The sequence below is a fragment of the Talpa europaea genome (genome assembly GCF_964194135.1).
Source record: "Talpa europaea genome assembly, chromosome: 1".
Classification (NCBI taxonomy): Eukaryota; Metazoa; Chordata; class Mammalia; order Eulipotyphla; family Talpidae; genus Talpa; species Talpa europaea.
This window is the reverse complement of record NC_140073.1, coordinates 136657088-136729176: the sequence shown is the minus strand read 5'-3', so window position 1 is coordinate 136729176 and position 72089 is coordinate 136657088. Positions and strand designations below refer to the sequence as shown.

Genomic DNA, 72089 nt, shown 5'->3' with positions numbered 1-72089 from the left:
TCACATACTGCAGGGAAAGAGGAGGGAGAGGGATCAGAGGGAGGGAGGGAGGAGCACAGGGGACTGTGGTGATGGTGCACAGGTGCCTTGGGGAAGGAAATTCTATGGGGACTCAATCTGAGGGGGTAGGGGGAAGCAAATATTGTTTAAAAAATTTAAAAATCATAAATGTTAAAATAAAAAGAATAAATTTTTTTTTAAAAAGTTAGAGTGTCTCAATTCTTCAAAATATATTTTACTGGGGGAAAGACTAAGGGTAACCCAGAACAATCTCTAGATTGGTAAACAAGAGACAGATTTTATTCCTGTCTTGGCTGCATACAAAATGTGTTTTTGAATAAGTTGTGTCTTAAGTTGGGCTACCCCAGAAGCAAAGCCTGAGAAAAGAATCTGAGAGTGAATAGCTTATTAGAGATAATTTTGTTAGGGGGAAAGGATGTTCTGAGCTAATCCCATACAGACTTTGTGGACCCCGCCCCCACTCCAGACCAAAGTCATCAAGACACTGGGAAAGACAAATCCCGTCACCACCAAAGGGAAGGTGGCTGGGACCTGAGGGTGGAGTTAAGCAGCCAGGTTGGGTATAAAAAACCAAACATGTGGGCCTTGGGGTCTCTCGCTCTGTCACTCGCCTCCTGGCTTCACGACTACTTTCCTCAATGTTACTATCCCCACCCCACTAGCTCTTATATCCAGATGTTCATTCTATTGATCCCCCTGAGCATTGTTTCTGGGGCAATTCTGTCTCCATGTTGATACCGGAATTGTCAGGCCTAGTGTCTCAGCCAGGAACAGATCCCAGGCTGCAGGGGCAGCGCTGAGTCCCAGCCACTAGACCCCCACGGGTTCGTGTCTCATGAAGCCACAGCAGAAACTTCACAGACACTCAGGCAAGCAAGCGAGAAGAGGCAGGTTTGTTCAGAGAAAGAAAAAGTTTATTGAGGAGAAAAAGAACAGAAATAAAGTGGGACTTCCAGGCCATGAAGCCAGGCCTGGGAGGGACAAGGAAGCCAAAGTGGAGTCGTGTCTCAGGGAATATAGACCTTCTTTCCTTCATTATTCTAAAGCTCCACCAGTCTCTTTATGATTGGTTAGTTCTCGGCTGTTTCACTTAATTTGCTACTGAGTAGGGGATCTTCACATTCCTTATCTAACAGGTTTGTCTTTCCCCATTTGTTGCATCTTTATCTTTATGGCCCAGTCCTCTGGATGGGCATCCCTGCATAGAAGTTAAACAGCTGCCCTTTTAAGTTGTCCATAAATTAAACCACTCTCTATTTCTCCAATTTCTGCCTCCCTTTACCACCTGAAGGAAACCAAAGCCAGCGATAACAATGTTGTCCTTGGTCCTGGGATGTTTGTTTTTCCAGGTGAAATTAGTTACATTCCTCTTGCTGTCCTTATCTCTGAAGCCTTCCTTAATTCTCCGAGGTCCCCTCCTGCAGTGTCCCTAAAACTGCCTAATTCCTAGCTTGCCCTGTGTCTCCATGTGAAGTGCAGGTTTTGAAATTCTGGGATGAGTTAAGCATCTTTCCTTCCACTTTGAAACCAACTTTGCCATATCTCCTCTCACCCTGTAGAAGATGACTCAGGAAATTAAGCCAAGACAGGTAATAATGCCAATTAAATCCCTAAATAGTCTTGTCACACCAGAGAAAGAGTAAGTGAAAGAGGCAGAGAGGGGAGATAGAGACAGAGAAAGACAGAAATAGAGATGGGGAAGGGAGGAAAAGGGAAAGAAGAGTAAGGGGTATGTTCCTTGTATCCCAAGAATTTCAAGGGCTTTTATCATGAATGGGTGTTGCACTTAGTCGAAAGCTTTCTCAGCATCTATTGATATTATCATATGGTTTTTATATTTCTTTTTGTTGATGTGTTGGATAACGTTGATTGATTTTCGGATGTTAAACCATCCTTGTGTCCCTGGAATGAATCCAACTTGGTCTTGGTGAATTATCTTATGGATACATTGTTAGATTCTGATAGCTAAAATTTTATTGAGGATTTTTGCATCAGTGTTCATTAGGGAGATTGGCCTGTAGTTTTCCTATTTTGTGTTGTCCTTGTTCGGTTTTGGTATTAGTGTATTGTTGGCTTCATAAAACGTGTTTGGTATTGTCCCTTCCTTCTCAATTTTTTGGAAGAGTTTGTGAAGGATAGGCACTAATTCGTCTCTGAATGTTTGGTAGAATTCATTTGTAAATCCATCAGGTCCTGGGCTTTTGTTTTTGGGGAGGTTTTTGATTACCATTTCAATTTCGCTGCTTGTAATTGGTCTGTTTAGGTGTTCTATTTCTTCTTTATCTAGCTTTGGGTGATTGTAGAGTTGTAGGAATTTGTCCATCTCCTCTAGATTGTTAAACTTGTTTCCATATAACTGTTCATAGTAGTTACTGATTATTCTTTTGATTTCTGCTGTGTCCGTTGTGATTTCTCCTCTTTCATTGATAATCCTGAAACCCCACCAACTGGGAGAACATTTTTGCACCCAACACTAATGATAAAGGACTGATCACAAAAATCTGCAAAGAGCTGATGAGACTCAACAACAACAAAGAAAATAATCCAGTCAAAAAATGGGCAGAAGAGCTAAAAAGAAACTTCTCTGAAGAGGAAATGCAAATGGCCAACAGGCATATGAAAAAATGTTCAACATCACTTGCCATCAGGGAAATGCAAATCAAAACTACCATGAGATACCATCTTACACCAGTGAGAATGGCACATATTAAAAAAACTAGCAACAACAAATGTTGGCGAGGGTGTGGAGAAAAAGGAACTCTTCTGCACTGTTGGTGGGAGTGCAAACTGGTCCAACCACTATGGAGAGCTGTGTGGAGATTTCTGGACCTACTAAACATAGAGCTTCCATATGATCCAGCAATTCCACTCCTAGGTATTTACCCAAAGGACACAGAAACATCAATTCCAAAGAACACCTGCACCCCTATGTTTATAGCAGCACTGTTTACAATAGCTAAGCTTTGGAAACAACCCAAATGCCCAAAAATAGATGACTGGATCAAGAAGATGTGGTACATATATACCATGGAATATTACTCAGCATTCAAAAAAGATAAACACATGCAATTTGCAGCAACATGGATGGCGCTGGAAGGGATCATGCTCAGCGAAATAAGCCAGAAAGAAAAAGAAAAATACCGGATGGTCTCACTCATAGCAGGAATCTAGAAAACTTAAATAAAGGACCAGGAAAATGAATATAAGAAAGTGAAAATCAAAATCAACAAAAAACTATGAACCAGAGACACTTTTAGGGGGGGTGGGGGCAGGAGGGGAGGGATTGGGGTCAGAATGGGGGGGGCTGCAATTGTATGGGGAATATAAAAATAAAATTTATTATTAAAAAAAAAAAGAAGAGTAAGGGGGAGAGCCTACGACCTCCTTGATTTCATCTTCCTATCAAAACTAAAATCAGGGTTTCCCTACTGAGATCCTCACATTGGTTTTATTTCTCTAGAGAATTCTTTTTCCAAGTTCTTTTTTCTGGACAACCATATCCCATGGAATTTAATCAACAAGTTTGAATTAAATCATATATATTTTTTTAAAAAATGTTCTCGTGTACTTATAATCCTATATGGCCATGTTGGAAGAGACAACCTATGAAGATACGTGATGTCCTCTTTGCAAAAAATTATTCATAAAGGAAGAGTCACAGAAATTCAAATTTCTAAGACACAATATATTTTTAAAATCTGATCTTTAGTAATCCAGAAATTATTGATATATTTTAGACATTCACTCTAGAGATATAAGCTGTCCAAAGTCTTTTTCATCAAAAGCAAAAATTCAGCTAACATACCAGAAAATTTCCCTCTGCTTCTTACGTGAGGGGATTAAGTCTATTTAGAATTAGTGTAGCAACAGTTTGTTCTTTGGTGATAACAGCATTATTTCAACTACTTTTATTTTCTCTGACATAAGATGTTGATGAGTTTGACAAGAAATAACTCTCGTGGGGAAGAATTAAATTTTCTGTTGCTAAGGAGATAGCAACCACATCTCAGATGGCAGAGAACATTTAGAAACTCAGTAAATGCTTCCCAAGCATAGCTTTTGACAGTTTTGAGGATTACATCCTCCAGAGCAGATTTTACAGTGGATCAGCAACACTCTCAAACTCTTTACACTGGCCTTCAAAGCAAAGACTTGAAGAAAACAAGGAATGCAGCAACTGAGAAGAGTTCTAACATCTGTTTCCAAAAATGAGCAGGATCAAAAATATGATTCAATCTCAGGTTTCCAGAAGCTACAAGACCTGAAAGAGAGGCTAATCATAACTGTGTGTTAAAATATGTGGTGTGTTGAGAATTGAAGGACTTCCAGTATTCCTTGTCATTTAATATTTCCAGAACGAGTGAGGATTTGCTATACGGGGCTTCCCATTTTAAACAATCCCCTTGGATTTGATCATCTGGTTTTTATAGTGTTTCCCAACCATCAATATTTCTCTCCTGGAATGTACTGGTTGGCTCCCCCCAACCCACCCCATGACATCCATGGGAAGAGGTCTATCTCTCCTTTCTTGGGTTCCTTTCAGCTTTGTTTCCCTATGCTCAGCTCCTGTCTAGAAAAGAGCAAATTCAAGCAATTAACCCCATTTTATAAATGACAAAATAAGCTTGAAAAGGGTAAGTCATTTTTCTAGTGATTTTCTTATTTTTCCCTTTGTAACTGCAGATAATTTTTAAATAATCAACATACTGAATCCACAGATAATATGTCTTCCCACTGGAGCAATATTAGCCTCAAGCAAATGAAAACTGACTCCTAGGAAGCTTCTGTTTTGCACCTATTATGCATTATTGATGGAGACTAAGAGTAGAAAATTTAGAAATACGTTTTCACTCTGTTTAATTTGTAGAAAGCATTTCTAAAACATCAGTTTTCAAACTGTTTAGTGTCAGGGCTCATTTACACTCATATATTGAAAGCCCAAAAGAGCTTAGGTTTGTATTAGTAATATCCATCAATATTTGCCATGTTAGAAATTAATAGTGTGGCCTTTAAAAATATTTACAAATCTATTGTAGAATAACAATAGTATATACGTTACAGATAGTAACATAATAGTAAACATTTTATAAAAATGACTATTTTTTAAAAAATAGTGAGAATATATCACATTTTCTTAAAATCTAATGTCCAGTTTAATAGAACACAGTTGGATTTTCACATCTGCTTTTGCATCCGCTGTTATGATGTGTCATTTTGAAGTGAATGAAGAAAATACAGCCTCACTCAAATACACAATTAGAAAAAGAACCTCATGCACTCTGAAAAAGGGGTGTGGAACATTCCAATAGTCCTGAGGATGCAACTTGAAAACAGCTGCCCTGAGGCAGACAACCTGAAATGGTTTTTAAACTTTAGGTATACAAATGTTACTTCATGTAACAAAATAAAAACGTTTTCTGTACCTGTGGTTCTGACTACCCATTTAAAATCCTTGCTTTTGGAGCAAATTGCTTTATTGACAGGAAAATTAGAGGGCTCTATATTGTCCATGTTGTAGTGTTAATTGTGTAATTCTTGCTCTTTTAGTAAAATGCCTGTTGAGAGTAGCATGGTCACAACATATGCTTTCCAGTTCATTAACGCTCACAAAAATGGAAGCAACTTTGTTGCATCCTCTTGAAGAGAAATTGAAGAGGAGAAAAGTGTACAGAAATACAACAACTGGCAGGAGAAAGAAATACAATCTTACATTGAGTTAATGTACTTGTTAGGGAAAGTGGGTTTGGGAATATACTAAAATATTGTAGTAGGTTGTTGCTGCAATATGAATATTCCCAATCCTCATAATATGATAATTTCTTGTTTATAATGTTATTTTTGCTAGATATGTCATTCCTAAGCATTTTCTAGTTGATTTGCAGTGAGGAAAAAAATCAAAATACGGACATATGCTTTAAAAAATGAGCATTAAAGGCCTGAATTCATGTACCTTAATTTCATGCAAGACTTTCCATTTTCCCTCAGACATTAAAATCACTTTCTGTCAAGAAATAGAAAAATACCGGATGGTCTCACTCATAGCAGGAATCTAGAAAACTTAAATAAGGGACCAGGAAAATGACTAACTATAAGAAAGTGAAAATCAAAATCAACAAAAAAACTATGAACCAGAGACACTCTATGGAGGGTGTGGGGCGGGGAGGGGAGGGATTGGGGTCAAAATAAGGGGGTTGCAATTCTATGGGGAATATAAATATAAAATTTATTTTAAAAAATCACTTTCTGTCTTGATTCATCAAACATTTTACATATGTACATCATTTTAAAATGTAGGCTTTGAAAAGATGAAAAATACATTAGTCTTTCTTCTTTTTTACAATAAAATATTACTAAGAAGAGTAACACCATAATACAAACAGCTTTATTTATACATGTGATGATATATACACATAAAACTTGGTCTTATTAATCCACCTGCAAAACACTAAGCTTTTATTTACCAAGGACCACACGAAGTGCTGATTGAGGTGTTATTCAAAGTGAAAACAAAGATAAAGAAAGCCGAGCTTCTTTTCACCCATTGAACCCGATGTTAAATATACCACTTGACTTCAAAATCCATCTTGATGGCCCCATGTTCTAGAAAGACATATCAGAGGTTTTCTCAGTGAACTTTCTAAAGGAAATAATTTTTTCTATATATTGGCACAAAAGAATAGATGTGCTGTGAAACCACACAAACCTGGGAAATCTCACAGTTCTTGTGTCCTCACAGACTCACAGAGCAACAACGGGGTTTACTTACAAAGCAGAAATAAGGAAATTGGGAGAAAGGAGAGGGCTACTAAGACCACAGATGGTCATGTGTCCTACTCCAGATAAAGTCCAGTGGTCCAAAGCGAAAGCTGCTCATAGGAGATGCTCTTCCTTTGATGAGATTTGGGAGCTGCTTTCACGTTGATAAGCTGTGGACAAGAGTCCAACTTTCTGGCAGCTGGAGGTAATCATGGGTGGCACTGCTGAGGCTGTATTGCAGCAGCCAGTGGCACCTATCCAGAGGTCTAGCTGACAGCACCAGAGGCTACAGCAATCGGAAGAGATGCTGGTTGTACCAGAGGATCAGAAGCGGTGGGCAGCCCTTAGAGTTGGCGGGGCATAGGTTAGCAGTGCCAGTCAGCGCTGGTCAAAAGGCAGAAATATGGAGAATGGAGCAGCATTAGACAGCAGAGGAGGTGCCAGAGGATCAGGCACCATTGCACAGGCCAGTGGCAGCAACCATCAGATGCTATGAAAGCAGAGCCAGAGGCAGGAAGTGTACTCAGGCAGTCAGGCAGCAGCAACTGAAGAGTCAAAGCAACAGGTTGGAGAAGGCAGGAACAGAAAATCTTGACAATCTGAAGCAAAGGTCTTGATGAGTCAGGGAGGTCTGAGTGTGAATCTACTGCCCCAGTTCATGTCCCTTTCAGGGTGCCCAGATCTCATACCTGACTGATTCATTTTCAAAACTGATACCATTTCAACAACTTGATTGGAGCCATTGCAAGCTCAAACCTGACTGGCACGTTTTCAAAACTGCTCTGGTTTCCAAACCCAAATCCCAGAGGTGCGTGAAAACCTGCCCTGTGCTGACATTGGCTGCCAAACCCAGCTGGTACCTGACATGGTGGTGGGCACTGAGGCCCCACAGCAGAACAGGGCACACCCTGCTGCACCCCCAGTGCAGGAGCTATGGGACTCCTGTTTCAACTGTTTCAGTAGAAAAGGCATTAATTATGTATACTAGTATCACATACATTAAAATTATTACTTTTTTTTATCAATATTGTAATTAAGCTTTATTAATTTTTTATTTAAGGCAAACAACTATTCCTGATAAAGCATTTATTATTCATCTATGGTACACTTGGGTAATCTGAAAACTAGACAAATCGAGTACATGGAATCAAGGCAAATACTTGAAATGTCAAGCGCACCTGTGTGCTCGCCCACTGGCCAATACAGCCACGTGTCCTTGGTTCCCCAGACTTCTGCCCAGGAATCCCTGCTCTGAGCTACTGGAAGACACTTTATTCCACCCATACTTCCTTACCAGTAACAAAAGTTGGGGCAGGATGTGGAAATACTTTCCTTGGAGTCATGATATAACCTAGAACAAAGCTTAACATTAAAATATACTGCCAAATTTGGTATGTTCTCAAATTGTTTTCTGAATATTTTTACACAGATTTCAGATGGAAACGTTGAATCCTGGCCCACCTGTTTGAAAACAAGACTACTTTGCAAGCGCATGTGGGGCATTGGCCAGCTTTCTCGAAGGCTGAATTAGAACAAATCCTATGATTCTCAGGCCTTTATAACAGCCACTAAAATGAAGGGAGCCCCTTTATTTTCAGGTTTAATTCCTGTTAAACAAAGGATCAGCAATTATGGCAAATCAGTTATCAATAGGGTCATTACTTACCAGTAACCTATGGATAATATAATAAACTTTAAATCCTGTGAGGTCACAATGTGGACATCCATTTAATTACATTTCGTTAAGGATATGGTGAGGACTAATATGTGTAAAAGCATTAAGCAGGTGCTTTCATAAGAGCTATTATTGTTTACAAATCAAAAATATTTGATTTGAGCTATGGATATGATCCAGTGGTACTTGTATAAACACTGATGTGAAAGAAGGAAATATTTTGCCTCAGCGGCAACTCATTTAAGTCTTGAGTTTTTATGTCTAGTGTGGAACTCTAAACCCACTGGGATCCAGTAAGGACTAATTAAAGCAAGACAAAAAATATTGCTTTCCCTTTCAATAAAGACAAGCTTTCTAAGATTTTCTGCATTCTTCTCATTGGTCACATCTCTTACATTTAAATACATTTCATATTTTACCTTTATTCAGGCCTCTATTTCACCAAGGTCTCATTACTGTCTGGAATGGACAACATGAAAAGAAGTAACTGACCAGTTCTCATTATATCCTCATCATTCTGAAATCTTAATCAAATTCCATCTCTCTTATTTAGGGATAATGACTCATTTTTATGGATTCTTAATGCCACTGTGTATAAAAGTGCATATATATTAAGTATTTGGCTTTAATAACCTTTCTATAGTTTAATAGCATTTCTCAACAAGCCATTAATTTAACATTAGGCACATTATCCTATGGGGACATTTCATTTCCCAATATAGTGTTATTCTAAGATGCTCTAGATGTTTCAGAGTCTTAAATCTATGCAGAAATTTTAAATCTAATCACAGTTAATATGGAAATAGTCTTCTAGATGTGACCAGCTCTTAAATTTAGTTTGAATGCCTGTCTAAGTTAAGTAACCTTTCTTTGGTTAGTTTTCAATTTTTAATTTTTAATAAAAATCACTTATACTTACTGTATTTATGCAATTGACACTGAATTTGGTAAATTATAATTTCATTACTATGCCCATAACTTTTCTACCAATTTCATTCAATAGCATACAAATATACATACAACTATATCTACACACAACAATAAAGTAAAAATGAGGAAAAGGGAAATGATTTCTATGTTTCTTTTGTATCTGAGTTTATTTCTTCCTAATTTAAAGTCATAGCTTCTACTCATCCCTATAGCAATTATGTGTTCTTTTATATTACTCATGAACAAGTACATGGACTTTGAATATAAGCCATCATTAGATATGAAGAGTAAAGTGATGTTCTTTAAGATAGCCTAGACTTCTTAAACACCCAGGTTCTGAACTAATATTACAGTAATACTCAAATTTAATGCATGAGGTACTTATTCTAATATAAACTATACATCACTGACATCTCAATAAAAAGTTCTATATTTACTGAAGCATCCTTTCCATGTTATACCAGTTTGAAAATGTGAGATGTTCTGGTAACCAATTGCAATGGAATTGGAGTAATTGCTTCTTGTGCCCCTCAAACTAAGCTGAACAGGGGGGTGCCTGCCTTTTGCCAGCTCAAGTTGGCACTTTCCTGAGGTAAAGATATCTACTGTTATACTCTGAGGAGGTCAGGGTCAGCACACTTTGGTCTTTGATCAGCAAGATTTGCTGCATGTCTGGAGGAAAAAAAGGCTAAATATTATAGCTTCGTGCATGAATTTGTCCTTTATTTAGCCATTGAAATCAATAACCCAAAGAGCTACAGAACACCCAAAATAAAATGTGGTTTTGGAAGAGATTAGGAGTCCAAGTAGAGCTGAATGTTAAATGTTAACAGCATTAAACAAAAAATCAGTGAACAGTAAGAATGTTTGCCATTTTGTATTCTGCAACGTTTATAGATACTGCCATTGCTTTAAGTGGCTTTAATAATAGTGAATAAATGAAAACCTGTACAAAAGCTATTTTTAAATGCCATAGAGATGAGTAAAGTTGTTGAAAGTCATATTTGCAACAACTCTTGGACAAATTTTCCATGGTCTCATGGGGCAGCTTAAGAACAGGATGTAGATGTTTATATTTCTAGTTAGATTTTTTTTTTTTGGTGGAATTAAAAGAAGAATTTAGATTCAAGGTATTTTTATACTGATAGCCATGAAATATTGGGAGATAAAAATGCTTTTATAAAAGGCTATAATCATGTTTTTTTTCATCCCTATAATTATTGGTAATTCTGTCATCAAAATGGTTGATAAAATTTCAAGTTTAGTAAAGTACCAGAGCTCTATGCTGATCTCTGTGGGTTTGGAGAAGGGACATTTGGTTGGTGCCCAAAGAATAAAGTGAGATGTTGAGTGAAAATTGTAAAAAGTGACCAAGTGTGTTTTCAAAACAAACATTTAATTTAGCCCACATGCAATCTAAAATACAATAATAGAACAAAGAAGGGGAGAAGCTAAGATGTAATGAGATCTACTAGTGATATAATCACAATCAAATGTTTGCAAATTCAAGGTCATTGGTTGAGAAACGCTGTGACATGTCAAGCTTTACAAAGAAGAAGAGTGAAGGAAGACCTGTCATTTAGCTAGTTACAGAGGTGATATTCAAAAGGTGGAATATGGGCGATCTTGAGTAATTTTCTTTGTTCCCAGAAAGAAACAAGCTTAACTCTCACTAATTTATTATTATATCAAAAATCCAGCCAACTTACTTTGCAGTGCATACTCGTTCTTATATCTTTAGTCTTTCAACATTTTCAGGCCCTAATTGCTCCTATGCAAAAGGAAAACACAATGCTAGAAGCCATTCAAATGAAAAAAAGAAGTATGTTCATTGATTAAAAGGAAAAATGGCATATACTAAATGATCTCTATCATACTTAGTGATATTTATGAATGCCAGAATCAAACAATTTTAAAACATTTTGTACCCAAAAGCAGCAAAAAAAAACAAAACCGCAACAGCAACAACAACAACAACAAAAAAAAAAACAGCAAGTAGAGGGGGCGGAGCAACATGGCGGCGAGGAGACGCTGCGAGTAAGATCTCCCATTAAAAAAAGTTAATAAGGAGGAAAAGCGGCAGGTCCCAGTGAGAACTGGGACACGGAAGATAAACGGGTGACTCCAGCAAACTACCCGAAGAAGAAAGTGGCCATAAAAGAGGACCAGAAGGGAGGGAAGCGCAGAACCCTGCTCCCCTCCCCCGCCCACAAAGTCGGCACTCTCCGACCGGCAGAGAGGAGGGAAACAACAAACCAAAACGGCCAACCAGAAAAACGGACGCAGCAAGTGGGACTGTGAGTGGAAAGGAACTATTTCAGTCACCACACCCCGTGAACGGGAGCTGTGGAGAACCCTGCAGGATCCGCCGCGGAGGTGAGCTCCAGGCGCATTAAAGAGAGCCCCGCCCCCCAGGAGGAGACCAGCACCAGCACACAGCCCCGGCCGCCCAGTAAGCTTGCGCAGAAAGCGGCGCGCTGAAAAAGCAGATGCGGATCCGGATCGGATCGCAGCTGCCCAGGTCCCCGCACCTGCGACCTAGGCTTGCGGGGAGACCGCGGAGGCCCTCCCTGAGTGAGCAGGAACAAGGCGCCCAGGCAGGGAAGCGGGATTCAAAAGGCGCCATTCCCGCGCCACTGATCTGGGCTACAGCCCGCGTCCTGGAACTGAGGGCTTTGGAACTGAGACCCGGGACACGAAATTAGGGGCGTGGGTTCCCCACGACGGTGGGGCACAAGGCAGACACAGCACCCCAAAGCCGTTGAGGTGTACCCTACCATCCCCGCTCTGCTCCCTGTCCCACGGGGTGGAAAATCAGCTCCCCAAGGGCTCTAGGAGAGATCTCTGGCGCCACCTAGCGACTTGAAGCCAGCACAGGCTCCTGAAGGAGCTAGTGGCCAGCTGGGGAGTTAGCCCACACAGGGCCCCTTCCGAACAAGTAGTCTGAGCCCACAGGGAGAGCGAGCACCCACAGCCGGGGCAGACCAGGCGCGCAGAAGAGTGTGCCTGAGACCAGACGCACAGGGAGTGTGTCCCACATCACCATTTTAGAACAGGGACATTTATTCAGTAAAGACTACCTGCAGAAGGCTTCCTCAGGAGCCAGAGGTGAGCGGGGGAAGTTCGCCCACGCCAGACCCCCTCTGGCCTGCAGTCCAAGCCCAGAGGGGAGCAGGAACCCACCGCCGGGGCAGACCAGGCGCACAGGGGAGTGTGTCCCCACATCGGCATTATAGAACAGGGACCTTTCTCCAGTAAAGACTGCTTGAAACTGACAGATGACTCCTGGAGGAACCAGGGGGGAACAGAGAAGCCCACCCAAGATGCCGGCCAGTCCCAACAACACAGTGTCCCAACGCATACGGCAAATTAGAAAACAGACAGTAGGGAGGAGAAGAACCACACGCAACCTAGCAACTCTCCAGAGAAAAAGCACACCACAAAAAGAAAACCAGCCCCCAGATTGCAACGACAATAACTTGGAAGAATTTCTGAGCCTTCCAGAAAGAGAATTTAAAATTGCCGTGATTAAAACCTGACAGAAGTCATAAAGGAAAACAATGATAAGGGAAAAATAATCAACGATCAGAAGAATGCAATTGAGTCCCTAGAGAGGGAAAACAATGGTCAGAAGAAAGAAATTGAGTCCATAAAGAGGGAAGTAAAAGAAATGCAGGAGATCAAAGAATTAATGGAAGAACTAAAGAATTCTGGGAAAAGCAATGAAAGCAGAATAGATGAAATGGAAGAACGAATAAGTAATCTTGAAGACACAGAAATAAAAAGAACCAAAACAGAAAAGGAAAGAGAAGTACGAAGGAAAAAGAACGAGGAAAGACTTCGGGAACTATCTGACTCCATGAGGAAAGGAAATATAAGAGTTATAGGAATACCAGAAGGAGAGGAGAGAGATGTAGGAACAGAGAAAATATTCAAAGAGATAATTGAAGAGAACTTCCCAAATGTGAAGAAGGAGCTGAAAATTGATATACAAGAAGCAAGAAGAACACCAAACTTCCACGACGAAAGGAAAAATACAGCAAGACACATAATAGTAAAGCTCCCAAGAATCCAGGACAAGGAAAAAATAATGAAGCTGGCAAGAGGGAAGAAACAGATAACATTCAAAGGAAAACCAATCAGGCTGACATCAGACTTCTCCGAAGAAACACTACGGGCAAGGAGAGAGTGGAGGGACATAGTCAACAGACTCCAAGAAAACAGATGCCAACCAAGAATACTCTATCCCGCAAAGCTCTCCTTCCTCTTTGAAGAAAGAATATGGACCTTCCCAGACAAACAGAAACTCCGGAATTTCATTGCAACTAAACCCCCACTCCAAAAAATACTACAAGGAGTCCTAAAGCCAGAACCTCAGAGGGATGAATAACAATGAAAGAAGGCCAAAAAAAAAAAAAGTTATTAAAAGAATAAATAAATAAAATCAAAGGAAAGACAAACACAATGGCAAATACAGATGTTAACATATCAATATTAACTCTAAATGTAAATGGACTAAACTCTTCAATAAAAAGACACAGACTTGCAGCCTGGATTAAGAAACAAAACCCAACCTTTTGCTGTCTCCAGGAAACACATTTAGCTACAAAAGATAAAAATAGGCTCAAAGTTAAAGGATGGAAAACAATCCTACAAGCAAATGGAGCAAAAATGAAAGCAGGAACAGCTATACTTATATCAGATAAAACAGATTTCAAACTCAAAAAGATAAAAAGAGACCCCAATGGTCACTACACTATGATCAAGGGGACAATACTTCAAGAAGAAATAACACTCATTAACATATACTCACCAAACGAAGGAGCACCAAAATATATCAGACAACTGTTGTCCTTTCTGAAAACAGACATCAGAGAAAACACATATGTAGTGGGAGACTTCAACACACCACTATCAACAATGGATAGATCAACAAGACAAAAAATAAGTAAAGAAACCAAAGCTCTAAATAAGGACCTAGAGCAATTGGGCTTAACAGACATCTATAGAACACTAAACCCCAAAAAATCGGAGTACACATTTTTCTCAAGCACACACGGATCATTCTCCAGGATCGATCACATACTGGGGCACAAGACAAACATCAACAGATACACCAAGATTGAAATCATATCAACCATCTTTTCTGACCATGAAGGCATCAAACTAGAAATAAACCATAAAAAGAAGGCAAGGAACTTTCCTACCTCATGGAGATTAAAAACCACACTACTGGAAGACCATTGGACTAATGAGGAGATCAAAGAAGAAATTAAAAAATTTTTTGAATTGAATGACAAGGAGGACACCAATATCCTAAATGTATGGGATGCAGCAAAAGCAGTAATAAGAGGAAAATATATAGCAATAGAAGCTCACATCAAGAAACAAGAAAGAATGCAAAGAAACAACCTAATCTCGAAGCTCAAAGATCTAGAAAAAGAACAACAAAAAACCCCAAAACCAGTAGAAGAAAAGAAATAATAAAAACCAAAGCAGAAATAAATGAAATTGAAACTAAAAAAACAATCCAAAAGATCAATGAAACCAAGAGCTGGTTCTTTGAAAAAATCAATAAAATAGACAAACCCCTAGCCAGGCTCACAAAGGAAAAGAGGGAGAAAGCACAAATAAACAGGATCATCAATGAAAGAGGAGAAATCACAACGGACACAGCAGAAATCAAAAGAATAATCAGTAACTACTATGAACAGTTATATGGAAACAAGTTTAACAATCTAGAGGAGATGGACAAATTCCTACAACTCTACAATCACCCAAAGCTAGATAAAGAAGAAATAGAACACCTAAACAGACCAATTACAAGCAGCGAAATTGAAATGGTAATCAAAAACCTCCCCAAAAACAAAAGCCCAGAACCTGATGGATTTACAAATGAATTCTACCAAACATTCAGAGACGAAATAGTGCCTATCCTTCACAAACTCTTCCAAAAAATTGAGAAGGAAGGGACAATACCAAACACGTTTTATGAAGCCAACAATACACTAATACCAAAACCGAACAAGGACAACACAAAAAAGGAAAACTACAGGCCAATCTCCCTAATGAACACTGATGCAAAAATCCTCAATAAAATTTTAGCTATCAGAATCCAACAATGTATCCATAAGATAATTCACCACGACCAAGTAGGATTCATTCCAGGGACACAAGGATGGTTTAACATCCGAAAATCAATCAACGTTATCCAACACATCAACAAAAAGAAATATAAAAACCATATGATAATATCAATAGATGCTGAGAAAGCTTTCGACAAAGTGCAACACCCATTCATGATAAAAGCCCTTGAAATTCTTGGGATACAAGGAACATACCTCAACATCATAAAGGCCATCTATGACAAGCCAACAGCCAGTATCATTCTCAATGGTGAAAAGCTGAAAGCAATTCCATTAAGATCTGGAACAAGACAAGGATGTCCACTCTCACCACTGCTTTTCAATATAATACTGGAAGTCCTAGCCAGGGCAATAAGACAAGAGAAAGACATCCAAGGAATCCAAATAGGAAAAGAAGAAGTCAAACTATCACTATTTGCAGATGATATGATAATATACATAGAGAACCCCAAAAACTCCACAGAAAAACTAATTTAACTCATCAATCAGTTCAGTAAAGTGGCAGGATACAAAATCAACACGCAAAAGTCAGTAGCCTTCCTATACACAAACAATAAATCTGAAGAAGAAGAAATCAAAAAAACCATCCCTTTTGTTATTGAAACAAAAAAAATCAAATATTTGGGAATAAATCTAACAAAAGAGGTAAAGGACCTATACAAAGAAAACTATAAAACACTGTTAAAAGAAATAGAAGAAGACACAAAGAAATGGAGAGACATCCCCTGCTCATGGATTGGAAGAATAAACATTATTAAAATGGCCATCCTTCCAAAAGCAATATACAGATTCAATGCTATTCCAATCAAAATTTCAATGTCATTCTTCAAAGAAATAGAACAATTATTGATGAAATTCATATGGAATCACAAAAAACCCCGAATAGCCAAAGCTCTCCTGAAAAAAAAAGAAGGGAATGGAGGCATCACACTCCCAGACTTCAAACTCTACTACAAAGCCATAATCATCAAAACTGCATGGTATTGGAACAAGAACAGACATACAGACCAATGGAATCGAATAGAAAATCCAGAAATAAACCCACAGATTTATGCTCAACTAATCTTTGACAAAGGAGCAAAGAATATGCATTGGAGCAAAGAAAGTTTGTTCAATAAATGGTGCTGGGAAAACTGGGTCGCTACATGCAAAAGAATGAAGCTTGACCACGACCTCACACCATACACAAAAATCAACTCAAAATGGATTAAAGAACTAGACATAAGACCTGAAACCATAAAATATATAGAAGGAAATATAGGCGAAACACTACGTGATTTGCACATCAAAGACATCTTTACAGACACATCACCCAAAGCAGTGATAGTGACGGCAAAGATAAACAGCTGGGACTACATCAAATTAAAGAGCTTTTGCACAGCAAAAGAGACAATAACAAAAACAAAGAGAAACCCCACCAACTGGGAGAACATTTTTGCACCCAACACTAATGATAAAGGACTGATCACAAAAATCTGCAAAGAGCTGATGAGACTCAACAACAACAAAGAAAATAATCCAGTCAAAAAATGGGCAGAAGAGCTAAAAAGAAACTTCTCTGAAGAGGAAATGCAAATGGCCAACAGGCGTATGAAAAAATGTTCAACATCACTTGCCATCAGGGAAATGCAAATCAAAGCTACCATGAGATACCATCTTACACCAGTGAGAATGGCACATATTAAAAAAACTAGCAACAACAAATGTTGGCGAGGGTGTGGAGAAAAAGGAACTCTTCTGCACTGTTGGTGGGAGTGCAAACTGGTCCAACCACTGTGGAGAGCTGTGTGGAGATTTCTGGACCTACTAAACATAGAGCTTCCATATGATCCAGCAATTCCACTCCTAGGTATTTACCCAAAGGACACAGAAACATCAATTCCAAAGAACACCTGCACCCCTATGTTTATAGCAGCACTGTTTACAATAGCTAAGCTTTGGAAACAACCCAAATGCCCAAAAATAGATGACTGGATCAAGAAGATGTGGTACATATATACCATGGAATATTACTCAGCATTCAAAAAAGATAAACACATGCAATTTGCAGCAACATGGATGGCGCTGGAAGGGATCATGCTCAGCGAAATAAGCCAAAAAGAAAAAGAAAAATACCGGATGGTCTCACTCATAGCAGGAATCTAGAAAACTTAAATAAGGGACCAGGAAAATGAATAACTATAAGAAAGTGAAAATCAAAATCAACAAAAATCTATGAACCAGAGACACTTTTAGGGGGACGGGGGCGGGAGGGGAGGGATTGGGGTCAGAATGGGGGGCTGCAATTGTATGGGGAATATAACAATAAAATTTATATAAAAAAAAATTAAAAAAAAAAGAATACTAAAAAAAAAAAACAGCAAGTAGCACACATGGTTTAGGAAAGAAATTGATGCCCAAATAAGGTAACAAACTACTCATTGACACCTCTTTTTTGTCTATCTAGTGTGTATTTATAGCAGTCAATTCAGGGAGCCTGAAAACTTTTGTGAAGTAAACTTTAGCCCTGAATTTTCATCTCTGGGACTCAATAGAGGAATACCACCAGCTTCTTCCATGCAACCATATGCACCAGCTCTTCAAAACTGCAGATGCTGATTCAGAGAACATCTTCTATTTCTCCTTTGTTTCCTTCAGGGAATGAATGAAAGTCCAACGACTTGGAACACTCCTCCATTGGAATACCCTCCCCCTGCTGCCCGTTACTTTCCTTGGTCTCCTCGTGGATCGAGTGTGGCAGGCAGTCCTGCTCCGAGTTACTCCAGACGTAGCCGGGCAGAGTCACATGGCTGTCGGGCTGGTGGCTGGCAGTCTTGGTCGCCTTGCTGGAGATGAGCACCACGCTGGTGCTATGGGTCACGGTGGTGAGCACTGAGCCGTACCTGTGGCCGCCGCACGGGGGTGCATTTTTCCAGTCAATGGAGAGATTCAATCGACTCCACAACTTCTTCATCTCAGACTGAACCTAAGTCAAAAGAACCAGAATGTGGATCAGAAACTGACAGGGAGACCCTGCAGCCTAGTTAGACAATGTTTGCCCTGGTTTCAATGATAGTCCTAAGTACTGAGGCTCAGCTTGGTTGCCGGGAACTAACTCTATATATACTCTCTCAAAGGTGTTATTACTGGAGATGAGCAGACTGAGATTTGGAAATAAAGGGGCTTGTCAGGTTAGTATTTTAGTAGAAGTTAAAATGCAATCAATAGAAATATCTGATTGTGCAAGAGGAAAAAGAGGACTCCGCTGGAAGGAGAAAGAGATAAATAGTGCCATTGTGGATGAGAAGTGGCTGGAAGACACTCAACTTGAAATGTAACCACCAGGCTATCTGTGTGCAGACACACTGAAGCAGTAAAGGCAGGAAAGGACTGTGGAGTGAGAAGCAAGCACTGCAAATGCATCCCTAATTGGGGGGGGGGGCGGGAGCGGGAGGGAGCTCTTATTTCCAGTCTACTGCTATTGCCACTTTCCCTAAGGGGGCTTCTTTGCAAGCTCAAGGGGAAGCAGCAGAAACCTGTTAAGCTGATGCCACCCAAGGAACAGTAGAGTTATTTCGTTCCAGCCAACTCTTCAATGAACTGACATTGTCCCATTACCCTTTTATGGTTTAAAACATGTCCAAATGTTCAAGTGGAAGGGGGATATGGGGTTAGTGGAATGGGTGGAGGGGATCAGTTGGATGGTGGTAGGTGGCAATTAGAGCTTTGGTGGTGGACATGTGTGGTGTATACAGATGTTGAGGTATGAAGCTGTATATCTGAAATGGATACAGTATGGTAAATCAATGTTACCTCAATTTTTTTTAATGTATGCTGATAGATTTGTCCCAGGGAAACTTATATTTAAGCTCCTTTTAGAACTTGAAATTGAATATACATTTAAGCATTCGCTGGAATACAAAGTCCACTGTATTAACAACCTCCATTATCAACCTGCACGCCAACCAGTATTTTTTTTTTTTAATAGAGGCATGCTTTTTATTTATTTATTTATTATAGTTGTTTTGTTTGTTTTGTTTATACATGCACTGGGTACAGTCAGAAGCGCGGGAGGGTGAGAGAATTCACCAGAGCCAGAGTGGGGAGCAGAGCAGGCAGAAGGACTGAAGTACACTGCTGAGGGGAGCAGCGGGTGGCAGGAGAGGTCTGCGCACCATGTGGGATCCTCCTCCGGGGCCGGGGAGCAGCCGGGGATCGAACCGGCGCCGCAGAGGCCGCGGGCAGCTTCGCAACCCAGCGCTCAACCGCTGCGCCACCGGGGAGGCCCCAACCAGTATTTTGATATCAGGGTTTGCACCAGGATTGACATTGAAAAGGGTGAGAGGAAGAAGACCTTTGCTTATTTACATTAATTAATCTTGCTTTGTCAAAATTACTTGTGATTAAAATACCTCCCTTCACCTTGCCCATTCTGCCATATAACTCCTGATGATTCTAAAGAGATTAAGATCACATCATGAGGGCCATTTACTAGCTTATTCAGAGCTAGACCTGCTGTAAGTCTGAGGTTCCTTCAAACCCACCTCTCCATTGCAGTAGCAGTAGATGATAGACACAAAGAAACCCTGGGGAACGACAACAAAAATTGTTAGTGGCTTGACAAAGCATGAAGATCACAACACTAAAGTCTCTTGTGTCAAGTGAAGATGTACAAGTTGAAAACTTATGTGAAAATATTCCAGATATCCTCTCTTGCTGTTTCTAAATCCATAAGTTTATATTAACAATTGTCTGAGATCTATCCTGATGTCAGTTTAACCAAACAAGTAACTCTAAAATATATAAAGAATGATTTCTATTATATTAGATTCATTTATGTTGCCAGTCAAAGATCAAGGAATATCTCCTAGTTGGTAAGTGATATTTATACACAGTGAATGTTGGAAACTCTACACATAGAATATTATACAGTGAAAACACAAAGAAATTTTTTCTTCATTCAAAAATATTGCAAGCTGCTCAGCATGACAGGGATATAAGATGTAAACAATTCAGACAAGGTCCCTGTTCTCTTGGAGATTACAGTCTGGAAGAAAAGACAGATGGATAAATATAAACAAAAGCCACAAGAAAAAAATGTCAGAAAATAAGGTGTATGCTGGTAATATACGTGAAGTAAAAGAAAATAAAAGAGGAAATAGACTAGATGGGAAATTCAATGAAGACTCTGAAAAGGTGGTATTTAAGCCAGTCTGAGTGACAAGAAGCCAGTCATCTAAGCAATAGCAGGGGAAGCATTCCAAGCATGGGAATAGCAAGTACAAAGCCCTGGAGCAGCAGTGAGCAGCATGATGTGAGGCCAGAAGCAGGTGGGACCCCTGCCCTGTAGGGTTTTATACTGAGGGTGACAGGAAGCCTCTGGATACTTTTAGCAGAGAAGTGAAATGATTATATCTGTTTTTATGATTCTTCAGACTATGTATAGAGACTAGATTTAAGGTGACAGGAGATGACAGCAAATGAGTAAACAGTAAGGAGAATAAGGGGGTGTCCACACTAACCTATGTGAGGGATGATGGTTATTGCACTTTCAGACAAGAAAAGTGTACAAGCAGTTCTTCCCTTTTTTTGTATACCTTTCCCTTTGTTTCATCTTCTTGCCTTCTCCTTTTTTTGCTTTCATTTATTTTTCTAAGTGTGTGGGTGCATGCACAGGCACACAGCCCTTCTCGGCAGGTGTTACATTACAACAATATGCACTCCTGTCCCCCACATAGGAAATTGTCTGTGAGAAATAGCTCCTCCTGTGGTCAGAAGTTACCTGGCCTTGCTGGATGGAAAAGCACAGGCACCTGAGCAGACTGCTTCTTCGTGGCTATTGGAAGCCAGAGAGGACAGAGAAAGAGGTAGCAAAGAAGGAAAAAGGAAAAATACAAGAACCACAAAATTCTAGCAGCTGCTACCTACCTGAAAAGAATTGAAAAAGAGCTCACAGTGCATCCGGATTTCCCATCCAAGCCCAGAGAAGGAGTGGGGCAGGCACACAAACACAATATAATGCACCCCAAAGACCAGCACCAACACCAGTGTTGATTTGGCAAGTTTCCTGAAAGAGAAGAGCAAGCCTTTCACCAATCCACTTAGAGAGCATTTTGAGAGCTATTATGCTGCAAATTGCATGAGTTTATCTTTTTTGATTGCTGAATAATATTCCATTGTGTATATGTACCACATCTTCCAGATCCAGTCACCTATTTTTGAGCATTTGGGTTGTTTCCATAGTTTAGCTATTATCCAGTCACCTATTTTTGAGCATTTGGGTTGTTTCCATAGTTTAGCTATTGTAAACAGTGCTGCTATAAACATAGGGGTGCAGGAGCTGGAAGGGCTCATGCTCAGCAAAATAAGCCAGAAAGAAAAAGAAAAATACCAGATAGTCTCACTCATAGCAGGAATTTAGAAAATCTGAATAAGGGACCAGGAAAAAGACTAATTATAACAAAGAAAAAATCAAAATCAAAAAGCAACAATAATCTAGAAACACACTACGGGTGGCAGAGGAGGGATTAGGGTCAAAATAAGGGGGGTAGGAATTGTATGGGGAATATAACCAAAATGAAGATGCATACTTTGTGAAAAAAATGAAAAATGATGTAAGAATTATATAAAATTAAATTAAATTAAATTAAAAAGATATTTTGCTGGGAAAAAATTAAACTTAGCAGAGCTAACAGGGGCTCTTACTGAACTCTTTGGATCCCACAGTTTCTCTAAATCAATCTCTCTCTCTCTCTCTCTCTCCCTCTACTTCTCCCTCTTCCCCTCTCCTTTTTCTCCCCCTTCCTCCCTTCCATCCACCCTTCCTTCATACTTTCTTTCTATTTAACTGAGGTAATATTGGGGCACCCCATCAGGTATCACCACCTTAGTGCATCCACCACTGACTCGCCCACACTCCACCACCATGGACCACTGTGCTCCCCTCCCCCTTTGTCCCCGCCTCCCCACCTGCAAATTTCTTTTCTTTGCTTCCACTTCCTATCATTTTTATACTAAATCAGATAGCTTGTTCTCACTTCCCATGAATATTTTCCCCTAAATCTCTAGTCTCACTTCTACTCTCTTGCTTAAAGGACACATTTTTTCAAAAAATTGTGATATGCCCTTTTTTGCCCCTGACCTAAGTCTTCTTTAACATCTTTGTTTGAGGCTTAAAGAAGCATCAGTTAACAGCTGGCTGATCCCCTGATAATGATCCTGATAATCATCAACACTCACTTTGCCCTTTTCTTCAGGAAAAACTGAATAATGGACATCCCTCAATCAGTACATTTGTAAGTTCTAACAAATTTATATTTGGAAGGTGCAATTTGATTAAAAAATGGAAACAGGGGCCTCCCCGGTGGCGCAGCAGTTGAGTGCTGGGTTGCAAAGCTGCCCGCAGCTTCTGCAGCGCTGGTTCGATTCCTGGCTGCTCCCCGGCCGCAGGGGGAGGGTCCCACATGGCGCGCAGACCTCTCCTGCCGCCCGCTGCTCCCCTCAGCAGTGTACTTCAGTCCTTCTGCCTGCTCTGCTCCCCGCTCTGGCTCTGGTGAATTCTCTCGCCCTCCCGCGCTTCTGACTGTGCCCAGTGCTTGTATAAATAAATAAATGAATGAATCTTTGGGGAAATAAAATAAAATAAAATGAAAATAAAAAATGGAAACAATACAGAAAATCCATTTTATTCATTTTTTTTCAATTATGACATATTTTAAGAATGTAGATAAAATTGTCTTCCACAATCATCAGCATGACCCCTTATGGTAGATCACAAAGTTTATGGGAAAATCCCAATCTGCTGAGGACAAATTAAAAAAATGCTTATGCACATTCTGAAGGTTTTGACTACTATATATTTCAAATATGTGTATATATATGTTTTTCCAATAAATCATGCAATTTAAACAACAATATACATTTATACATTTAATCTTAGAGACATTTCAGATAATTGATATCTAATATTTACTCTAAATAGTAATCACCAAAATAGTTTATCATATGGCTAGCTGTTCTGAAATTACCTGTATTGCTTTCTTGTGTCATGTCCAACTGCATTGGTCTCCCAAATTTTGGTAGCCAAAACCCTAACTGTATTCAGAAACAGAATAAAATTCAGCTGAAAGAGAAGGTAATATTACAAAGAATTAGTTAATCATTAAGATGTTTACAAAAATTTACATAAATTAAATGTCTTTGTAATCAAAGAATAAATGTTACACATTCCATAAATATTAATGAGAGAATCTGAGGTAAAATATTAGAAAGATAGTAATCCTTGATTTTGTCTCATGAGAACACAAAGATATAAAATATTTCAACAGTACTAAAAACTAAAAATATCAGAGGATGATCTGCCAGAATACACAGGGAATTCCCAAACAAAATTTAAATGAACTTCTATGGCGGACTAGAAAGATAAAAGGTAATCATTATTATATAAATGTAACCAAGTGCTTTTTTTGAAATTAATTCCCAGTTTCTGTCTCTATTTTAGGAAGAAAAATATAGTGTTGGTGTATGACATGAAAAATATTGAATGAAGTATGTAAGAAATTTTTCAAAGGCAAGTAAGATTTTGTGTAAGAAAAAGCCCTTAGAATGTAAACTGGTGCAGTCACTTTAGAAAACAGTGTAGAGAGTCCTCAAAAAATTAAGAAAGAAAGACTATATAACCCATCTATTTCACTTCTGGATATATACCCAAAGAATATGAAAACACTAATTTAAAAAGATGTATGTACCCTAGGTCATTCAGTATTATTTACAATAGCCAAGATTTGGAAAGAATCTAAATACCCATAGACAGAATAGTAGATAAAGAAGATTTTGGTACATATATACAATGAAATACTATTCACCTAAAAAACAAAATGAAATCTTGCCATTTGCAACAACATGGTTGGAATTCGTGGGGATTACACTAGGTTGAAATAAGTCAAATTGAGAAAGACAAAAACCATATGATTTCACACATATGTGAAATATAAAGAAACAAAACAAAATAACAAAGGCAAAAATACCAAACTCTTACATACAGAGAACAGATTGGTAGTTGCCAGAAAAGGGGGTTCACTGGATGGTAGGTGAAACAGGTAAAGGGGATTAGTTACATGGTGGTAGAAGAAAACTAAAATGTTGATGGCTATCATGATGTAGTATATATAGATATTATGTTATACACCTAAAACCCATATAATGCTATAAACCAACGTTACTTCAACAAAAAATGTTGGGGAAAGGATGGGGGGGAGGGGAGGAGAGCGAGGGAGAAAGGCCCTTAGCATAGGCAATTATATTGAATTTGAAATATGATAGATGTGGGTACCACTGGAGACAAGTTCTGGCTTTAATGGGGGTTGGGAGGGAAGATCAAGAAAAGGCATAAGCCTTTGTATGTCTGAGGGGCTCAAGAATCAGCAAAGTGACCCACAATAAAGAAAAAGAAAAGGTCTCCAGGTCTGGGATCACAGGAGTAAAAGCCTGAACCCCTTAGGGTTCTTCATTCAGGGACCCAATCTGGGTTCCATTTGCAGTCAGGAAATGGTAGTGTTTAGGATCAATGCAAATAGGTATTGCTAAAGGTGAGCTTGTGTCAACGTCATAGCAACAACTTGAGAGAATCTATCAAGTGCTTCGAAATTCACCTTGTTACATAAAATAGATTCCTTTATTGTTCTCATCTTTTAACTCTTTGTGGAAAGTGCCACATAAACGCCTTAGGCATTGCTTCATAATGAATCTACTCTCGGTTCTTCTCTCAGTAATTTCTCTGTTCTGCTCATGCCCTCCTTCCTCCTCCGTCTGACCTATGACAAGGTGATCAGGATGTTAAAGGGGAAATATAAAGAGTAAAAGGGGGCAGAGAACTTCTAGGAGCTTCCAACTGCTTAAAAATATAAGTATTTGTAAACATTTAGAAACCCCAGAGTTGTCCCAGAGCTGGCTGATGAAGGGGAAGTTATGTGTTTTCTGCTTGGGACTCGGTGTCCGCCATGACTAAGGGTCTGATTCCCGTCCCAGACTCTCACATAATTCTTGCTGTAATGTAAGGCTTTCCTAAACCTTTGTAGAACAAAGTGACACACAAACCTTCTGTAGGTTGTAGCAGCAGTTAAATTATTATCCTTAAAAAAAAAAAAAAAACCCTATACAGGCTTTTAACTCACCCCTATAGCTGCTAAGATGGGGGCTTGATAAATCCATTTGATGTCTCCAGCACTAAGTTCCCAGCATCTTAGACAAGAAAAACAACTTCCATGAATAAATTGGCAAAAGAAACAGGCAGTGAAACAAAGCAGCATTTTAAGTTTTATGAAAAACTCCAGCCCCAAGCTTTTAAGAAACAAATACACCCCCCTAAAAAAATTCTCATAAAATGCCCAAACCAGTGGGAAAAAAATGTATAATTGGTCTTAGTATCCATAATATCAGATAACATTTGAGGATAAGCCCAGAATTATGAATATTAGTGAATACATTTTATAGTAACGTGAAACAAAACAATTATTTCCAGAACCACACAAAAAAATTATACTCTTCTAAATGTGGTATGATGGATACCTTATTTTTATTAACTCTGGAATGAATCATAATAATTAAAACTTGTTGATAAAGAAAAAGTCCTGTCACTGCCATAAATTACAGCAATCTATTTTATGACTTCAGTTCTAGTATACTGACAATAATGCAAATCATTTCTTTTTGCAAATCATTCTTATCCACAGAAATGTGATAAAAATTTGACAATAATGCAAATGTTTTTTGTTGATAGAAATGCAACAGAATACAGACAGCAAATGATTCTTATTCATAGAAATGAAAATTAGGTGTGTTTGGTGGACTATTACTGGTTAGTACCCCATAAATATTGACCAGTTTTTGCATGTATTTTTAAATTTCTTTTAATGTTCATTTTACTAAATATAAACATGGAATTCATTTATTTATTCTTTGAACCAGTTATAACATTTTACTAGTTTCTTCATCAATTAATGAGCTAAAAAATCTTTGACAGGCAATCATTTTGTATTTGCATAAGACTCATAAATCGTATCCTTAACTTTAAAAAAATAGTCTTCAGTACCACAATAAACACATTATATAATTTACCTGTTTGTTGTATATTTTCTACTTCCTTCCCATCCCTAAAGAATTTAAGTTCTACATGGGCAGTAATATTGTTCTTTCTCAAAAAGATTCAGAGAAAATCAGATTTCTAATTTTAAAAGGCCAGATCAGAAAAAATTATATCTCCATTCTTCCTTGACTAAGGAGTTTATCTGTCTTTGAGATGCTCCAGGTCTGCCCCCTTCACCTGCCTTTGGACATGGCACTAAACATAAATCAGATTACACTCACATTATTTACATTAATTCAATTGTTTTAGAGCACAATTTAATGTCAGATGTAGTTTTCAAAATATATGAGTTATGGATTCTTTGCCTCAAAAACAATAAATGTATTTCTTAATTTTTCAGTGAAAGGACTTATGACTATGGTAATGGTCTATGACTTCACTTATGATTATTAAGAAAGAAAGCATGATAATTAATTATCTAATTTGTATAAAATATATTATAAATATGTTTGCTTTCTTTCTTCATTCAGGGCTTGGAATAGCTGTTGAATGGATGAATGAGTCAAAACCAAAATTTTCCTCCAGGCCAACTGAAAGATTTTGAAGAATGTAAACTTATCTCTCTGGATCTCATTTTCATTCCTCTCAAAAATGAAGGCACTGGACCAGAAAATACCTTAGGCCCCACCAAATCTAAATTATACAGTTACACATCTCAGGACATCATTCTTATAGCATTATATAGAATCACTTTACTGACACAACAACTTCTTCCCAAAGTAATCAAGTAGCAGACATGGCAAGTCTTCCAGCATCACATAGAAACACAGCAATAATGATAGCCATGTAGATAACACTAGCCCTCAACTGCTAACAAATTCTGAGCATAGAGATAAAGCCAAGTAAAAATGCAAAGCCAATAAGTTCTAGAACTGAGAGAAGGTAATAAATGAGGAGATCAGAAGCCAGTAGTAGGAAAGCAGACCTAAAAATGATCTGTGGAATTCAGAATTTGGAGAACAGTGAAAGTTTCCTTATAGAGTGCAGGTGTTCCCCAAAGTGCTTTTTTTTTTTTTAATTTCATAGCACTCAAAATGATGTCTGAAGAAAATAACTAGCAGGTCAAGCAAACGTGTAGGCTCAAGTTAAAGAAAGGCTCCCAGGAGCTAACAAAGGGGAACTGGTGTCATGAAATACACACAATCTGTGCATAATACAGTGTGTTCTCTTAACATAAAATAAAACCCCTGCAACTCCCTGAGACAGCAAGTTATGTGGCTTTGGCACAGACCATAAAAGGGGCTGGGGGTGGGAACAGGGTAATGTGGTCCTTACACCTGCTTGCATCATACCCTGAGTGTGTTAACTTACCCAACTCTTTCCTCTTGCTTCTTATGTTTGAAATTCATTTTATAAACCATGGAGTTCAAGCACCATATTCTGATGCATGAGATTTTCTGTTCTATGACCTGTGGGATGGCGACTATCTTGCCAGATAGAGCTTTTTTTAAGTGACATTACATCAAGGTAATTTCCCATATGACATCCCTAAAAGGCAGTGTCATTGAGAACAGCAGCAACGGTGAAAATACACAGGAAATCTGAACCATGAAAAAAAATCTTGGGCTCTCTCTCTACCTCTGCTTTCTCACTCACCTTGCGTCAGCCAGAGTTGCGCGTGCCACAGCCCAGCCTGTAACAAACACTGCTGGGAACCCTGCAATCAGAAAAGGATTCAGAGGCCATCTTTCTTTTAAGGTAAAGGGATTTTTTTTCCCTATACTAACCACGCACAAATATATACTAAAAAAGTTGAGAAAGAAAAACAGACATGAAGAATGTTGATATGTAAATATAAGAAAAGTCCATTTAATTTTCATTGTGTCCATTGGAGAAATGTACCAGGTAAACTCATGTTATTTGTTGCCCAAAGTCTGAAGATGCAGGTTGGCCTGATTTCCATTTGAGGGATGGAAGCTCAGGCCATATTTGAGGGGACTGAAGCTTGTGGGGCCAGAAGGAGCAATGGCTGTTACATTCCACTGTGACTCTTGCACACCAACAGCCAACATGCTCTCAAAAAGGAGTGAAGCAACAAGAGGACTCATGTGGATGTACGGGGGAGCTATCATTTTTAAAAAATAGAACATTTTTTGTTTTAAAGTAAAGGCAGAGTGAGGCTATACTGCAACTTATAAAATCTGGAAATTTTGATCAATTTTGGTTTGATCTTTTTTGTTCATATTGACTTAAGACAGACATACTTGCATGCATTTACATGTTAGCAAAGGTTAGCCACTGTGTTAGTTTGATAGTTTAAATGTAATATTTGTCCTTCTTAAATGTTAAACACCTGTGATCTTCCAATAGCCAATCTATTACACTAACATTCCGCTAGTCCTTGGTCCCCAGTAAAGGCTAACTGTTCAGATCATGCGATAGTTAATAGGCTGTGAAATTACTCACACATAAAAATCACAGACCATAACTTTTATGAAACATTACAATTGAAGACCAAAGGACTTAACAGATAACTTTTCATTATGTGGATTTATGAAAGAGACTTAAGAAAAGGGAAGAGAAATCACAATGAAAGCACTACAGAGGTTAGAAAATACCTAACAAAGGAGGAAAAAACATTTTAGAACTTTTTTATTAAATACAATATTAAATTCTGTACCTTTAAAAAATACATTTTTAATATATTCTTTCTTAGCAAAAAATGAATAAGATTCAGATGCTTGAAACTTCAGGGAAAAAATTGAAAATAAAATGATATCCGGCAATAATTTCTTTGGTCTCCTTATTGATCGTCTAACTGAATTTAACCTAAACCTGACAGTGTGACTATTTAATTATTATATTCTGATTTTATTTAATGTTTGTATATAACTTCTTTAAATTTGTTTGAATTCTACATTCCAGGAAATTCTTGTCAAAATAGATCAACCCAATTCTGGTTATTTCATAGCTTCAGTTTGCATATTGTATTCATTTATCTCTCTCTTTCTACCTATCCATCCACCCAAACATACATCAATTAAACATCAACTAAATATCTATTTATCTATCAAGGGTTGTTCTACTCTCAGAAGATAAAAAAAAAAAAAAGGAACAGCTAAAAAATATCCATGTTTTCCTGAAATATATTCTGGTGAGGGAAGCAAAATTAATTGAAAAACTTCAGTTATCAATTAGCACTACGAAGAAAACACAAATTTACTAGAAATGGAGAGAATCCGGCTCCTTCTGGCAGGACAGTTCAGAGAGGTCTGGCATAGAGCCCTTTGCTCTTGTGCTGTCTCGGCCATCTTTAAAGAGTGTCTGTTTGCCTTTGATAAAAATGTTCACATTTTCTCATTTACAGATCTTTATCTTCTGCTTCCTTTATAATCTCCTGATCAGACAATTTCCTGAATGATGTTCTACACACATTGATTAATGGCACTTGAGTTGAAATTATGTTTTTGATGATAATTGTAACAAATACATCAGTCACCATGTCTTACTGAAATTGCTTTTCTCATTCTCTTGGAAAGATGACAAGACTAACATAGATTCAACTGTGGAAGAATGAAGAATAGAAATATTTTGGGGGATTCTTTAAGGATTGTTGATCACCAATCATAGTATTATTACTATGATTGTATTTAATTGAGAACTCACAAGGACATGAGAAAAGTTTGCAATTTAGATGTTATTTTAAATTTAAATTTAAGTAAATTTGAATTTTACTTAATATATGCATTTACCTTGAGGGTTGAGTACTTTTCATAAAATATATCAGTACTGATAAGTGACTTAGAAAATTTCTGGTCTCAGCATAAGTAAGTTTGGGTTCTCTTTTGGCTCCATTACCACTCTCTCTTGAAATAAGAGTTTGAATTAGCTAACAGTGGCAAAAAAAAATTTTAACAATTAAACCCATTCTTGAATTAAAAACTAATGCAGTAGCCCATGCATTAAACAGAGATGTTCCAAAGAAAGGGGATAGGGTCTCCTTGTCTTAGTCTGTGTAGTTTTTATCTTGTTTTGGACACCCCAAAGTCTTCAGAGAACATTTACCTCTGCCTTACCCTCTTCTTGCCTTACCCTCCTCGTACTATAAAGTCATAGCTCAATTATAAAGTGACAACTGATACTAAAAAATAGAGACCATGATGACATGAATCCCCGGATTTGCTGCAGACATGCAAAATCTTACTGACCAGAAATAGTATTTCCTTTGAAATGCAATCTCTGTGACTGTTCAGACATGAAGCTCCAGGCTATGCCTCCAGTTCCTAGTCTGCTGGTGTCAGGTTGCTAGAATTCAGTATCTATCAGCTGCCATTTCATTATTTAAGGAGGCTTAAAGAATGGAGGCTTTAAGCCTCCTTTACCTATATGATTTTCACAGAATCTTCTCAACTCTCTTAGGATCCTAAAGTCAATACTAAATGAGTACACCTCTCTTTCAGGAAAACTGCAGACCCTTTGAATGTCTTCTGTTGTTACAAAGGGGAGTGTCTATTTATGAAATTTTAGAATAGCTACCTTCTCCTGAGATAGAATTACTAGAGGATGCTAACAGAAAACTTTAAAAAAAATCTAATTGAATTATTCCAGAATTACACTAGAACAGAGTAAGGCACTATAAAACTGGACAAGTCTGAAGCAGAAGAGCTACAATGGAAAAGAAAATATCTTTACTGAATTAAATATTGTCAAATATAGAAGCTGTAGAAAATCAAATTGATGTAGAGGCGGTGGAATCTTGAAGCCAAGTGAGCCCATAGAGTTAAATATGTAAAATTATTTTAGAGGTAAATGTAAAGTTAACTATAACTTATTTTATTTTAAACAAGTAATAATCTATATAGTTTTAAATGATTAGAAGTAAAATCCCAAATTAAATTTTTAAAATCTGGAAAAGTCATAAGCAGAGAGAACCAAGTTCCTTATTTTTTATAAAATAGAGTCAATATACACAGGGGTTTTTTAATGACTCTAGTGGCTTAAATAAATTTTAATCTTAAGAGAATTAATAATGGTATTAAATCAAGGGAAGGGAGAAATAATTTTTCTAGATTTTTAAATTTTGCTTTAAGTCAATAATAAAGATTTCTCATTATGTAAAGATTATTGACTATCATAATTCCAACAACAAATTTTATAAATTACATATTTTGAATATAAGACACATGATCAAAAAAAGCAAACAAAATAATCTCTAGGGGGAGACTTGTGTGGGAGGACTTTAACCCATACCTCTATATTTCAATTCTATTTACTGCTAAATGGATAACCAAAAATGTTTGCTGGACTGAGATCATTTTATGCAGAAATAACAAAGCTGGAAGTATTGTATCTTCTCCTGGTTATTTTTTTAGAGAACACAGGATGTGAAAGTTTGGTAAAAGGGATATGGTCAGATAGTATAATCCAAATAGGTGTTTTTATATAATAATTTGTATATATGACATCTCATGTTGAAAATTAAGGATGGTTGCTAATACAGAGGTAAATTCAATAAGGATAAAGAAATACAACTGATATCTTTTAAGTGCATAATTAAATATGTAGAAAAATGTGTAGATGAAGGTACAGAATGGAACAAAATATAAAGTGAGAAGACAATTTATGAAAAAATTGAGGCAGGTATAGGAAACCTAATCAACTTTAATCAACTAGTTGATTAAAAAATAAGAACCATAGTCATCATAAGTATTTGTCTTTCTTCCTCTGTATATTCTGTTTTACAATCAAGATGTGTAAAAGGTCTTTTTTAAATATTTGCCTTCAATTTAGTAAAGGTCAGATGCAGTTTCTTATCCTCTTTATATTAAAATTCCTTTCCCTTCCAGTTTATTGTCAAGAATCAGCAACATCAATGTAAACAATATCACTACAAATAATTATCACTACAATGTGAACAATATAGTTCTTGGAATTTCCCCAGCTGCAGAGAGCTTCTTCAAGTTATAATGATTGGGTCTAATTGAATAACAAAGTATCCAAGTAACTTCTCTTTTCTAATGAAGACAGTGACATCATTGAAAGAATGAAATTAGATTCACCATGTATTATTCTAGCAAAGGATGCTGCTAAGTAGTTGTATGGTTTAGAAAAACTGCTGAGGAAATTTCCAAAACACCCTAAAAAATGTATCTTTTATTTTCAGTAAACTACTGGTCAACAATAAGGGAGTGACTTAAAGCAGAAAAGCTGTATTTAGAAATAAAACTTTATTCATGACAATTAGTATTTCATAATAAATGAAGTGTTATAGTAAATTGACTCTTAGTCTTCTTATAGGTTAACAACTAGCTGCAGGAAATTTAATATTTCTTTACCTTTTCAAATAGTAAAACAATATTAAAGCAAAGCAAGCAAAGGAATATTCTTACTTTAGAGGGGGGAAAATCCTTCCAATTTAATCTTGAGTCACACAATTTCTTGCCTATGCTGAGCACCTTATAATTTGGATATTGAAAAAGCAATTGAGATCTGCAACTAATTGTGAGACTTCTTAATTTTAACTACATATGAATTCCAGTTACTTTTAAATTAACAACAAACAGCATTCTGTTTTTACATCATGTCAAGTTAGTGTGTAGTTCAGTTACCCTCTTAGTACTGATAAGGCATTTTTGTATTGTGAGCTGAATATTCCCTTTTTTTAATTACTTATGTTCAAAATAATTTAGATTGCTTCCTTCCAAAATAAGTCTGCACAATGAGTGTAATTTGCATTGCTAAATGCAGTCAAGATGGTGCTATGAATTTCTTCCTGGCATTCTATCACACAACCTAGAAATACAAATCAAAGATACATCTTTATAGCTCAGAAATTAAAAAATCAAAATTTTTAGGGTGAAATAATTGCTAAATCAGGACATTGACATACGACATGAACTGAGCAGTTTTAAATGTTTAGAGCTACATTGTTAGCTTAAATTTCCACTAAAAAAAAAACTCTCAAGAATCTGGCTTGGGAATACTAGCTGTGATTTTTGTCATAGAAAGTTTGTTGCTGCTGGGAGGATTATAGACTTGGCTCTTAATAGTTTTTCTCAGTGAACAACGAAAGAGAAAGAAGGGAGGATAATGATAAGATGGTAAAGGATTATTTCTGGAAAATGGCTGAAAGCGTGCTAATGATAGACATGACAGAAAGCCCTAAAATTCAAAATCCAGTTGAAAAGGAGACATAAGTGCCTTACCCCAGCCTATCAAGGTGAAGCCCCACAGGTATTTGGTGTCAGAAAAGAAAGCCACAAAGATTAGACTGTGGAGGTAGAGGCCTTCCACCAAGATCCAATAGTAGTTTGTAGCCAAGAAGTAAATAAACATCACAACTGCAATCTTGCACCCAATCTGTTGCAAATCAACCAGAATTGCATATTAGAACTCTTGATTGTACTAGACGCCACCATTAGACCACCAAAAAGCAATTTTCTACTTCTTTTTTTATTATCAATATAATAATATTGATATTATATTGCAAAGAGGAAGGCCAAGGTGATTGAAACAGACCAGAACAAAGTTAAAGTAAGATTTTTTTCCCTAAAAAAATCACTTTTCCTTAAATGTACTGTTTATGAAAATAATACATAATCACCAGAGAAAATTAAAAAGTACAGAAAAACATAAAGAAGAAACATCCACCATTCTACCATGAATTTATTTGATTCTGGCCTTTCTTATGAACTAAAATTCAATGGCCTCAAACAACAAATATTTAATGCATCTTATAAATTCATAGATTTTTTAAGTGAGTCTACTGATCTGGATCAGTCTCAGATAATCTTGGCTAGGGCTCACTCCTAGAGGTCTACTCTCAACCAGTACATTATTACTCCTACTTCATTCCATTGAGTAAAACAAGTCACAAAGCCAGTCTAGAATCAGAATTCAGCAGGGACGACAAAGTCACACAGAGCAAGACATTAATTCACACCATCAAGACAATCTATTGCATCTATTTCCAGATATGTTGTTTCAATAATGCTAACATTTCTAATTAAGCATCTGGTAATTGTATTCACAAAATAACTCCAGGACATTTAAGAGCAGAGTCAAGTACCACGGAATATTATATTGGAACAAGTCTTTAAGTATACAATGAAAGAATTAAATACCATGGACTCATAAAGCCATGCTCCTGGTTTTGCAGGTGGCAAGCCATGACAGCTGCTATAGTCTATACATGAGATACCATGCTAATCATATGCTTTCTGAAGTTTCCATTCCAAAATATTGTTCAGGAAAAAACCAAGCACTTTAACAACCTAAGATTCTGAGTGATTAAACATGACAATTGAAGACAGAAAATTGAGGTAGTAAACATTACTTTACAAATTCATTACCTATTTCAACTAGTTCAGTGAAATAAGTCAAAACAAGAGAGTACAGAATTAGGGAACTATAAAAGTGTGCTTATTTGTAATCTCATACAAATCAGTGAAGAGAGAAAATGGTGAAAATACTCACATATTGTGATTTATCCACAGAAGGCACCTCTATGGTGTTCTGCAGCTCATCCTGTACGACCAGAGACTGCAGCTCCTTCACTCCAATGTGAGCATGGGTCACTCTGTCCTTGACAAAGATGCTTACAGCTCTCAGCATGAAAGACACAAATAAATGCATGTGGATATAATTCCTAGTGCAATGCAATCGCCTGTGGAATGAAAATATTTGCTATTTCAATTTGGAAAGAAATTAGAAATGAGGAAATACATAAATGAGCCCAAATTCCTCCCCCACAAAAAAAAGGAAATATAGTACACTTAAGCAAAGACAGAATCTCGCTATTATATATTTCCAACAGAAAACAACAGGAAGAATCAAATATTAAAAATGTAGGTGAAGTGATGGCAGTATCATGGTGACATTAAGATGCTTTCTTCAACTCTTCCTTTAAATCTACAACTAATAGATCAATTTTAAATCAACAAGGACTTGTTCATCCAGAGAAATCCAGGTATCCCACCAGCTCACACTCCACTCTACAATGCATGTGATCTTGCACTGATTTCTCCACTTAAACATCCTTCAAAGACTCTTTATTGTTCTTAGGCTAAAGTTCAAATTCCATATATCACCTTCTGAACCACTGACCTCCAGCCTCATACCCATCACTTATCTCACCAAAATTCTGAATCCTGAAACAGTCTCTCCTTTTTTTAGTCTAAACTTCGATTTGGAACACTCTTTCTCCAGTCTCTCCTTTTGCTTAAATCTTATTTATAATCATACAGCATTTGAGATTTTTTAGTTCATTTAAGAGATTTCCCCTCATAGCTCTCCTGTGTAATTTGCCCCCCCACACCAAATCACTACACACAACCTGAATCCTAGCACTTTTCAAGTTGTATATCAATTGTTTTCTCAGCTATTAGTATCACAAACCAGTTGCATCATGAGCATGAATATCCTATACATGTTGTACACGAGTTTGTCCCCAATTATGTTTTGTGTGGTGTTGATTGAGATTAAATTGAATTGAACTGGACAAAAGGTTAACCGGATTTAAAAAAAAAAAAACAACAAAAGCAATAAGTACTATTCCTTTATATATGATTTCAGATCATATGAGAGTTACTTAAAATTTATTTCTGTCCAATGGCACCAAAATAATTTGAGAAAGGTGAAATAAGCCACTGCATCATAAAAATGTTTATAACTCATATAACTTGACTCACTATCACTTTGGAAACAAATGCATTGCTCTATTACCTCATGGCTTCATACTGCTTCAATGCTTTAAATAACAAAAATAATCCTCAATTTCTGATGAAAAATAAATTGCTGAAGTCAGATGACATAACAAGAGGCTAAATTCAAAACTTGTGTTTAGGAAAAGATAAACATTTGGGGCACAGATCTTGGGACTCAAGGTCTTCAATGGATAGGAAACAGAACATGTTCCTTAATGGAAATAGTCACCTGAAGTAACCAATGATGAGACTCAGCCACCTGAGGTGACCAATGATGAGACTCACCCACTGTGGTAACCAGTGATAGGACTTTACCCACATGAGGTAACCAATGATGAGACTTCACCCACCTGAAGTAACCAATGATGAGACTCACCAACCTGAGGTAACCAGTGATAAGACTCACTCACCTGAGGTAAGTGATGAGACTCACCCACCTGAAGTAACCAATGATGAGAATAGCCACAGCCAGGGAACCAAAAGAGATGGAGTACCCAATAGTGTACATGACATAGAGGCGTTCAAAGAATTGTTGCTGAAAGGAGAAGCAATTTAATCAGAAAAGCACATTTGAATAAATAAGTTGAGGCAGATAAACTTAGAAAATCATGCTTTTACCTGTTTAAAAATAGGCAATGTGTAATTACATTCATATGATATAGATTATTCATTCTGGCCTTCCTTTTATTTCCTAAATTAAGTCAGGGTTAAGATGGAATGAAAATATTTGGTTTTTCTGTTGTTTAAGTGAAGCCAAACTTAAATGTTGCAATATTTGCTTCATGTACTTTCATCTTAAATAACTGGAATTATATGTCTAACATGATATTTGGAGTAAAAAATAAAACATATGCTACAGGACTATTTTAAGAGGAAACTTGTAAAAAGGATATGTTATTTCGGGAATATTGTTTCTAGTTCTCTTTAACTCTCTTACTGAACTGTAATTTACATAAAAGAAAATGTGCAGGTCTTAAAAGTTTAGTTTGATAAGATGTGACAAACCAGTTCATTGTGTCCCTTACTACTCAAAAAAACCACCCACCATCCACCCCCAAGTAACTACTGTTCCGATTTCTGTCATCACAATAGCTTTTCTGTTCATCTATTTCACGCACTTCTGGATTGTTTTTAGACTTCTTAGCTTATATAGCATATATTCTTCTCCTCAACAGTTTTTTGATATTCACCAGTAGTGTTATGTGAAATGCAAAGATAGTAAGGTCCCCTGTACCCTTCATCCAGAATCCTCCAATGATTATTATAGCTTTCTTAATTTACTAAAATGTCAAAACCAGTAATTGGATATTGGTACAAGTTGTGTGTTTATAGTTCATGTCACCTTGGCACATATGTAGATTTTTGCAGTCAAGATACAGAACTATTTCATGCCACAAAAATCCCCCTTGTGCTGCCCCTTTGTAGTCACATCAACTTTCCTCATCCCACATCCCTAAAACATGGCAACCATTAATCTATTTCCCATTTCTATTATTTAATTATTTCATAAATATTATATGAATGGAATAATACAGTATAGAACCTTGAACATTAGGTTTTTTTCATTTGGAGTAAACCATTCAAGATGTTACACCTAACAAGTTTGTTCTTTTTTATTGCTGAATAGTATTTCACCGTATGGATGTAACTTCTGTATGTCATTCTATTTTAAGTGAGTTTCAAACTATGTAGATAATTTAATTAGGTAATTTTTTAAAGTAACTTTCTAATCTCTGCTACTACTTGGTATATGTAAACGATTGCTTTTAATATAATATTGATATGTTAAGGTGAAGCCCATCATATTTTATTTTTTGTTATTCTATGTCTCATTTGTTTTGTCTTTCTTGCCATTTGGTGAGTTACTTGAACATTTTCAGGATTTCATTTTGATGTATCTTTTTGTATAGTGCTGGGATTATAGGGATTATATAGTTTTTTTGTTTTGTTTTGTTTTAAATAATAAAATTTTATTTTTATATTCCCCCATACAATTGCAAACGCCCCATTCTGACCCCAATCCTTCCCCTCCCGCCCCCCCCCACCCCCCAAAAAGTGTCTCTGGTTCATAGTTTTCTGTTGATTTTGATTTTCACTTTCTTATATTCATTTTCCTGGTCCCTTATTTAAGTTCTCTAGATTCCTGCTATGAGTGAGACCATCCGGTATTTTTCTTTTTCTTTTTGGCTTATTTCGCTGAGCATGAAGGGATTATATAGTTTAATGTGGAAACTTTCATTATTGAATTTTCACATTTTTTCATTTCTAATTAAGCACTGAAAGCTATAAATCTCTCCCCAAACTTGCTTTACCTATTTCTCAGAATTTTTGATATATTGGGCTTTCAGACTTAGACTGAACTTCCATTATAGTTCATGTAATTTTTCTGTTTATAAAGTATTAAAACTTTTTATAGAAGATATTTGGATAATGTGTAATATACAAAAGATAGGAGAAAAAAAATTCTCAAGTTCCCACAAACCAAAAAAAAACACTGCGTTCATTTTATGCATTTCTTTTCATTCAATGTCTGTACATCATTTCCTATTGTTTTGAGCATCTGAGCTTCTAATTGACATGTACATTTAAACCTGATTTATTATCAATTAACTCTCTCCAAAAATATATATGTATCTATGAGCTTATTTGAAAAATTCTTCCTTGAAAATGTAAATTCTTTGGATTATTCACTATAATAACTAATGGTAAATGAACATTTTCCCCTTTCAGATCCCCCCTTCTGAATCCTTATGCTTGAATCATAGAAGTAAAATTCCAAGATCAAAGGCTATGACCCCTTTGAATTTTTTAATACATATTGCTAAATTGCTTAACAAAAGCACAAATAGCCTTTAGATATGAGATATATTGTAATTCCTACTACTGTTTAAATATCATACTCTAAAAATTTAATAACCTTGTGACCTGTCATAAGAGTTTTTTCTTTTCATTAAAATTGTCTCATTTTGTCAAGCCAATAATATAAAAAGTATTTAAAGAGTAAAATAATAGATGATTTAAAAAATCTTTCTTATTTTTTACAAAGATATGATATTTATTCTAAATATACACTATTGTTTTTATATTGTGTTTCTTATATAAAATCTCATAACCATTAATAATTAATATCTTATAAATAGGTAATATCATTTTGCCCTACAGAAGATACCCAGTTTTCTTATTAGAGGATATTTACTTTTCACAAGTTTTCCCAAATTATTGCTTAAGGGCTAAAAATAACAGAAAATACTTTTTATATTTTTGATTAAAATGTATTTATGCTGACAAAATTCTTCAAATTGTTCAGCTAACTTGTAAATCATTTTCACATAAGATGTCTTAGTTATCTTACCACCCTTAGCTATTTTTATTTTTTGAAAACACAGTAATCACAAAGAATGGGTATGATGTTAGAGTTCAGTGTAAATAAAACTATGATTAAATTTAAGAGCTATTAAAAACTGTGAAAGACTTGCATCACTTAATGCGCAAATAAATTCAACAGAGATTACATTAAATTTGGTTAGTGTTTATTTCTGTCAATGGAATTGAAATTATTTTGAAGCGTTTTATATTAATTCATTATTAGCTTTAATTCTGTTGCACAATTCACAACAATCTCCTCACATTGGCTAATTTTATCTAAGATGCTTGTCACCAAAATATAAAGTTGAAAGATTTTCAGCAACAACTAAAGAGCTCACTAAGTGCTTTGTGGCTGAAAAGAAGAAAATTTTTTAAAAGGAAATAATGACTAGTAATGTAAAATCAAACAAAGAAATCAACAAACCACTTCTCCCCCTAATGTTCTCCCTCACCCTGTCAAAAAAATCATAAGCATAAAGAAAACTGTCTAATGTTTACATGAGTTTATATATGATTAATTGTTATCAAGGTCCTCATAAGAATCATGTATGTATCCATTTATCCTGTTCATTCCTAGCATCATATGCTTAGATCATCATGCCATTCCCTCACCAGATCTGAGTAATGTAAGTTTAAGCATGACTTTTAAACCACCATCTATTAATGAAAAGTGACTTTCTAGAAGTCTTCAAAGTTTACATATGATTACTGGAAACAGCTCTGATAAGGAATTTGGAAATCAGAGGTCTGCTTTCAACCCTGCCATCAGCAAGCTGTATCACTTTAATCTCAGATTCTGAGCTAACTCACATGTATAAGATTAAGCAATACTCTGAAAGACCTACACAATGTCCTTTACTCTTCTTTAATTCTACAATGTTAATTTTTCATATACTGATGAATTCACTGGCAACTCTACACTTGATCCTAGCCAAAAGGCCGAGAAGCGATCACACTGGCAACTCTAAAACATAAAGCTCCTCTAGGGAAAGAGTAAGATGTAGACATCCACAGGTAACCAAGGAAAAACCACGTGTCATGTTGCTGATACCTCTTTAGATGTTTCTACATAATATAGCATAACATAATATACACACATTTATAAGTTTATGAGCATATATCTCAGCCAGTTCATGAGGACTTAAAGAAAATACCAGAATTTTTCAGGTCCTATATGTTTCCTTAACCAAAAATCAGAAAATATTCCAAACTTGTTTTTATATTTTATGATATTTGTGTCATAATATACAAGAGTTTTTTTTATATATAATGGTTGACAATTGTGAATTGCATAAAAACATTATGCTATTTTTCCCAAAGGTCTCACAAATACAAAATACCTTTCCTATGTTGATATCTGGCTGCAGAAAGCGAAGGCAGTCTGAATAATTAGCCCATGTTTTATTTAAACTGTGCATAAAATCCCACGTTCCATTGGGATTACAGTGTCGAAAAGCAACTCCTGTAACAACATGAAGAAAACACTGAGATTGCTCAGTTTTCGTAGAGTCACAAAATAAACAGTAAATATTTGACCCAAATTAATCATTTCAAAAAAATTCAATACCTTTATGATTGAAGTCATAGATATAAGGAGGGCATGGGACAGCTGATATTTTCCCAACTGTTCCTCTGGGCCAACAAATGAGTCCATCCCATTCTGGGAAACAATTTCCCTCTGAGAAGAACAAATTTTAAAATGCAAATAAACAAAAATACAAGTGGAGCCAAAGAGTCAATGCATTCAAAATACAAATTTTCAGGTCACTACCCATGGTAATATAAAACAAATTTTAGATATCAGAAGTTAATTTTAAAATTAGTTTTAGAAATAAGAGTTGGATGGATAAGATACAAATGTCCCAAAATTCACTCACTTAATCTCATCAAACACTCAGCAATAGGAATATTTGATTTGCATAAATTAAAAATAATTTAGTGATTCCAATATATTTGATTTAGAGCAATTATTATATAAGAAACATTGGAATTCACTGTGAACAGCTTGTCTAGTAAAATTTTTCCAACTATCACAATTTTTTTTCATTTCTTACTCTAGAATTTTTTTAATTGCTGCAAAAAAACATGGCACATGACATAGGATTTTATAGGTAAGTTCCGAGGTTTGGATTTACCTTTTTATTTCTTTTAATTTTTTTAAGATTTATTTACTTTTATATAAGAACCGGGGTACAGGCCAGATGCACGGGAGGATGAGAGGATTCACCGAAGACAGAGCCAGGAACAGAACAGGCAGACAGACTGCTGAGGGGAACAGCGGGCAAGACAGGAGAGATCTGCTCCACAATTCTCTCTAATCCTATTCCCTTTCCTGCTATATTTTTAACCTAAGCTCTCATCACCTTTGAATGCTGTGTTATTCTATCATTATTTTCTTAAGCCACAGGGCTTAAGGACACTAAGGATGGGGAATTATGTCTGTTTATTTTCATTCCTTATCCATGTCCATGGACGAGAACCCAACACTTGACAGTGATTTAACAAAAATTCAGTCAACATCTGTGCCCTTCAAGATTTCTTTCCCTTAACTACTTCCTGAACTTTCAAGAAAAGAGACTATCAGCCATGTCATACTCCAACTTCCCAAAAGGAAACTTTTTCTTTAATTTAGATACAGTCTATGTATAACATTATTAGTTTCAGGTGTAAAACATTATAATTCAATTTATATATATTACAAAATGATCACTGCAAGTCTAGTTAACATGCATCACCATGAAGTTACAAATTTTTTTCTTGTGATGTAAACTGTTATGATCTACTCTCTTGGCAACTTTCAAGCATTTACAATACAAAATTATTAACTCTAGTAGCCATGCTAAGCACTATAGCTCCATGATTTATTTATTTGGAAGCTGAGAATTGGTACTTTTCAACATTCATCTTCCATTTCACCCACTCACCAGCCTCCCACCTCTGGCAACCACCAATCTGTCCGTTGTATCCATGAGCTCAAGGTTTTTATTTATTTAAATTCCATATGTAAAGGACTTTATATGGTATTTGTCATTGTCTGACTTAGCACAATGCCCTGAAGGTCTGTCCATATTGTCAGAAAAGGCATGATTTCCTTTTTTATGACTGAATAATATTCCACTAATAATATTCCATATATGTGAAGAAAATATATATGTACATATACATGTACACATATATTCTCTTTATTCATCCATCAATAGATTCTTAGGTTGCTTCCATGTCTTGGCTATTATAAATGACTGCAATGAATATGGGGGTACATATATCTTTTCAAGTTAGTGTTTTTATTTTCTTCAGATACTCATACATGGAGTTGATGGAGTAAATGGCAGTTATACTTTTAGTTTTGAGAAACCCCCCATACTGTTTTCCATGTGACAGCACCAATTTACATTCCCACAAGCAGTGCACAAGTGTTCCTTCATCTTCACATCCTCACCCACTTGTTATTTTTTTTTGTCTTTTTAAAAAGACGTTACTTTTTTCTCCAGTCCCCCAGTTTTGTTTTGTTTTGTTTTTGAGGTAGTATTGGTTCACAACACTGCATGATTCATGATTCAGATATAGTTTCACGCCTCTTTGGATCTAAGTAACCACACCCCACCCACAATCAAGGCACCCATAGTCTGAGACCATTAACCACTGGGCATCCTACTCTTTGCTCTCTACCTGCCTCCTCTCCCATCTGGTAGCCTCCAGTGCTACAATCAAATTTCTAGAATTTTTCATTTGGTTTGTTTGATCATTTGTTTATCTAAATCCCACATATGAGTGAAACCATCGGCAATTAATTGTTTTTCTTCTTCTGACATCACTTATCTTAATCCCTTCCAATACCATTCATGTTGCTGCATATGGCAAAAGTTCATTTTTTATAGCTGCATAGCATTCCATTGTGTATCTGTACCACATCTTCTTAATCCACTCCTCTATGATTAGGTACTAAGGTTGTTTCCAAAACTTAGCTATTGTAACTACAACTGCAATGAATATAGGAGTGCTTATATCCCAGGTTTCTTTCTGGGCTCTGTGCAAGAATCCATTTTCTTACTCATTCTAGCTGTTCACAGAATTCAGTTCCTTGCAGTTATAAGACCGAGATCCTCATTTCCTTGCTGGCTGGCAATTGGGGGTTATTCCCAACTTCTAGAAACCACTTGCATTCCTTAGCAGGTGGTTCCCTTTGTCCATTTTCTTTTTTTTTTTTTTCTTGGAGAGTTTTTTTTTTTTTTTAAGATTTATTTATTTATTTATTTATACAAGCACTGGGTACAGTCAGAAGCGTGGGAGGGTGAGAGAATTCACCAGAGCCAGAGCGGGGAGCAGAACAGGCAGAAGGACCAAAGTACACTGCTGAGGGGAGCAGCGGGCGGCAGGAGAGGTCTGCGTGCCATGTGGGACCCTCCTCTGGTGGCCGGGGAGCAGCTGAGGATCAAACTGGTGCCGCGGAGGCTGCGGGCAGCTTCACAACCCAGCGCTCAACCACTGCGCCACCGGGGAGGCCCTCCCTTTGTCCATTTTCAAGATCAACAAGACAGATCAAGTCCTTCTCAAATTTCAAGTCTCTCCTTTTCTCTAATTGACTCTTCTGCCTTTCTCTCCTATTTTTAAGTGCCCATTTGATTATCCAGGATAATATCCTTATGTCAAGGCTTATAGCTTGAACGCCATCAGCATTGTTCCTTTGCAATGTAATATATCAAACACAGCATAACTGCAGATATTAGGTTGTGGACATCTTTGTGGAGTCAATTACTCTGTTACCACAGTACTATCCAATAGAACTCACTCACATTTCTAGTTACCAATTACACTAACTGTACTGAAGGTTTTGTTCTAACTAATGTTCATGACATCAAGTTGTTTGTTCCGTTTTAAACAGAATCAGCAAACAGGACCTCATACAAACACTAAATTCTACAGAAAAGAATTCAGCATAAACCTGAAATTGGCTTCCAAGTACCCACCTTATCACATGGAAACAAATAATTGATATGCTTCAAGGGTTACGCATGCAATAAGAAAAGAAAATGTCTTCCCTCACCCACACTGTTTTATAAAAGAGAACATTTTCTTGGAAATGCATTCACTTTATTCATATAATGAAAGCCTGAATTTACATACCACAAGCTACCCAGGAACTCATCCCACTGGCTTCAGCTTCTGGTACACAATTTCACCCGCTTCTTTCCACCATTCCCTACCTTTTGTTTGTTTTCTTTTTAATTTAAACTGAATAAGATTAATCAATCTCTCCCATCAACTTGGCCCTCCGCATCCTTCTTTATCTTGATATTGTTCCATAGGAATTCCTATGTAGTCACTATCTTGAACTAGTAAGGCATCCTTTTCATCTGGATGACCTAATCCTTTACCAGATATCTACTGCACAATCTATGTAATTTGAACCTGGCCACACATTTTTGTTTTCCTGTGACTAGCTGTTACTCTAATATAAAAGCTGTCATGTCATCTGGAATTTTTCCTTCGAGTCACATGACAGAACGTGGTCTTCATACCAGTTTTTATATGATCAGCTTGTTCTATAATTACATAGTTTAAAAACTGCTTTGGAGAAAAATCTGCTGATTTTTTTCCTCATGCTATAAAAAGAACAAGTTTTTTTAATAACTTAAAAGATACCACCTCACATACATAAATACACACAGATACACCCCCAAATTTTCAGAAAACCAATACTCCCTCCAAAAATGTTTCTACAGATCATATTTATCTCTCTGGTAACTCTTTGTTAAAGACAACAATAAATAGCCACAAAAGGTTGAAAATGTTAGGGAAGCCATGACCGCACACAAATAACAGAGATCGTAATTAACATCCTATCTTTGATCATCATTTCACATTCTGTGTGAGTAAATACTTTCATTATTTTGCAAAAAAATTAATTGCTAATGACTCATCTATCTCCCTTCATAAATTAACACCATGCATTACATTCCTTGTAATCTTTTGTGTGTAACAGGACAAACTAATTATTAGCAAGCTTGTCAAAGCATGGATACAACAATATAAAATTTGGAGAAAATAACTTTGTCTCTTTTAGGTTCTACAGTGACTCCTAATACAGTGTAACCTGACATTTGTGAAGTAAAATCAGCATAGATGAAGGCAAACCAGCATGCATGTGAAGTCTCTGCAAGCAAAACAGATCCCAGCCTCCCCAGTTGCACAAAGGAGTGAGACTCAGCACTATCAAGCTATAGGCAGCCACTGTGGCATGAGTTTGATCCCCAGCCAGGGAGCTAACCCACATGACACAGCAGACTTCTTTTGTTTCACCTGCTGCTCCCTCAGCAGTGTATTTCAGTCAATCCACCTGTTCTGCTCCCCACTCTGCCACTGATGAATCCTCTCACCCCCCACACCTCTTGCCTGCACCCCAGTTCTTGTATGCATAAATAAATAAAAATAAATCTTTTTTTAAAAAGTAAGATGGATCCCAAAGAGAGGCCTGAAGAAGAGGCTGATGGACACACGCCAAACACACAAATCAGGCAAGTCACTCCTACAGGAAATGAAAAGTCAGCAGGTTAAGGAAATAAAAAGAGTGATTTGCTATGTGCCCATTCATATGGAAACATGGTATGACTGATGAGCAAATCCTTAGCACTTAATGAGAAGGGATATGCGCAGTCTTTGTGAAGGCTGGGGTGGGAGCACCAAGGAGACACAATATTTGTAGTATCTCTACCTCCTTCCTGGAGCTGAGCTGTGATGTTGAGTTCACACTGCACTTTAGCTTTCAGCACAAGGACGATCTGCTCCTCTATAGTAATGATGCCATCAGAATCCATCTGCAGAAATGAACAAAATAGAAAGAGAGGAAAACATTCCCATTGTCTTTATTTAAATTTCATCATTCTACCTACTAATGTCATTGAAAATTAGTTTTGATATCGAGTTATCCAAAATAGTCCTTTATCTGAAAACATTTCAAAATCCACCAATGTATAAGATTTTAGAATAATCATAACTTTTCTATAGTCTAAAGGAAAAAACCCATACCATAAAGTTTTAATATGTTAGGTAATTATATTAACTATAACATAATTAGAAAAAATAATTAAAAAATGAAATTCTCCTGAAATGATAGGAAGATGCAATATTTGATTATGTTATAATACATCAGTTATACACATAAAAAGATAATATATTGAAAGACTAAATTGAACTCGACTGGAAAATTACGAGTGAAACCTTGGACAAATCACTGGTTTTTATTTACTCATTTATGAAATGAAAGCATTACCTCAAATGGTCTCTATTTATCTTTTTGCCCTTTTTTTACATATTTATTGAGATATTGACATATAAATGTGTGCACATTTGTAAGTTTAAAGTGTACAAGTTGATGCTTGCATCTATCATCTATGATATGCATATGTATTATGAAATGACTACCCTAATAAGGTTTCTTAACATTTCTATACCCTCACCTATCATTCTTTGACACAGTGATGGTTTTTATCCAACTAGTAATGCAAAAAAAATTTCATTATTGGAAAACTTTAATTTCAATGAGATATATTTTAGATATGATTAAATATTCATAAGTGTTTGTTCAAAGTATAGTGTTTTGACCATCTAGATGATACCTATGTAAAATGTAGATTCTTAGGCTGTGCACTAGATCTAGCTAATTAGAATGCAGATTCAGCTAATTAAGAGAAAAGTGGTAATCTTCATGTATCACAGGAGCCTCTGTGATCTTACGTTTACTTTAATGGGTTTGAGAACCAACATATTTAAAGGTACAAGATAATGTAAAAATCATTCCATTAGTCTAGAGTCGATCAAAAAAGCAGAACTACTAAGAGATTAAGAGACATTTTAGAGAAGAGACAGAGATGATAGAAGTAAAAGAAAGTATTTGTTAGAGAGATTTGACTTTAAACAATTGTGGTAACACTGTCCCTGGAAGATTTTTTTTCTTCTCTTTCTATCTTTTTTTGGGGGGGAGGAGGGACTGGTGATATAACTGGAAATACACAGGTCAGATAGCGAAAAAAAGAATATGAGTATAAAGTCAGGAAGAGTTAAAAACAAGCTAGAATAATGTGCAAGAGTAGAAACCATAAGAACACACTGGAATCCATGCTAATTCTCAGTACCTCTAATCTTGATAATGTGAATATCCAGCAGAAAGAAGATACCCTTCATCATGGACCTAATTACATTTGACCCAGGAATTAGAGAAATTTCAAAAAGACCCAGGGGTAGTTTACTGGCCTGTGCTGGTCTCCACAGTGAGAGGAGATAGGAGATAGATCTGCAATAACATGTATGAAATACAAAGATACCTACCCTGATCTTCTGAGGGTAAAAAAAAAAATGGCTGCTACCTCACATAAGCCCTTCAATGCTCATGAAAAAATTGTCTCTTGTGGCCCACACTATCTAGAAACATAAAGGGAAGGGAGTCTGGGAAATAAGGTTTAACATAGTGAAGTTGACACATTACAAAGTTACCGAAAATCCACTTCCTTTAACATGGAACCTAAACACATCTCTTTAACTACTCTAAATTTCCAAAAATAAATCAACAACAAAACCATCCATTCAATATGACACAATGCATTTAGAAGAGTCATCCCAGAAAAACAGAATTTTAAGGAAGAAAAAAATTGTATTTGTCATCTCCAGTTATATAAGCCAAACTCTGTGGCTTAAAACAATAGACATTACTAGTCTCATAGCTTGAGATGGACATAGCTGAGTGGTTCTGGCTCAGTGTTTCCAATGATGTTATAATCAAGACTTCAGTCTTACTGCGGTCACTGAAAGATTTTACTGGAACTAGAGGATCCACTTCCATGATGGCCCATACACATGGCTGGAATCCATACTAATTCCATAATGGCCCATACACATGCCTGGAATCCAGTACCTAGACTGGTCTCAGTACCTTGGTGGATGATGGGAGGAAGCCTCAGTTCCTCACCACATGGTTCTCTGTATATGGGTGTTTGATGTCTTTACAACATGGTAACTGGCCTTCACTGAGTGAGCAAGAGAGGAAGCAAGGAAGAAGCCCTGATGCCTTTTATGATCTAGTCTCAGATGTTATTCATGATCATGCTAAAAGCAAGTCACCAACTTTCACTGCAGGGAATAGAAATTAATCTCTACCTCTAAAAGAAGGTATCAAAATATTGTAAATATATTTTTAAAGAACCACAGTTTTTTGCCTGTGGTCATCTATTTACTAGAAAGAAAATACTTGGCGTTGTGTTTTCAGTACATTTATTAACAATTTTAGTGCTTAGGACTTTGTTTTTCTATTTTCTGTTTGGAATTCAAAGATCCTTAAATCAAATGAAAAGATAAAACCTATCAGTTTACCTAAGTGACAGACCCCCAACAATACAATAGTTTGCAAATCCCAAATCTTTCATTTCAGACTGCAAGTACCTTATTCCCTAGAATCATGCTTTTAAGGTGAGTCTTTTTACTGTGTGCATATGACATTATGGACCAAACATTATAAATAGAAAGATGTTTATGCTTTTGATGATAGGAAGTGTACTTAGAGATTATTGTAATATGATTGATTATAGATGATGCCTAATATAATAGACTGGCATATTAAACCAAAGTAGAAAATGCAGAAAGAATAGCTATCATGAGTTTTAATATCAAATAATTGCTATTCCTGAAAAATTATTAATCATTTCCTCAATACATTTATATGTAACATACTTATATATAGTTTGGATATTTCTGGATAATGTACGGAACTTAATGTCCACACTTACTTTAATGATTCTTATAAAATGCAAGAATAATCAAAAACTAATTTGGGAGAGTTGAAATATACACCATAATTTAGCTATTAAGCAAACACAAATCAGATTCTGAGTACTACCTAATTACAGTAAAATTGAGCTATAAAAATCTCACATATAAAGTGGGAGCAGATGAGTCATCCAAGTGGGCAAGGCAGGAGGATTTTACTTCTTCCCATTTCTTCTCTAGAAATGGTCAGGCACCTTTCAAGTTTCCTCACCCCTGGCTTGTTTTTTCAATTGAATAGTTACTTATTTTTTACTTCAGTCCTGGAAAACAGTGGGTACCTGTGACCAAGCTTCAGAACTATAAATTTGATTCAGAAAAATTTCACTTAAAATTGTTAAACATGAATACTTCATTCTTGTTTCCTTTTGTGAAGATGTAAGCTTTTTACTGGGATAAACTTTTGGGAAACAGTTATATAAACAACAGCATCTAAAGATATTTTGTTCTAGAATATATGAACAGTTTAAATTTCTGACATTCCGGGGATCCAGTTGATCCCAGTGGTGTGAATTGTAACCCCCTCATTGGTATGTTGAATCTTTAATCCCCAATGTGATTACATCTGGAGGAAAAAAGTCCCTAAGGAGGTTAATTAAGGTTGAATGAGGTCATCAGGGTGGACCCTCATTGAACTGATGTCTTCTTATCATAAGAGGAAGTGATATCAGGAGTGTTTGTGCTCAGCGGAAGTGGCATTTTTCCTCAGAGGCCCTGTTTTCACAGAGAAGATAGCTGTCAGCAAACCACAGAGAGAGCCTCAGAAGAAATGTGCTAATTCATGATCTATTAAATTGATCTGAAGTCATTTCTATGACAGTAAGAAAGTATTTAACGACTTCTAACATGCTTTCTCTTTCCTCCTTTGCTATCGATACAATTGTTCTACCATACAAGACCATTAAAAGCATCATGTAATTAAAACAGAAGAGAGGTTCTCCTACTCAAAGTCTATCACTCCAAAGGCAATAACTGCATCCAAAATAACCGGTACATTTAGAAAAATAGATGTTAGTAATTTTTCCTGGGCAAACGATCATTTACCATTTCAGATAAAATGTTTTATTTCTATCTGTCATTTATCTTATGACTAAGAGAAGCCCTAATTTGACAATGTCTATTTTATTGAAAATATCTAAAAATTCCTATCAATAAAATTGTTAGTGCCATAATATGGCAAATCTTCATAATTATAATATTCACATTTATTCCACTTTCAAGTGAAAAATAATCCATATAGTAGATGTATGTTTAAAAACATGCATTCCATTCTGATGGAGTAGATGTACTTTCTTCTAGTCCTCCCAGTAAGTAATATAAAAAACTCATAACATTATACATAAAATGAATATATGATGATCCTGCAAGGTAGAGAGCAGAAAGCAGACTAGTTAGAGATGTAAGCTCCCAGAGAACACAGTGGTATATTCTGTGGGTTCGTTTCTTTCTTTGTTTACCTTTTCATATTCTCAACTTAGAATGAGCCAGCAGATGTGAAAAGAGTTTCCAAACTACCCAATATTAAGCATCTGAGAAGTCTGCTGTGAGGAGAGGAAAGCTGAGAATTTGATTTGAATAGGGTCTTGCCGTTATGGGAGAAGATGTGATTTCAAATATTACTGAGATAACGAAGGAGGTTGATGTGGCTTCCATTCTATAAGAGTGGTTCCCTACATGATTGATACTGTGAGATTCATTTTATCTTTTTTTTTAAGTTATACAGGAAGAAGCTGAAGCCCAGCCTCTAGATGCTATGGAAGAGACAGATTTGTTTTTCCAGATTTTGAAAAATAGAACGGCATTGTAACTAAAAACATGGGCATTGATATCAAGTAGACCTATATGTGAATATGTGATTTTTTTTTTATGTATTCTTAGTAAACAATAACTTTAGGAGACTTTCTTCACTTCTCACAAGCTGAGTCATGTCATCTGGAAAACTGGAAAATATTTGTTTCAAATTTAATTTATGCATTAAGTCAATGAGATAATGTATATGAAATATGTATAAACATACTTTGTTGGAATTCTCTTTGGAAAATATGCAAATAAAATTACAGGTGAATAGTGCAAATTTATACTTAACTTTGTAGGGATCTGTCAATACAGTTGTTCAATGGTTCTAGAAATGTATGAAACGTCAAATTACTCTGCATCCTCTCTAGACTACATCCTGCTAGACTTTTTAACATAGTCATTTTAGAAAATACGAACTTGTATTATTGTGGTTTTAATGGACAATTTGTGTGTTTAATGGACATTCTTATCTGTCATAATTGTTCAGTCTTTTGCCAGTATTTTAATTAGCTTTGTCGTTTACTTGTCTTTACATATTAGTACTATGTACTGGTCACACAAAATTATAACTCAGTTTCATATTTGTTGTAGATTATACCTTTCTCTTTGACATTTTTTAAATATTGGATTTAACACTGTACAATTATAACATTTAACATTCTTTCTGATTACATTCAAGGGTATGTACTTAATTAGTCCTTTAATGTTAACTTTTCTAAAGAATGAGGAAATTACATGTTTACCTTCTCAAGTTTTACCATTACCCAAATCATCTGAGCTAATATGTATATGTTCACAATTTTCCATGCTTATCAAATACATGCTTCAATTTATTAATTTAAAATTCACAATGTTACATTCTTTTGCATATCTTGCAAGAATAGGTCTTTTTACTTTATATTTTGCATTGAAATGTTAAGATTTATGTTTGAATTATTTCATTGCCAGTTCTTAACCTTTTTTCCAAAAATTTTCCATTTCTGTTGCCTTCATGCATTACTGCGCATAGACATTTATTCATAATGTCCCTGCCTGAAAACACTAAAGGTATTTCTCCATGGTTTTCAACCTTTTTGGAATAAAGCAGAAGACTAAGACTAACATAAAGGGGTATTTTGCTCTTTCAAATAAACTTTTTATTCTCTCTGGGGGGATTACAATTCTGCTATTTTACAATTCTCTACAAGGAACTGATTGGCTTATTTAAATTATTTTTCCCCCAAGATATGGTTAGACCTCCTGGTCTCTGGAGATATCTACATGTGTTTCTATATATTTGTACTTATTTCTGCTGTACATACCTTTTATAGCTAGTTGAGCAAGTGTCCCTCAATTTTGAAATTTTTCCAATTTTATTATTACAGATGAAGTTTTAGTCAAATTAGAAAAAAATACTGTTGGTATATTGATTGAAACTACACTAAGTGATGAACAATTATATGCCAACCAATTTGAGAACTTGAAAGAACTGGATGAATTCCTGGAAATATACAACCTACCAAGTCTGAATCAGGAAGAAAAAGAAAATCTGAATAGGCCAATTACTCATAAAGAAACTGAATCTATAATAATAAAAAAAAAGTCTCAACAAGCAAATGATCAAGATCATATTACCTCACTGGTGAATTCTATCATGTAAAGAAATATTAATACAAATCATTCTCAAAGTCTTCCCAAAAACAGAAGAGGAGGGAACACTTAAAAATTCATTTTTCAGGTCAGAATTACTTTTATAACAAAACTAGACAAGGCCAATACAAGAAAAGAAAATTACAGGCCAATATCCCTGATGAATATCCATGTAAAAATCCTCAATAAAGTATTAGCAAACAGAATTCAACAACACATTAAAAGAATCATTTTCCAGGGATGCAAGAATTGTTGAAAATATGCAAATCAATAAATGTGAAGCATTACATTAACAAGATGAAGGATAAAAGTCATATGATCATCTCAATAGATGCAGAAAAAGCATTTGACAAAATTCAACATACATTATTCACGATAAAAATTCTAAACAAAATGATTTGGGTAAACCCCATAAAAAAGACTACTTATAGCAAACCCACAGCTAGCAATATACCCAATGGTGAAAACAGAAAAGTTTTTCCTCTAAGATCAAAAACACAAGAATGCACACTATTGCCACTTTTATTCAACACAGTACTGGAAGTCCTAGACAGAGGAATTAAGTCCAAAAAAAAAAGAAATAAAAGACATCTAAATCAGAAAGGAAGAAGTAAATCTGTCATTATTTAAAGATAACACACTATGTGTAGAAAACTCTAAAACCAGAAAACTGAATTAATAAATTCAATAAAGTTACAGGATTATATAATCAATATATGAAAATCTGTTATTTTTCTTTTTTTTAATTTTTTTTAAGATTTATTTATTTATACAAACACCGGGTACAGTCAGAAGTGCGGGAGGGTGAGAGAATTCACCAGAGCCAGAGCGGGGAGCAGAACAGGCAGAAGGACCAAAGTGCACTGCTGAGAGGAGCAGCAGGTGGCAGGAGAGGTCTACGTGCCATATGGGACCCTCGCCTGGTGGCCTGGGATCGAACCGGCGCTACAGAGGCAGCGGGCAGCTTCGCAACCCAGCGCTCAACTGCTGCACCACCCGGGAGGCCCTGTTATTTTTCTATATACAAACAAGAAAATAATATCATTTATAATTTTATCAAAAAGCATAAAATACCCAGCAATAAATTTAACCATGGGGATTAAGATCTTTACACTGAAAATTAGAAGACATTTGATGAAAGAAATTGAAGAAGACACAAAGGCACAATAGTCTAGACTCATGGATTGAAAAAAAAACAGTATTGTTAAACTACCACCCAAAGCAATCTAAAGATTCAATATAATGCCTATCAAAATTCCAGTGACATTATTCACAGAAATAGAATAAACAATCCTAAAATTTGTATGAAACCACAAAAGACCCTGAAAGCCAAAGCAATTATTCAAAAGAATAAAGCAGGAGGCGTCATACTTTCTGATTCAAACTATATTACAAAGCTATAGTAAGCAAAACAACATGGCATTGACATAAAAAACAGACATATTAATCAATGGAGCAGAAGAAAAAGCTCAGGAGTAAACTCACATACATATGGTCTATTAATTTATGACAAGGGTGTCCTGAATATGCAATGAGGAAAGGATAGACTCTTCAATAAATGGTGCTGGGAAAACTGGTGCAGGGAAACTGGAAATTAGACCACTATCTTCCACCATACACAAGATTTACTCAAAATGGATTACAGTTTTGAATGAAAGATTTGAAATAATATAACTACTAGAACAAAAGATAGGGAAGTAGGTCCTTGACATCAATCATGACAATGATTTTTTTGGACATGATATAAAAAGCAAAGGTAACAAAAGAGTGTGACTCTCTCAAACTAAAAAAGTTTTGTACAGTGAAAGAAACTACCAAAAAAATGCTATGTTATCTGTATATATGTGTTTATATTTTATATGAGCAAATGAGCTATACAGAAAGGAATAAGGGCATATACTACTTAAATGAGATTAGGGATGATTAGTGGTGAAAAGGAAAAACACATGTAAAATTTTTTTTAAAAGATAGAAAAATGGGAAAAATTGCATTGCATGTTGAATTAAAATGTAATATATAAAATTAGATTTATACCTTAACTAAAAGTATGAAATATAGGCATCTTTTGTCTTGGACTCCTATTAGGTTTACATACATATATCAAAAATGTTCTTTCTAAAAGCCAAAGCTATGTTGATAGTCTGAAGAGGTCTAAACTCCTAGTATATTAGAGATCTAATATATCTTCTACATTGATTTCTAATATATCTTCCAAGGTAGAAGTGCTCTTTGATCTCTAATATATCTTCTACTTCTTACAGAGGAAGAAATGAGACTCAGAGTTTTGCCACTTATCTACAGCCACCCAGCTCAAGAGAGCAAGGCATGCACAAAAGCCAGTACAATGTTCTCACACATGATTGCCTCTGCCAGTCAAGCTCCTTCTGCAGAAGTGCTGCTGTATGGTGGAGCTCATTTCATGTGGAAATGAAAGCAGACAACAATCAGCACTAGCAAAACACTGGTGACCTAAAAACAAATACTGTAATCACCTCACTTATATGTGGAAACAACAAAAGTCCAACTCACAGAAGCAGAGAATGGTTGCCAGGGTTTTCGGGGGTAGAGAAAATGGGAAAATGTTGGTCAAAATTACAAAGTTTCAGTAACAGAATGAATAAGTTCTAAGAATTTAATATACAGTACAGTGAGTAAAGTTAACAAAACTCTATTGTATATTTGATATTTGTTTAGCGAGTAGACCTTAAGTGTTCTCACACACACAAATAGCAGCCATGAGAGGTGATGGATGTGTTAGCTTGATTGTCATAGTTACTTCATAATGCATACATATATTAAGTCATCACATTGCATGCACTTAAAAAAAACCATGTTGCACAAAAGCAATAGATAGATAGATAGATAGATGGATGGATAGATAGATAGATAAATAGATAAAACTTTTACCAATTCACTCCCTTTAAAAAAAAATGCACTGACCTGTTATGGGACATAACAAATCATGAAGAAGATCATTTCTTTCAGGCAACTGGTAACAAAAACTTGAAAATACAAGAAATTAGGCTCCAGGCCAAACTGCTAACATTCCATCCATTTGTAACCAGTGTCACCACCCCAGGCAATACATCTGTCATGAAGCACAGCTGTGAGATCCCAGGAAAGTGTAGTGACTGAGAAAAATAATGTGGTTGATATCTATCAGCAATGAGAAGGCTGATTTAGGGCAAACACCATGAAGTACAATCACCATTAAAAACAAGGTCAACCAGGGCCTCCCCGGTGGCGCAGTGGTTGAACGCTGGGTTGCGAAGCTGCCCGCAGCCTCTGCAGCTCCGTTTCGATCCCCGGCTGCTCCCCAGCCACCAGAGGAGGGTCCCACAAGGCGCGCAGACCTCTCCTGCCGCCCGCTGCTCCCCTCACTCTGGTGAATTCCCTCACCCTCCCGCGCTTCTAACTGTACCCAGTGCTTGTATGTATGTATGTATGTATGTATGTATAAATAAATAAATTATAAAAAAAAAAGGTCAACGCAAACTACATCAAAATAAACCCTAGAAATCTGGCTACACAACTGGGGCTACCAGAAGAGAGGATGGGGGGGGGGCAGCAGTAGGGGGAGGGGACCAGTGGACTGTGGTAGAGGATTATGGGTAGTTTGGTGGCATGGGGTGGTAACATACATCTGACAAGGCATGAATGTATCCCCCTAAATCACATATATTGGCGTAAACCAATGCCTTGACAATTAAAAAAAAAAAAGAAAAAAAAAATAAGATAAAAAAAAACTATAAGGTAAAAGTTCACATAGTAGAAACTCACTAGCTATTGCAATTATGCCTGTATACTAAGAAAATTAAGGGGAATTACTGCAAAAATTTGTAAAATAACAATTTTCTATGGTCTCTCAAAGAACAGCAAAAACTATCCTCATTTCTGATTTAAAGATATGGCCATCTAACAGACAAGGGCCAGCTTTCCAGTGAGAGAGGTGGCCAAGGTAGAAGTGCTCTTAAATAGTTGAGTGAATAGCGGGGGAAAAGGTCAGCAAAAAGTAAGATATAAGGAGCACACCAGTCATCGATTTGAGAGTAATAAAGGTGCCCTAAATGAATAAAGTGTACAGCCTACACGGTCTTAATGGAGGTAGAGCAAAATATAACCCAGTGAGAGCCAAAATAAAAATTAAAAGGAGCGGACATCACTGGAGAGAGATCAGTGTAATTTTGGGACACAATCTTCTGGACAGAAGAGTGGGGGTAAGATTAAAGAGGCAACAACTCAGCACGAAGGTGATTTCCCCTCATAAAGGACCCATCATCATTCAAAGGTTGTTTTAAACATTAATTCAAATTTAGAAACCTTTCTAAAAATGATGAACATGGTTTGCTTGAAAACATGGGCATGTGGATCATTATATTTTTATTTCCAGTGATTTTTCACAGAGAGGCCCTTCAAGGACTTGCTGAATTGAATTATCATAAATAGAAGGTTAAGGGTTTGGGGTGGTTGCTGTTGATGATTAGTTAGGCCAGGTATTCTATTTTTTTTTAAAGATTTATTTTTCATTTAAACAAGAGCTGGGTACAGGCCAGATGCGCAGGAGGGTGAGAGGACTCACCAGAGACAGAGCGGGAACAGAACAGGCAGACTGACAAAATACACTGCTGAGGGGAGTAGCGGGCAAGATAGGAGAGGTCTGCTCACCATGTGGGTTGCTCCAAGGCCGGCAGGGAGGGAACCGGCACTGCAGAGGCTGTGGACATACACACAGTGCTGCGCTCAACAGCCTGAGCCACCAGGGAGGCCTGGTATTCTATTTTTTAACAGCTTTATTGAATTATCATTGACATACAAAGGACAACTCAATGAGTATAATGAGCTGGCTTGGACTTATGCAAACACTTATACCATCACCACAATCAAGAGAATGGATGTTTCCAACATCTCCCAAAGTTACTAAGATTTTTTTTTTTTTTTGAAGCACACAATAGCACATGGTTAATTATAAGCTTGAGCCCTATAGCAGCCTTTAGAACTTAGTCTTCCAGCATAGCTGGAACTTGAATGGGAAAATGTTGTTCAATAGATAAGATCTTCGTTTTCCCTTATCTGTATAAGTAAACTGTGAACCATATTTATTTCCAAGGTAAAATTTTGCCAACTGCACATTTAACTAACAGAAGGGAATTTCTTGGCATATGTATCTGTATATGTAACCCACCGGATGAGAACTCAAGAGAATGTAAGATATAAAATTCACAAGAGCAGGGATTTTTGGTTTTTCCCCACAATGTATCTTTATTCCATCACTTGTCCTTACTTGCCATACAATTGATGCAGAATGAAATGGATCTCAGAGAGACAACAAAAATGTCCCTATAAGCTTGTTGTGAGGATTAAACAAAATAATGCCGAGTCCTTGATAAGAGCCTTATATAGTGGACACTGAATAAAGGTTAAATCTTGTTACTGCTAATAGCACCAAGCCTATACTTTAATCTTCTAATCATATGACCAAAATAAACTTGGTGAAGCAAAAACAGAAAAAGTTGACCATAAGAAACCACTGGCAGATATCAGGCAGGCTTCTCCCATCTCTACTTAAGGCTCTGTCATGGACACTCACAACAGGGACATAAAAAAGACAGATTGACTTGCAACCATCCCAGGCCAGGTAAGTTCACCGTTGGTTCTAGCAATTTGAAAGAGAATTTTGGAGACCTTGGCATCATTTTCACAGGTTTTAATGGAAAGCCAGCAAGGAACAGAAACCTGAGCCCCTTCCCAAGGGTGACACCACCCCTTTATCCCCTCCCTCCCAGGCACAGGTGTGCACACTTGCACACCACATGTGCACACACCCATGCTCAGGTGTCCATAATTAGGTAAGCATGCCCGGCACCCAGGCACCTTCTACTTTAACAAGATCAAGGCTGAAGGTGATAACCACAGAAGCCAATGGCATAAAAAGCCTGATCAACTTCATTTACCCTACACAGATCAGTTAGGGAGAAGACACTGCACAAAGGGAGACAAAGTCCAGAGCAGAGGCAAAGCGCTCATCTTTGCATTATTGGCACTCTCTCCTCCTCTAGAGTAGAAGCTTCCTTGAGCTCAGATCCATATCTTAATCAATATAACATCCTGCACAATAAATATAATTAGTAGCCCAATGCAATTTTATGGAATTGAAAATGAGAAAACCTAGAGAAGAATTTTTGTTGGAAGGTACCTCCTCATGTTCATAAAAGCCTTTAGCCATTCATCTACTCACTCTGTATGCATTGTTAACCTAGCAGTGAAGCGTTGGGCATATTTAACCTGTTGAGATATACCAAGAAGGAGACACTATCAACAGACACTGTGGCAAAGAGAGAAAAGAAAGCTGAGCCATAATCTAGCCCGCAGGTAGGTACAACATGGTTCTCAGGAACTTGGCACACAATTCCCATGAGTGGTAAAACTGCAACAGAATCACAAACAAAATGGCATTACTAATTATTACCAATCTGGTATGAATCAGAAGTATGGTGTGTCTCTCAAAGGAATTTTAAAATGCTTGTTTGCGGCTACAAGAAAGCCCCAAGAGTCTATTCAAGGTTTCTTCTAGCTTTTAGGTATCTTTACGCTCAATCAATCAACATGAAAATTGTGCTTAAGTTTTGCCTTAATGACTACAAAAAGCTTCTGGCTGCTGTGTCTTACAGACTTTATTCATTTAGGAAATAAGATCCCAGAACATGTGCTGAGAGAAGTTCCGTTTTAGGACTCCATATACACATGAGTGTTTTTCTCAAGGCAGAATCTCTTGTGGTGTAGGCAGAAGGATATGCAAGTTTAAACATATCTTGTGCCCACAAAACTGGCTTATAAATGTATTGTTTTCTCTGCTCTTAGAAAAATGCATTTTTGAAAAAACTAAAAAACTTTTTCTCATAGAAAATAGAATTAGCCTTATTATATAAGTAAGGAAAGTGACAACTAGTATAAATTATTCTGTTAGGAAACGTCAGCCATTTTGTAAGTCAATATAAATGGTTTCATAAAGAAGAGGCAGAAGTTTACATTTAGAAACTTTAATTATACATATAAACCCATTCTAATTTTATCACATAAATATTTGATTAAATATTAAGCAATATTTTTGTTTGTTTGCTAGGTAGTTTAATTGTTATCAATCTGTACCTTATTGTTAAGAAAAGAATTTTACTTATTTGCTAATTCAAGTAGCAATGTATAATAATAGCCCTTTTACCTAGGTCCTCAAACAACAAAATTTAATGAGCATTTACTGGATACCACACTGTAAGGGCAGGACTGGCCACAGTGCAGGTTTTCTGATCCCATGGAGACCGGGTAAAGGAGGAGTCAGAGTCCTCAGTGGTTTTGCAGGTCTTTTATTTGGGGTTCACCAGGCATATGGCAGGCAGGGGTGCTGGCTGCAGTCCTGCCAGCCTCCCAGCCCCCAGCAAGTCTTCACTCTATCTGGGCTCTCTAGCGTTCGTTCTGATGCTTCTCGGCTTCTCTTTCGGCGTCTGCTTCGGCTTCTACTGCTGCTGCTGCTGCTGCTGCTGCTGCTGCTGTCCCCGTAATGCCGCCCTTAAAAGCACAGTCTTAGCTCAGCTGAATCCCATCTGCCTATGCCCACACCCTACTCCAGGTGCCCGCCATCAGACATGCACTCAGGACAAGGATCCATCATCTATCCTGATGGCGGAAGGGCAGAAAAGCCTGACATTTTCTTTACCTTACACACACATGGCAGAATAAAGATTAAGAATCAGTTCTTGCCCTCAGATATCCAATATCTGTGGCAGGACTTCAATACAACTACTCTGGCATATTTTTAAAAGACATAACATATTTGTTATGACTTTTAAAACAATCATACATGTTATCATTCAAAACTTCTATACTAGCTTTGAATAAATGACTTAAAATAATTAGCATCATTTATAAACATCAATTATAACATTATATTTATAAATCATTTATAAACTGGGAGTTCTAGTTAATGTGGTTATAAAAAAGCTAAAACAAGCAATAGTTACAGACTTTGGGAAAAGGTTTTAATGTTAAGAAATAAGCTTAGGGCCTTCCCGGTGGCGCAGCGGTTGAGCGTTGGGTTGCGAAGCTGCCTGCAGCCTCTGCAGCGCCAGTTCGATCCCCGGCTGCTCCCCGGCCACCAGAGGAGGGTCCCACATGGCCCACATGGCCCACATGGCCCACAGACCTCTCCTGCCGCCCGCTGCTCCCCTCAGCAGTGTACTTCGGTCCTTCTGCCTGCTCTGCTCCCTGCTCTGGCTCTGGTGAATTCTCTCACCCTCCTGCGCTTCTGACTGTACCCAGTGCTTGTATAAATAAATAAATAAATCTTTAAAAAAAAAAAAACTCTCTTAAAAAAAAAAAGAAATAAGCTCAGAGGTATGACTTAATTAATAAAAATAATAGATTCTCAGTATTGACCCCTGAGGGGTTCATATACTTCCACAACCAACATAATGAACTTGGCATTAGATCATTCCCATTTTTCAACTGAAGAAACTAAGTTGAGATGGTAAGTAATAGTTTTAGGGTAGGAAACATAGATTCCCAATTCACTTCTGGTGTCAAAGCCCATAAATATTAGCATTTTGTACAGTTTCCTCCTCCTTCCAAAAGCTCTGACTTACTTTCCTTGGGAGGCTATAAAATTCTTTCAGTGGGATAACTGCCAAGCTCACCAATTCACCTGTTTGGCATCTACTAAAACAAGCGAGCTCTGCAAACAGGGGACCCTCTTAGAGACATGGTTGACCAGCGGTGCTCTCCTCCATTCCTCTTAGTGCACAGAGGCAGGTTTTATTGCTGCATTGGTACCCTGGGGCAGCCTCCTCCGCCCCTTGGAATAGAATGACCTTTCAAAATTAAACTGGAGTAAGAGATTAGAGACTTGAGTTCCACATGGGATCAAAGAGGCAGAATTTTCTTGATGAAACACAAATGAACTTATTCAAATATTTATGAAAAATCTACTACCCAAAGGCACCATGCTAATTATCACAGGGGGTTCCACATTGTCCCTTTCCCCTTGTGAATTTACAATTCGGGGATAATCTTACAGAAAACCAATCTGCACACCCTTTTGCAAATAATGTAGCCAGTCCTTTTAATTCTCTATAAGCTCATTGAGAGTATTATTCACACATGTGGATTCAAGTTCTTCCTATAAAGTGATGCTGCTAAATCCAGAACTTTCCTTTAGCTCCAAATGCAATAGCCAGAGGCTCAGCTTATCTAAAAATTTACCTCATCATACCTGCACATATCACTTTCCTTCAGCTGAATGTACCTTCTGTCTCATGAATCTGCCTCTTTGCAGCTCCACTGCTACAAGACATGCCTGTGATAATCAGCACTGCTGCACCTGTCTTCTTATTAGCTGCCTTCAGAATGACTTCTTTAAAGGAGAAGATAGTAATCAAGTACTTAAATTAATGCAAATTTATAACACCCATCAGTACTAGAAACAAAATGTCCAACTACTATCAGAATGGAGTTGGGTTCTGAATGACAAACTATTTGCATCAGAAGTAACTTGTTTCAGGCAAAGGACCAGGCTCGAGGGGTGAGCAAGCATGCGCGCGCATGTGCACGCACACGCACACACACACCCCCCATTGGAAAGCATTCAGTGGTTCCCAATCATATTTCAGAATACGATAGTCCCCCCTTATCCTCAGAGGACAGAATCCAAGACCCCCAATGGATGCCTGAATCAATGCATAGCACCAAGCCCTATTGTTTTTGCCAATATATAAAACACAATTTAATTTATAAATTGTACACAGTAAGATATTAACAAGAATAAAACATAGAATAATTATAAAAATACACCGTGATAAAAGTTATGGGAATACAGTCTCTCATTCTCTCTCAAAATGTCTTATTGTCCATAATATTTTCAGGCCACTGATGACCACAGGAGACTAAAGCCACAGACAGTGAACCTCCAGGTGAGGGAGACCTACTAGAATGGCAACCTAATAATCAGTCCATTTAAAACCTTTTACTAATTGCTAATAGAAGACAAAAGAGCTGACATTTTCACTATCAGACATCATAAGACTTTATTTGCTCACGCACTTTTATACTCTCACACTCTATGAGGTTAATGCCATATTGCCCCATTTGAGCAGAGGAAAAAGATTCACAGAGGTGAAATGAACTGCCTAAAATCACAGTGCAGTTAAAAGATTTAAAAAATAACTTGGAGAAAAGGCAAAAATCAAAATAGAGGGGAAGGAAAAACTTGGATTTGAAAAGATGACAAGAACAATTAGGGCTCAAGACAGGAAAATAAATGGAACATGTGAACATTAGTTGAAAATATTTTACTCACAATGAATTGAAGTTCTGGGGAAATGCAACTTTCTCTCTTTCTCACACCCGGCTCCCTTCCATCTTGCTGCTTCTGACCCACCCCCAACACCCCCCCACCCCCCTACCCCCTCACCCCCCCACCCCCGGTGAAGAAACAATCCACAATTACTACAATAACCAAAAAGTTCACCCCCTTAGGGATTCAAGGCTTCCTTATCATTTTTAAAAAAGATTTATTTATTGGGCCTCCCCTGGTGGTGCAGCCTTTGAGCGCTGGGTTACAAAGCTGCCCGCAGCCCCTGCAGCGCCGGTTTGGCCCCTGGCGGCTGGGCGAGGGTCCCACATGGCGCGCAGACCTCTCCTGCCGCCCGCTGCTCCCCTCAGCAGTGTCCTTCGGTCCTTCTGCCTGCTCTGCTCCCCGCTCTGGCTCTGGTGAATTCTCTCACCCTCCCGCACTTCTGACTGTACCCAGTGCTTGTATGAATAAATAAATAAATCCTTTTTTAAAAAAAAGGATTTATTTATTTATGCACACAAGAGCTGGGGTACAGGCCAGAGATGTCTGGGGGGTGAGAAGATTCACCAGAGACAAAGTGGGGAGCAGAACAGGCAGACTGACTGAAATACACTGCTAAGGGGAGCAGCAGGCGAGACAGGAGAGGTCTGGTGTACCATGTGGGTTGCTCCCTGGCCGGCCGGGGATCGAACTCTTGCTGCAGAGGCTGCAGATTGCTTCTTAGTGCGGTGCTTAACCCCTTGCGCCACCAGGGAGGTCCCCCTATCATTTTTTTAAGATTTATTTTTACTTATTTTTGCAAATAAGAACTGGGGTATAGACCAGAGGTGCAGGGGGTAAGAGGATTCACCAGAGACAAGGGATCGAACTCAGGCTACAGCGGTGATAGCATGATAGCAATAAGACTTACCTCTGGGTCTCCAGAGAGACCCTCAAGGCTTCCCTATAACTAGAGGACAAATGGAAACCATCCTGGCTGACTAAAGACAAGGAGGAGAACAAACCAACCATGGGGTCCTTAACTACAAGAATGCTTGTGGACATAAGCACATTGCAGGCGATAACCAACAGTCAAGTCAGTTTGATATTGCTAAGGGCAGTGTCCTAACTTACCATCTGGAGAAGCTGTGTCCTAGTTATATACCCTTGTTCTTAAAGCTACCAATGACTTCTGGGAGTTCCATCTATTATCACCAAAATTTGCAATAAACTGGAGAATGAGACACAGAGTGCAGGCTTACCTGCTCTATTTATGATTATATCTCCCCCCTTATCACTATACCCATTGCTACTTCTCCTTACTCCAAAATGCAACCATTCATGTGAAATATATATATGCACATACATCTTTTATCTGAATATGTTTATACAATATGTTGATGTTTTATGAGTATATATTTCAAGGTATATAAATGGCATTACATCTTGTTGTTTCTGTGCCATATCTTATACTGTTTTAAAGATTTTTTTTTATTATTTATTAAAAACTTTCCTCTTTATTTATTTATTTTTTAAAGATTTATTTATTTATTTATACAAGCACTGGGTACAGGCAGAAGCGCGGGAGGGTGAGAGAATTCACCAGAGCCAGAGCGGGGAGCAGAACAGGCAGAGTGACGAACTACACTGTTGAGGGGAGCAGCGGGCGGCAGGAGAGGTCTGTGCACCATGTGGGACCCTCACCCGGTGGCTGGGGATCGAACGGCTGCGGGCAGCTTCGCAACCCAGCGCTCAACCACTGCACCACCGGGGAGGCCCTGTTTTAAAGATCTTAATTCATGTTGCTTAGTGTTCTCTAAGTCCCTTGTTTTTTAACATTGCATAGTACCCCATTATGAACACCCAGATTGTCCTCAACTCTCAAATACATCACAGAATTAACTGTAATAATCATGTGGATTTGTGTGGGAAATTCCTGGGGATATACCCAGGAGTGGATATTGCTGAGACCGAGGGTGGATGGACACATAATTTAGCTAATCAGTGCCCACTTGATCTCTAGAATGAGAGCACCAGTCTAGGGGGCAGTTTTCAGGCATCAAAGCCAGAGTATGAACCAGGGCTGCCCGGCTTGTCAGCTGTGTGACTTGAGTATATTACATAACATCTCTTTTCATTCTCATTTGTAAAGTGTGAACAATTCCAGCAAATATCTCATAAAGTTACTATGAGACTAATGAGGCAAAAATAAATGAAACTAGTAATGTACTTTGCACAGTATTTGGTACTCAGTAAGTAAATATATAATCACTGATTATCATTTTTCCCCACCCAGGAAGAGGTTTCTGATTTCTCAGTAGACTCTGAAACTTCACACCGGCAGGTCTGTCGAGCTCATCTTCCTTCCACATGGAGCCTGAGCACGGAGATTTAGTCAAGTCATGCCCAGGAAGGCCTCGTGCTATAAGAGGCAGAAAGTGAATGCAGCCACCTGCTGGTATCTGCTCACACCCCGCACTGTGTGGCACTTCTGTACGTATACTCGCTGTGTCATGAGCTTCTGGGATGCCATGCGATAGATTTGCACTCACTTCCCTGCACACACTGTCTCAGAGTCACACTGAGCATAAAGGGGAGTGACTCACATGCCAGCCAATTCTCAAGTCCAGCAAAACCAACACTATTTCTTGATAACTGTACGCAGCCATGGAAGGAGCAGTACTGAGCTAGAGCTTCCAGAAAGGACCAACCTTTCATAATGATTGAAGTTGGCTAATGGCCTTTAGCTGCAGGACTTTCAAACACTGGTCTCAGCTTTGGGGCCAAGTCTATGATCTTACAAACAACCCCTGGGCCCACGACTGAGCTCAGCAGGAGTACAAGGACCTGGTCATTTCATCATCACCTGGTCATTTCATCCTCTGATGGGCAACCTTTGCCCCAGAGCTCTTCATGGGTTGGCCAAGACTTTGTCAGATTTGCATCCTGGTCTGAAGATCTCCCTGCCCAATTCTGCTTCCTCACACTTTTTTTTTTTTATCTTTCATAGACATTATCCCTCAATAAACCTTTTGCACTCCTAACTCCATCTCGGAATCTGTTTCCAAAAGAACCCACTGACAGAGCAAAGAAAACATTACACATATTTACACAGCGGTCTTCATTACCATGTGAAACTGGTAATAAAGATGCATTTTGAAGATGCATTGCTGGACTCAACCTTGATGCATGAGCACATGGGATTTGAACTGTGCATTGAGACCAAAACTTGCTGAGAACTTTAAAATAATTGGTGAGTACAAGCCTACGCTATCTCTTTTGTGATATTGTCTTTAATGCGTCCTACCCAATCCGCCAACCTGGAAACCCAAAGGCACTCTCAGAGCTGGCTGCGCGCTGCAAGCTGGCGGAGAGCCAAAAAGGGAATCCCCCCAAAGCCCATGTGTCTGGTTTTATACCAAACCTGGCTGCTTAACCCCACCCTCAGGTTCCAGCAACCTTCCCTTTGGTGGTGTTGGGATTTGTAGCTCCCAGTGTCTTTTGGCTTTGGTCTGGAGTGGGGGTGGAGTCCACAAAGCCTGTATGGAATTAGCTTTAGGACATCCTTTCCCCCTAACAATATGATCCACTGTTTGCTGAATATTAAACATTTTTTCTACACAAACTAATTCTGCTTGGATGCATTCCCCCTGTTCTATCAATATGCCCTTAGGTTTTTTTAATATATGTATTAACTGGGAATGAAGATGAAACTGAAGGTGTGTCAGTGTGTGAATAGAACCTTCAGATTTTGTTAAAAATGCTAAAAATTATAATCTATTATTATAAACTATCATTTTTACAATTCTTAATTTATAAACGTAAATGGAAATCAGTTTAAAGCAACCAGAGGTGATTTTTCCTCCCAATGGACTTTTGGCAATATCTGGAAACATTTTTGTTTGTCTCAGGGGGTACTACCGGCATCTAGTGGAAGGAGAACCGGAATGTTGCTAAATATTCCTCAATGTACAAGAGAGTCCCCCAAACAAAGAATTATCTGGCCCAAAATATCAATAGTACTGATATTGATAAACCTTGGTTTGAAATAGAAAAGTGGGCATTGTCCTGATTGTTTTATTGAAAGCTAAAAGTAAAAGAAATAGTCTGCCCATAATCCCATAGTGATTATTTTTTCTTAATTGTACTAAACAGAATCTCCTCTTTTCTTAGATAAAGTCATCGAAAACAATGACTAAAATAAATAGCTAGCATGCATTTGTCCCTTTCAGATGGAAACTATGTTTCTAAGCTTATTATCCAAATATCTTAGGAGAGAGAAATGTTGATATTTCTGAGATGGCAGAGTCCTATTAATGCCATGAAATGTAGCAACAAATTCTTGAGTTAGTTTCATTCATTCTTGTTCTTTTTGTTAACTTGGTGAAAATTTTCAGGTTTGAGCATACCCCACTTTTAAGCATCCATTGCTAATCTTCTTAGTCAATGTTTAGTACACCTATTGTTTGACTTTTTTAACAGAACAAATTTACATAAAATATCCTAGTCCTCTTTCTTTTCTATTAACATGGTTATGTGGTTAAAAAACAAATACACTTTCAGGACAACTGAAATTTAAAATGGACATCTAAAAGCTAAGAACACGGCATTAAGTTTAGCTAGAAGTACATTAATCAACGCCTTCATTTTCTCAAGGTGAAAGAAATTAAAACAAAACAAAACTTGGGTTTCATTTGGCAGTCCTGGTGCGCCCCCTACCGAAAAAGCGGATTAACATTGATTCGATTTAAATTCACAGGCTCTTCCGCAGCATTAAACCCATCACTACACGCATCTCTCTCTAGCACATTTGAAAAGCTAAATGTCATCAGAACATTTAATTTGACTAAAAAAAGAAGTCCAGAGGAATTGTAACTACACATGAGAGGTACTCCATAGTGAAAGATCTCCCAGAAAATCACTAAACGATATCAAAAATACAAAGGGACAACTATTTCTTATTCTTAACATTAACAACTGAGCTTGATTTAACATAATATTTTTTTCCATCTAGTCGTTTTGCTTTAATGATACATGGTTCTGCACCTGGCAGAGGCAACTAACCTTTCAGACCGTGTTCACATCACCACCAACCCCGCAAGCTGAAGTTCTCAAAAGTAACAGTTAATTGTTGGCAGATAAACATAATTTGGATTGATTAAACGGGGACCAAAGAGTCCAAGCATAAGAAAAGTTCATTCACCTCCCACCCAGCCTTGTCCTCCTGATCCTGGACCTGTTGTTCATAAATACCCCCTTACTTCGCAGTTGCTAAGCTGCCGATCTGAACAGTGCCAGCCCAGGACATCACTCACCTAAAAATCATATCTTTGCAGCCCAATTAGTGACTGTCAAACCCTGCTGGGGGTGTGTGCGTGTGCGTGCGTGTCTGTGAGGTTGCGCGTGTGTGTGTGTGAGAGAGTGTGTGTGTGTGTGTGAGTGTGAGTGTGAGAGAGAGAGAGAGAGAATGTGTCAGCATGAGAGCCCGCGTGAACCTCACGCTCCTCCCCACCGCAGAGTCCGAGCCCGCGGTCCGGGAAGCAGGTGCCGCGGGACGCAGGATCTTACCTGGGCTCCAGCGAGGAGGCAGCAGCCGAGCAGCCACCACCCCCAGACCTGGAGCGGCGCCCCCAGCGCGACCATGCCCGGCGGACCAGCCTGAGTGAGAAGCAGGGACTTTTCCAGGAGCGCAGGAGAAGCTCCGGTCTCGCAACTTGGCCGGCGCGGCCAAACTTGTGGCCCGGAGCGCGGCGCAGGTGGGGTGGCCAGGCCTGGGGCCGCCGGGCGGGAGACTCAGAGCTGAGTCCTGCAGCGCCGCGACTCGCGGTCTGCTCCGGTCTCGCGTCCCGGCCTTGACTCACCGCCCCTTTCCGCGTGCGGCGGGGCGGGGCGGCCCCCGCGCCCCGCGATCTCCGCGCGCCCCACCTGGAGGCAGGAGCGACCGGTCTCCCGAGGCGCGCGCTGCCGTCCTCACCCGCGCTCGGCCCCGCGCCGAGGAATCCAGACGGCTACTGCCGGAGCCAGAGTCACATCGGCTCCGCGTCCCTGCACTGTGTCCTTGTTCCAACGTCCAGTCTTCAGCGCCCTGGTCCTTGGGGAGGGCCCCAAATTTCCCTCCTGCCCCGTCGTACCCGGTCACCAGCCACGGGAGGCAGTGGGCGGGGGGCAGTGTGGCCGGAGGCTTCCGAAGCCAGGCGCGTGCTGCACCTGTGGCTGTGAGCTGAGCGGGGGCTACAGCACTCGAAAGTTCTGGTTTTCACCCAACCACTAGAAGAGGCAGGGATGTTTTCGACTCCAGGAGAATGTGCCGGTCAAATATTTTGGGTATCATTTTGTGGGGCCAGGCATTAAAGAAAGACAACTAATATTCTTTAACGTGTGTGTGTGTGTGTGTGTGTGTGTGTGTGTCTAGACACCTTCGTTTGGGGCGCAGTCGGCTCCTTTATTTTTCTTAGAAGCATCATCATCAGGATGCCAGAGGCCTTACTTTATAGATACTGAGTTCGAGAATATTCAGTCTCCCAGGGTGTGATACAGCTGGGGAGGAATTATGCCCACAGATGAAGCATGATAATTCCCTCATGTCTTGACCATAAGGGTCCTCTGACATTTGGCACAATTAGCTTTCATTTCAGTGCCAAAAGAAAACTGGATTTGCTTTTAAAATGTACACATTGTTGATGACTGGCCAGCTCTGTAACTACAGAAAGGGATGTCTTTTTATTTCTACATCTACATGTCTGAAAATGTTCATGCCTATCTCTATTTTAATAGCATGTTTATATCATATATAGATTTTGTAAAGTTGCATGTGATTTTTAGAAGTAGCAAGATCTAAGTTATACAACATATGCAGAGGTGCGCATCTGTGAAGTTACCAAGTAAATTCATTTTCTACTTATTCTATCAGAGATTTAAGATTTTGTGGGGTGTTGTTGCTATTTGTGCTCTTTTTCAAAATACAACTGTTTAGTCACTATTATCTAATATCTTCAATTAATTAAAATATTTAGATATTACTTCTTATATTACCTTACTCATACAAGAAAATAATAGTTAAGTAGTTAATAATAATGGTAATACTAATAGTAATAGCAATAATACTGATAAATAGTATTTATTAAGCAATTTATTACATTGTGGTTACTCTTCTAATAAGTACTGTACAAAAAAATTAATCCTCACATTAACCCTGTGAGATAGACATCATTATTTTCTATATTCATACATCAGGAAATAGACACTCGTACATTTGGCCCAGGCCTAGACAATCAATTATTGAAGTACTGCTGGTTGATGATTTGTCCTCCTATTTGTGCAATAAGAGTATTATAATATTTTCATGCTCCTTAGGCCCCACAAACACCAGACTCACTTTTCTAGCCAGTTTTTCATTTCTTTGTTGCTTCTCCCAAAACTTGAGAAAAAATTGCTGTGCATTACAGCAATCATTCTGAACCGGGAGCAATTTTGTGCCCCACAGGACATCTGGCAGTATCTGCAGACATCTTGGTTGTGTCACCTTCGTGCCTCAGATTCGTGATAGTGACAGGCTAGCAGTGCTGCGAAGCCTCATCAAGTCACAGGACAGTTTCTCCCAACAGAGACATATCCGTCCCCAAAGGTCAACAGTAAGGAACCCTGCAGTAGAGCTAAAAGGATACTGTAATTGTTTGCTGCTTCTTAACTAGATATTCAACAAAATAAGAGACGCCCATATGCCGGAATTTTTGTAAAACTTACACGATTTTGTAGACTTAGACTGTTCAAGTCACATAAATAGGTGTAAATCTGCAGGCTCTAGATTTATATATTCAAAGACAGGAAGATATTCAACTATTGAAAATGAAAACTATTACAAATAACTGTAACTTGGGACACCTGCCATAAGATATAAAATATATAATTGCTTATATTACAGGTAAACTTGGAATCATTATTTACTTAAAAAAAAAAAAACCTTCGTGCAAAATTGATGGAATGACTTGCCCACCAAAGCTCTTTGCAAATGATATCTTGTCAGTCTTTAAAACCTATGAAAAGGGACTCCCTGGTGGCGCAAGTGATTAAGACGAAAACTATGAAGCCATCTGCAGCCATTGCAGCACGAGTTCGACCCCCAGCCAGAGAGCTACACACATGTTGCAGCAGACCTCTTCTGACTCGCCCGCTGCTCTTCTCAGCAGTGTATTTCAGTCAATCTGCTTGTTCTGTTCCCCACTCTGGTGAATCCTCTCACCGCCCCCCCCACACCTCTGGCCTGTACCCCAGTTCATGTATGCATAAATAAATAAATCTTTAAAAAAATCTATGAAAGGCAGGTGACAGTTCTGCTCAAATTTATTCACAAATGAACAGAATCTTGAAGAGAAAGGAATTCAAAACCAAATAAATGCTAGCCCCAAGGAAATTCAGTAGTTGTTTCTGGCAACATTTTGTTTGTGCTATTATTGTTCATCAGTCTTTTGTCTTTTATAGATCCACTATGTTACAGACTGTTCACCTGCATCAGAATTAGTCCATGCTTGTTAAAATTCACACTATTAGGCTTTGCCACCGACCTACTTAGTCCCATTCTCTAGGGAGTTCAGCAGTGCTCATCTTTAATAAGCTCCTGGGTGGCGCTTATACAAGAAAAAGATTGAGTTTTAAACTTTTACCTGATCATACACATAGCTGGCGTGGGCTTCACAGGCCCTTGTAAAGGTCTAATAGACCAATTTTTCTCTTCCTTGGAAAGTGCATTATCCTGTGGAACAAAGGGGCAGAGATGGCAGGACAACAGTCACCTCGTTTATAGGGAAGAGACATGGGAACTTGAATGAACACACCACTAGCCTGACTTCCTCACTCCTGCAAATAGCTCAATTTT

The 72089-nt window shown here is 37.6% G+C and overlaps 1 protein-coding gene across 1 annotated transcript; it reads right to left on the bottom strand.

Annotated features, from left to right (window-relative positions):
- Nucleotides 1-18127: 18127 nt before the first annotated feature.
- On the bottom strand, nucleotides 18128-68860 carry PTH2R (parathyroid hormone 2 receptor; the record flags this gene model as incomplete). Its single annotated transcript, XM_084259605.1, has 13 exons — nucleotides 18128-18493; nucleotides 20052-20093; nucleotides 21436-21574; nucleotides 23535-23629; nucleotides 25680-25746; nucleotides 28247-28307; nucleotides 33796-33949; nucleotides 35066-35255; nucleotides 36732-36829; nucleotides 41001-41122; nucleotides 41228-41338; nucleotides 46373-46475; nucleotides 68786-68860. 13 exons carry the CDS (start codon nucleotides 68858-68860, stop codon nucleotides 18128-18130), a joined length of 1623 nt encoding a protein of 540 aa, XP_084115731.1.
- Nucleotides 68861-72089: the final 3229 nt, after the last annotated feature.